Below are 72,089 nucleotides of genomic sequence, written 5' to 3'. Positions count from 1 at the left end.
AGTGAGCAACACTAAATTTGCATAACAACAAAACAGGAACTCCTCTTATCTCACTTTTTTCTCTTTCTTGTATCACCTCTCATTATCTTGACAGGAGATGCAATGCATCCTTGATTCAACACTCACCACACATTTTTATAGTTACAGTACATCATCGGCATAATGCCTACACATCATTCACTGCCTGATGCTTGTCCGTCCTGGGTGGGGCCTGTGTAGGCTGTCCATCGCGAAGCACTCCATCTCAGCTCCGGGGGAGATGTTTCCCGTAGATATAGGGAAACGCATGGCCCACATTACAATGCCATCAGTGCATTGATACCCTGTAAGTACCAGTTGGGGCTCTGACCCCTTGTTCTTGTTCAACAATGTGTGAATATACTGGATCAATTAGAAATGGTGCCCCAGGACGATGTCAGGTGTTTGATGAAACATATGTAGGGAGGAGCGACGTGCTGACGTCACCACGTGGGCGCAGATCCCGGAAGCAACAGGCTGCTATCAAGAGCCAGCCAGCTCGAATTCTTAAAAGCTGTTTTTAAACAACCTAACTGTAAGTGCAATCTTGCCCCTTTTTTTTTATCTAATAAAATAAGGATTTACACTATGTTAGCCCTTCATTGTCTTTTCATGAGGACCTATTGAATGCATCTGCACACAAGGCTTTTTATTTGGTAAGGATGTTGGGAGCATTGGCGCATTGTATAGAGACCTGAGGCGGAGGAATAAACCACAAGTGCATCTGATCTCCCATAATAGGAGATCACTTACAGCTGGTAAGCGGTAGTTTGTACAGAGGTGGAGGCACTATCCCATTTTCTACTTTTCACTTTTCTTATGGTGTTATGTTTGTGTGCCACCACGGAGGAATATATGGATGTGCCATTTTCAGCAAATTAACTTTCTTGGCTCTTTTTTCCATCAAGGACTCAATAGTGCCTTTTTTTACTTAATGCATTATTTTGTATCACCTTTTTCTCACAGGACGGTTCATTTATTCGTTTCTGTTTTATTTAATTGGTATTATCACTTAGAGAAATACCCTGTTTCCCTGAAAATAAGACCTAGCGTGATTGTCGGTGATGGCTGCAATATAAGCCATACCCCCCAAATAAGCCCTACCCTGTTTCCCCGAAAATAAGCCCTACCCTGAAAATAAGACCTACAAGGACTTTAACTAGGGCTTATTTGGGGGGTAGGGCTTATATTGCAGCCATCACCGACAATCACGCTAGGTCTTATTTTGGGGGAAACAGGGTATTAATCAGCGCAACCTAAACATTTTGAATTAGAAATGTATCTCACTGCAGAGACACATTACACGCCTGACGAGTGACACCAAGTCGCGAAACGCGTTGCGTCAACCAATGTCGCGTTCCAATCATGTGTCATACCAGCATATTTTCTACTGTATAAATCATTTCTAGTTTATATATCTTGGGTTCAATTACTCATCATGTGTTTGCCTATTTTTATGGACTGTTCAGAATTTTGCATTTTTCCATGTAAAATAAAGTCTTTATATTTATTTTAATTTAGTATATTTTCTCATCCCTCTTTAATGTTAGGGATTAGAGCAATTTCCACCTGTGCTGGTACTTATTTATGTGTATATATATATGATTTTTACTAAAAATGAAACATAGTTAAAAACGAATTAATAATGTGCCACAAAATAAAATAATATACAATATAACATAAATAGTTCATTACAATAATTTAATATATAACTCTGCCCCTCACGTACTTCATGTAAAGCCCTGCTTTCCTTGGTCTTTTATACATAATATAGGGATGAAGGTTAATGACTGCGTCATTGCCTCATATAAAGTCCCACCAACCCCCTTCCCCCTTCAGGAACTCCACTGGATAAAGTGAGCCAGAACTAAATTTACCTCATCTTAGCACCTATCTAGGACTATGCTACATATATTTAAACCCAAGAATAAAAAGTTAATATATTGCAGCTTACACATCCTTACATGCGGTAGCAGCCTTAGTTTTCTTTTTTTCCTTCATTTTCACCTGGTGATTCTGCCATGCCTTTCCTCGTCTCCTTAACAAAAAGGGGGGGGGGGTTGTAGGGATTAGAGCAATTTCCACCTATGCAGGTACTTATTTATGTGTATATATATATATATGATTTTTACTAAAAACGAAACAGAGTTAATAATGATTTAATAATGTGCCACAAAATAAAATAATATACTATATATCATAAATATTTCATTACTATTATTTAATATATAACCCTGCTCCTCACGTACTTCATGTAAAGTCCTGCTTTCCTTGGTCTTTTATACATAATATAGGGATGGAGGTTAATGACTGCGTCATTGCCTCATATAAAGTCCCACCAAACCCTTTCCCCCATCAGAAACGCCACTGGATAAAGTGAGCCAGAACTAAATTTACCTAATCTTAGCACCTATCTAGGACTATGCTACATATATTTAAACCCAAGAATAAAAAGTTAATATATTGCAGCTTACACATCCTTACATGCGGTAGCAGCCTTAGTTTTCTTTTTTTCCTTCATTTTCACCTGGTGATTCTGCCATGCCTTTCCTCGTCTCCTTAACAAAAGGGGGGGGGTGTTTTGTAGTACATGGGAATTGCTAAGAACAGTTCCAACTGATAGCAGTCAGCACAGGCTAAGAGCACGAGAAGTGTAGCATGCACGTATCAAACAGATATAGCAAAACTGTATGTTTTACAGACCAAAATAAACACACTTTGCCTGAAAAGTGGTATACTGATAGTTTGGCCTATTTTAAAAGCTGTCAAGTTCACAATATTGATTAGTTTCACAACCTACACTGTAATACTCACGTACCATGCAATTTACGCTTGAGATTTGTTATCCTATTCATTTGCATTTGGAAATGCAGCATGGAAAATTTCCAGTGAATAATTTGTTAAAGTGCATATGAATTTTTATATGAGTTTTTTTTAGCTAAACCTAAATGGTGTAAACTACTTAATGCAGTAAACTACTGACTTATGAGACATACAGTATTTTATAGACACATTTGCATGTTCATGACTGGAATATTTATTTGAGTAGTGTAGCTACTGTATAATTTTAGAAAGCTTTTAGGTTCCTTATGATGTATAGGCCAAGCCTCCTTTAAAAGTGGTAAACTTTGATCTACTTGTTAAGATACATGCAGGCAAATAAATAAAATACAATTTTAGCTAGTGGCACAAAAATTCTAAGCAGTCACTATGCTAACGGCATGAACCTAAAAACATCATCTATTAGGACATGTACACTAAAATAAGCAAATAAAAAAAAAAAAAGTAAGATGCAATTTTTAAATATCGTTTATGCTATGAGAATGAGAACTTGTAACAAATATAAAGTAGTTTTTATGCCAATTTGGCAGCAAAAGTGGAAATACACTTTCCTTTAGCTTAGAGAACTTTGCAAAGAATACTCAATCATGTGCAATAAATATAAAAACAGTATTTTTATTGCCCATTATTGGCTGCTGGACGTTGATAGAGCTTCACCTCATTCACGAAGATATGTAGAAATTCCCTTGCAAAGTGAAAATTATCTTGCAAAGTGAATAGTCTATTTGCCTTTCTGTATCAGACATATATACTGTATATACAGTACTGTATATTTTTGAGGAGTATATATATATATATATATATATATATATATATATATATATATATATATATATATATATTTCAAAGGGGTGTGTGTGTGTATATATATATATATATATATATATATATATATATATATATATATATATATATATATATATATATATATATATATATATATATATATACACACACACACACACACCCCTTTGAAATATTTTAGTCAAAAAAGTAATAATAAAATAAATTTCCCCACGATTCACTATCGCTCAATTCCGCAAGTGTTCTAATTTTCTAATTTACTATCGCTGTTTTCTAGTTGGTCTAAAGCCACTTTTGATGTAAAGGGACACTTTTTGGTTGCTTGGACAATCTCCAGTTTCCAGGCAGAAAGAACAGTATATATAACATAAAACTGCATGCAGGGCATAGGACAAAGCACTGGGGTCAAAAGGGATGTGAAATAATTTCATACAGTACTGTAATCTGTAAGATTACAGTACTGTATGTGTTATGTTTTTACGATTTTTTGAATTTGCCGCCAGGTTACGCCCCCGTGCATCGCGCCATTTGCAGGGAACAGAGCCTGGCACGGAGAGGCTTCGGAGGAGGACGGAGCCCACAGACACAGCGGGGGACATCGCAGGATCCCGGGGACAAGGTAAGTAAAGCCACACCAGGATCCTGCAATGTAATCCCGAGTGTGGCTCTGGGTTACCGCTAATGGTCCTGAATTTTAACCCCGAGCCACACTCGGGAAAACCGCCAGGGAGGCTACTAATATAACTTAAATTACAAAATCCTCAGTTTTACTGAAATTAGTTTATGCAAAAATGAATACACCCCACAACAAAAACTACTACATCTAGTATTTTGTTTGACCTCCATGATTTGTAAGGACAGCACCAAGTCTTCTAGGTATGGAATAAACAAGTTCTTCAAGAACTACCTCTTTTAGAGCCTGGATGCTGGATGGAGAATGATGCTCCACTTGTCTTTTCAGAATTTCCCATAGGTGTTCGAGTGGGTTCAGATCAGGAGACATACTTGACTATACTTGAATCACTTTCACCCTGTTCTTATTCAGAAATGCAACAGTGGCCTTAGATGTGTATTTTGGACCATTGTCATGATGGAAAAGTGCACGACAACCATGGACACGGAGTGATGGCAGTATCTTCTCTTTCAATACAGAGCAGTACATCTGAGAATTCATGATACCATCAATAAAATGCAGCTCCCCAACACCAGCAGCACTCATGCAGCCCCACACTGCCACCAGCATTTTCACTGTAGGCCCCATGCATTTTTCTTTGTAACCCTCACCTTTGCAATGCCATACAGTTTTGAAGCCATCAGTTCCAAAAACATTTATCTTTGTCTCATCACTCTAGAGCAGAGTCCCAGTAGTCTTCTTTTTCAGTATGGGCCCGAGTAAATTGTAGGCAGTCTTTTTTTTACGCATAGGCTTTAGGAGAGGCTTCCTTCATGGGTGAAACCTATGAATGCAATTCCTCTGCAGTGTACACCATATTGTGTCATGGGAAACAATCACCTCAGTTTAGCTTTCTACTTCTTTAGATAACTCCAGTGAACTTGCATGGTGATTTTCTTCAACCCTTCTCTCACAAGACGCTCCTGTGGAGGTGTTAACTTTTGTGGGCGGCCTGAACGTCTCTGTGAGATAATTGCAGTTCCATCTTTGTTACATTTTTGTATCACTTTTGCTACAGTATTCTGACTGATAAGTAAGTAAGTTGCCTCATACTTACCAACTTTCCCAGTTTAAATTCACTCGTCTCAGCGTGAAGTTCTGTTACTAATTCTGCCCAGCTCTGCCCTATTGTCATGTACAGATGACTCACCTGCAGACTCTGTGTTTACATGTAAATAATGGCCACTGATATGTACATAGCGGCAGCATTAATATGTAGAGGTGTCATTCATATGTATATCATGCCCATATGAATGCTGCCTACTGGGGAGGTACATGCTTGAAAGTCTTGCCTACAATTGTGGTCACTAAAACAGAGAGGAGATAAGGGCGCTCTGGTGGAGGTGGATAGCTGGTCAGAGGGATGATAGTGATGAGATGGCACTTCTGGCAGCACTTTGGTTAGAAGAGAAGCAACTCTGAAGGTATAAAAAAGGAAAAGAAAGGCGCCTCTAAGTGCAGTATGCAAACTTTAATAAAGTGCACAAAGGGTTTAAAGCACTTACAAGATCGTTGAGTGTTAAAAGACATGATAAAATCAGGAGTCCTCATCTGTGGCATGTGTCCATCCTCAGCATGGTGGTAGAGAGCAGTGTAGAGCCGTCCAGCAGCTGTAAAGCGTTCTCATATGTCTTGTAGAGAGGAGGCTGCAGGAAGCCTGTATTCACTGCGGGACACACAAGGCTGATGGTGTCAGTGGAGAGAAGGGGGCGGTAACGCATTTCGGAGCATGTGCGGCTCCTTCGTCAGACCCCAAAACACGTTACCGCCCCCCCTCCCCGTGCTGTGTGGCACAGACTGGGGGCTGTGAGACCCCTTCCACCCACAACAACATGTCTGCTTCCTCCCTCCTCTTTCAGAGGACTACAAGGGGGTGTGTCAGACTGCTGGCTGAGCTTAGGAGAGGGATAGAAGCCAGTGGTCTTACAAACAGGATGTCAGCAGGCAATAACAGTTTTTCAGCAAGTTCAGCAGCCTATTACAGAGGAACTACAGAGCTCAGAAGAACATGGATGGCAAACTTGTTGAAGGTAGGAGATCAGCAATAAGAACATGGAAACAATTTTTTGCCTGGAGTTTTGCTTTAAATAATGTACTTTTATAATCAACTGTCTGCTGGACACCTGTTTAATGAATAATTAAACTCACCTGTAGTTGAATTGTTGATAATTAGGATTTTGTTGTATAAAATGTAGCTTTGCTTCTTAGGCCCCTTTTACACGGGCTTGTCCGTGTATATGGACTCTGCTTTGCTTGGCAGGGATCGCTCCGCTAATCCCCACTGAGCAGGCGGATGACAGGTCCATCTCCGCTCACTGTGTGGAGGTGAACCTATCAAAGCCCCGCTGTCCTCTATGGAGATCGGATGAAAATGGACCGCCTGTCCATTTTCATCTGATCTTATCCGATTCTCCAGATGGATGGAAAATAGGGTTTACATCCATCTGGATTTCACGGACAGGATCGGAGTGGATAGCGGCAGATGAAATCATTAACATCCGCCACTCCATAGAGGTGTATGGAGCGTCCGATCAGGTCCACCTGGAAAAACTGACAGGCGGACCTGATCAGAAAGCCAGCGTGAAAGAGGCCTAAGTCTTTCATTGGGGTGCATTAATTTTTGCAAAATGGCGTTGAATTAATTTGTTAAGAAAAATTATTTTTTGTGCGTGCAAATTAACAAATCTTGGTTGCAATCAATGGCCTGCATTTGTGGGATCATTTTGTAGTATAGTGTCCCATAGAAAATGTTAATTCTGAAAGGAAAGTAAAGGTTTTCTGACAAATCTGTGGGGATGTACTCATTTATGCTAAAACTGTAAATCCCTCTAAAACAAATAATTTTCCCCACGGTAAGAGAAAAAGGAAGGTGGGACTTTAAATGAGGCTATTGATTTGTGGGGGTGAGCTAATTAAAAAGTACGGTATATTTAATTGGCATATTGAGTCTGACAATACATAACAATAATGCACATAGTAAAAAAGATGTAATATGTATACACACACATACATGGTATTGACCTCATGAATACATTACATCAGGGCCGGACTGGGTATAAAAACCAGCCCTGGAAAAAATGTCATACCAGCCCCATAGCATTATAATACCAGCCCAACAGCATAACGTCATTATTTTCTTGTTCATAAAATGGAAAACCATGCATTTTAAAGCACATTTAAAGAGTGCATTATATATAGATGAGACACATATAAAAGCACATAGGGCTTTATATATATATATATATATATATATATATATATATATATATATATATATACACTGCTGTGCGTTCGCTGCTTACACAGTGCTGTGATAGGAAATCAAATAAATCGCTTCCCTAACACTGACCCGCCTCTCAGCCAATCAGGTGCACTGGGTCTGGTTACCTGTCACCTGATTGGCTGAAGCGACAGGCGCTGTGATCGGAGGGAGCGTGGAGCAACGCGCTGACCTGAGACAGGTAAGTGCCGGGCGGGGGGGGACACTGGCAGGAATTGATGGGGCAAACTGGCTGCAATTGATGGGGCAAACTGGCGGCAATTGATGGTTACAGTGGCTGCGTTTGATGGCATAGTGGCTGCGTTTGATGGGCACAGTGGCTGCGTTTGATGGCCACAGTGGCAGCATTTAATGGGCACAGTGGTGGCGCTTGATGGGCACAGTGGTGGCGCTTGATGGGCACAGTGGTTGTGTTTAATGGGCACAGTGGCTGCAATTGATGGGTACAGTGGCTGCGTTTGATGGCACAGTGGCTGTGTTTGATGGGCACAGTGGTGGGAATTTATGGGCACAGTGGCTGCGTTTAATGGGCACAGTGGCTGCAATTTATGGGTACAGTGGCTGCGTTTAATGGGCACAGTGGTGGCAATTTATGGGTACAGTGGCTGCGTTTGATGGGCACAGTGGCTGTGTTTAATGGGCACAGTGGTGGGAATTTATGGGCACAGTGGCTGTGTTTGATGGGCACAGTGGTGGGAATTTATGGGCACAGTGGCTGCGTTTAATGGGCACAGTGGTGGCAATTTATGGGTACAGTGGCTGCGCTTGATGGCACAGTGGCTGTGTTTAATGGGCACAGTGGCTGCAATTGATGGGTACAGTGGCTGCGTTTGATGGCTCAGTGGCTGCGTTTGATGGGCACAGTGGCGGGAATTTATGGGCACAGTGGCTGCGTTTAATGGGCACAGCGGTGGGAATTTATGGGTACAGTGGCTGCGTTTGATGGGCACAGTGGCTGTGTTTAATGGGCACAGTGGTGGCAATTTATGGGTACAGTGGCTGGGCTTGATGGCCCAGTGGCTGCGTTTAATGGGCACAGTGGCTGTAATTTATGGGCACAGTGGCTGTGTTTAATGGGCACAGTGGTGGCAATTTATGGGTACATTGGCTGCGTTTGATGGCACAGTGGCTGCGTTTAATGGGCACAGTGGTGGCAATTTATGGGTACAGTGGTGGCGCTTGATGGGCACAGTGGTTGTGTTTAATGGGCACAGTGGCTGCAATTGATGGGTACAGTGGCTGCGTTTGATGGCACAGTGGCTGCGTTTGATGGGCACAGTGGTGGGAATTTATGGGCACAGTGGCTGCATTTAATGGGCACAGTGGTGGGAATTTATGGGCACAGTGGCTGCGTTTGATGGGCACAGTGGCGGTGTTTAATGGGCACAGTGGTGGCAATTTATGGGTACAGTGGCTGCGTTTGATGGCACAGTGGCTGCGTTTAATGGGCACAGTGGTGGCAATTTATGGGTACAGTGGCTGCGCTTGATGGCACAGTGGCTGTGTTTAATGGGTACAGCGGCTGCAATTGATGGGTACAGTGGCTGCGTTTGATGGCACAGTGGCTGCGTTTGATGGGCACAGTGGCGGGAATTTATGGGCACAGTGGCTGCATTTAATGGGCACAGTGGTGGGAATTTATGGGTACAGTGGCTGGGCTTGATGGCCCAGTGGCTGCGTTTAATGGGCACAGTGGCTGTGTTTAATGGGTACAGTGGTGGTAATTTATGGGTACAGTGGCTGCGTTTGATGGCACAGTGGCTGCGTTTAATGGGCACAGTGGTGGGAATTTATGGGCACAGTGGCTGCGTTTGATGGGCACAGTGGCTGCGTTTGATGGCCACAGTGGCAGCATTTAATGGGCACAGTGGTGGCGCTTGATGGGCACAGTGGTGGCGCTTGATGGGCACAGTGGTTGTGTTTAATGGGCACAGTGGCTGCAATTGATGGGTACAGTGGCTGCGTTTGATGGCACAGTGGCTGTGTTTGATGGGCACAGTGGTGGGAATTTATGGGCACAGTGGCTGCGTTTAATGGGCACAGTGGCTGCAATTTATGGGTACAGTGGCTGCGTTTAATGGGCACAGTGGTGGCAATTTATGGGTACAGTGGCTGCGTTTGATGGGCACAGTGGCTGTGTTTAATGGGCACAGTGGTGGGAATTTATGGGCACAGTGGCTGTGTTTGATGGGCACAGTGGTGGGAATTTATGGGCACAGTGGCTGCGTTTAATGGGCACAGTGGTGGCAATTTATGGGTACAGTGGCTGCGCTTGATGGCACAGTGGCTGTGTTTAATGGGCACAGTGGCTGCAATTGATGGGTACAGTGGCTGCTTTTGATGGCTCAGTGGCTGCGTTTGATGGGCACAGTGGCGGGAATTTATGGGCACAGTGGCTGCGTTTAATGGGCACAGCGGTGGGAATTTATGGGTACAGTGGCTGCGTTTGATGGGCACAGTGGCTGTGTTTAATGGGCACAGTGGTGGCAATTTATGGGTACAGTGGCTGGGCTTGATGGCCCAGTGGCTGCGTTTAATGGGCACAGTGGCTGTAATTTATGGGCACAGTGGCTGTGTTTAATGGGCACAGTGGTGGCAATTTATGGGTACATTGGCTGCGTTTGATGGCACAGTGGCTGCGTTTAATGGGCACAGTGGTGGCAATTTATGGGTACAGTGGTGGCGCTTGATGGGCACAGTGGTTGTGTTTAATGGGCACAGTGGCTGCAATTGATGGGTACAGTGGCTGCGTTTGATGGCACAGTGGCTGCGTTTGATGGGCACAGTGGTGGGAATTTATGGGCACAGTGGCTGCATTTAATGGGCACAGTGGTGGGAATTTATGGGCACAGTGGCTGCGTTTGATGGGCACAGTGGCTGTGTTTAATGGGCACAGTGGTGGCAATTTATGGGTACAGTGGCTGGGCTTGATGGCCCAGTGGCTGCGTTTAATGGGCACAGTGGCTGTAATTTATGGGCACAGTGGCTGTGTTTAATGGGCACAGTGGTGGCAATTTATGGGTACAGTGGCTGCGTTTGATGGCACAGTGGCTGCGTTTAATGGGCACAGTGGTGGCAATTTATGGGTACAGTGGTGGCGCTTGATGGGCACAGTGGTTGTGTTTAATGGGCACAGTGGCTGCAATTGATAGGTACAGTGGCTGCGTTTGATGGCACAGTGGCTGCGTTTGATGGGCACAGTGGCGGGAGTTTATGGGCACAGTGGCTGCATTTAATGGGCACAGTGGTGGGAATTTATGGGTACAGTGGCTGGGCTTGATGGCCCAGTGGCTGCGTTTAATGGGCACAGTGGCTGTGTTTAATGGGTACAGTGGTGGTAATTTATGGGTACAGTGGCTGCGTTTGATGGCACAGTGGCTGCGTTTAATGGGCACAGTGGTGGGAATTTATGGGCACAGTGGCTGCGTTTGATGGGCACAGTGGCTGCGTTTGATGGCCACAGTGGCAGCATTTAATGGGCACAGTGGTGGCGCTTGATGGGCACAGTGGTGGCGCTTGATGGGCACAGTGGTTGTGTTTAATGGGCACAGTGGCTGCAATTGATGGGTACAGTGGCTGCGTTTGATGGCACAGTGGCTGTGTTTGATGGGCACAGTGGTGGGAATTTATGGGCACAGTGGCTGCGTTTAATGGGCACAGTGGCTGCAATTTATGGGTACAGTGGCTGCGTTTAATGGCACAGTGGTGGCAATTTATGGGTACAGTGGCTGCGTTTGATGGGCACAGTGGCTGTGTTTAATGGGCACAGTGGTGGGAATTTATGGGCACAGTGGCTGTGTTTGATGGGCACAGTGGTGGGAATTTATGGGCACAGTGGCTGCGTTTAATGGGCACAGTGGTGGCAATTTATGGGTACAGTGGCTGCGCTTGATGGCACAGTGGCTGTGTTTAATGGGCACAGTGGCTGCAATTGATGGGTAGAGTGGCTGCGTTTGATGGCTCAGTGGCTGCGTTTGATGGGCACAGTGGCGGGAATTTATGGGCACAGTGGCTGCGTTTAATGGGCACAGCGGTGGGAATTTATGGGTACAGTGGCTGCGTTTGATGGGCACAGTGGCTGTGTTTAATGGGCACAGTGGTGGCAATTTATGGGTACAGTGGCTGGGCTTGATGGCCCAGTGGCTGCGTTTAATGGGCACAGTGGCTGTAATTTATGGGCACAGTGGCTGTGTTTAATGGGTACAGTGGTGGCAATTTATGGGTACATTGGCTGCGTTTGATGGCACAGTGGCTGCGTTTAATGGGCACAGTGGTGGCAATTTATGGGTACAGTGGTGGCGCTTGATGGGCACAGTGGTTGTGTTTAATGGGCACAGTGGCTGCAATTGATGGGTACAGTGGCTGCGTTTGATGGCACAGTGGCTGCGTTTGATGGGCACAGTGGTGGGAATTTATGGGCACAGTGGCTGCATTTAATGGGCACAGTGGTGGGAATTTATGGGCACAGTGGCTGCGTTTGATGGGCACAGTGGCGGTGTTTAATGGGCACAGTGGTGGCAATTTATGGGTACAGTGGCTGCGTTTGATGGCACAGTGGCTGCGTTTAATGGGCACAGTGGTGGCAATTTATGGTACAGTGGCTGCGCTTGATGGCACAGTGGCTGTGTTTAATGGGCACAGCGGCTGCAATTGATGGGTACAGTGGCTGTGTTTGATGGCACAGTGGCTGCGTTTGATGGGCACAGTGGCGGGAATTTATGGGCACAGTGGCTGCATTTAATGGGCACAGTGGTGGGAATTTATGGGTACAGTGGCTGGGCTTGATGGCCCAGTGGCTGCGTTTAATGGGCACAGTGGCTGTGTTTAATGGGTACAATGGTGGTAATTTATGGGTACAGTGGCTGCGTTTGATGGCACAGTGGCTGCGTTTAATGGGCACAGTGGTGGCAATTTATGGGCACAGTGGCTGCGTTTGATGGGCACAGTGGCTGTGTTTAATGGGCACAGTGGTGGCAATTTAGGGGTACAGTGGCTGGGCTTGATGGCCCAGTGGCTGCGTTTAATGGGTACAGTGGCTGTAATTTATGGGCACAGTGGCTGTGTTTAATGGGCACAGTGGTGGCAATTTATGGGTACAGTGGCTGCGTTTGATGGCACAGTGGCTGCGTTTAATGGGCACAGTGGTGGCAATTTATGGGTACAGTGGTGGCGCTTGATGGGCACAGTGGTTGTGTTTAATGGGCACAGTGGCTGCAATTGATGGGTACAGTGGCTGTGTTTGATGGCACAGTGGCTGCGTTTGATGGGCACAGTGGTGGGAATTTATGGGCACAGTGGCTGCATTTAATGGGCACAGTGGTGGGAATTTATGGGCACAGTGGCTGCGTTTGATGGCACAGTGGCTGCGTTTAATGGGCACAGTGGTGGCAATTTATGGGTACAGTGGCTGCGCTTGATGGCACAGTGGCTGTGTTTAATGGGCACAGCGGCTGCAATTGATGGGTACAGTGGCTGCGTTTGATGGCACAGTGGCTGCGTTTGATGGGCACAGTGGCGGGAATTTATGGGCACAGTGGCTGCATTTAATGGGCACAGTGGTGGGAATTTATGGGTACAGTGGCTGGGCTTGATGGCCCAGTGGCTGCGTTTAATGGGCACAGTGGCTGTAATTTATGGGCACAGTGGCTGTGTTTAATGGGTACAGTGGTGGTAATTTATGGGTACAGTGGCTGCGTTTGATGGCACAGTGGCTGCGTTTAATGGGCACAGTGGTGGGAATTTATGGGCACAGTGGCTGCGTTTGATGGGCACAGTGGCTGTGTTTAATGGCCACAGTGGTGGCAATTTAGGGGTACAGTGGCTGGGCTTGATGGCCCAGTGGCTGCGTTTAATGGGTACAGTGGCTGTAATTTATGGGCACAGTGGCTGTGTTTAATGGGCACAGTGGTGGCAATTTATGGGTACAGTGGCTGCGTTTGATGGCACAGTGGCTGCGTTTAATGGGTACAGTGGCTGTAATCGATGGGTACAGTGGCTGGAATTTATGGGCACAGTGGCTGTAATCGATGGGTACAGTGGTTGGAATTTATGGGCACAGTGGCTGTAATCGTTGGGTACAGTGGCTGGAATTTATGGGCACAACAGGAGAGAGAGAGAGAGAGAGAGAGAGAGAGAGAGAGAGAGAGATGGGCACAACAGGAGAGAGAGAGAGAGAGAGATGGGCACAACAGGAGAGAGAGAGAGAGAGAGAGAGAGAGAGATGGGCACAACAGGAGAGAGAGAGAGAGAGAGAGAGAGAGAGAGAGAGAGAGAGAGAGAGATGGGCACAACAGAGGAGAGAGAGAGAGAGAGAGAGAGAGAGAGAGAGAGAGAGAGAGAGAGAGAGAGAGAGAGAGATGGGCACAACAGAGGAGAGAGAGAGAGAGAGAGAGAGAGAGAGAGAGAGAGATGGGCACAACAGAGGAGAGAGAGAGAGAGAGAGAGAGAGAGAGAGAGAGAGAGATGGGCACAACAGAGGAGAGAGAGAGAGATGGGCACAACAGAGGAGAGAGAGAGAGAGAGAGAGAGATAGGCACAACAGAGGAGAGAGAGAGAGAGATGGGCACAACAGAGGAGAGAGAGATGAGCACAACAGAGGAGAGAGAGAGAGAGAGAGATGGGCACAACAGAGGAGAGAGAGAGAGAGAGATTTTGTACCTTAATTCTTGTGCTGCAGCTGCACCACCGGCCACTTCTATTATCCTTGTGCAGATTAGTGGGCGGTGCTGGCGCCGCACAGGAGGAGAAAAATCAAGCAGCACGGTGTTCTCCTGCTCCTCCCCTCACACACACAGAGGCATGTTAGTTGAGTGTGGGCGGCGCCGGATCGGAGGAGGAGACACAGTCATTGCATAGTGCGGCAGCCGCCGACACAGGCTTACACAGGCAGCCAGCCAAGCTCCGAGGCAAAAGCGGCCTCAGGGGTACTAAATGCAGCCAGCCTACCGGGAAATATCCCGGTATCCCGGTAGGCCAGTCCGGCCCTGCATTACATATACATACCATCAAAGGGACAGCATATAAAATTGACAAGAGATGTAATATGGATAAAATTAATTATTGCAGATTCATATAAGTACACGTCATCTAAATGGCACTATGCAGTGTAATCAATGGTAAGAAACACAGTATGATCATTTGGTTGTAGATAATGAGTCTAAGTAGGTTCCTATCAGTAGGCATGAGAATGCATCCAAGGCTGATGCGTTACATGGATAATACCACTCTTCAGGAGCAGATGCATGCAACTCTAAAAAACAACAAAACATGAGTAGACCAGTATGACCAAACGTAATACCCGTCAACGGGGAAGATGTGTACAAGAGAAAAGGGAGAGAGTTACTCATCCTTCTGAGTACTTACATCATGATAAGTCTGGAAAATGGGGGACAAGTAATCAGAGGCTGTCCAAATTGTCTGTACCGGGAGCTGTGGAAGGAGACCGCAGGAGAGGGACCGGGTGCACAAAACATCATCCCCAGGAAAAACAAAAGGCAGAAATCCAGGTAGTGGTATGAGTGGGCTTCATGTCTAAAAATATATATAGATTGGGTGTACTATAAATATGCTATATTGTGGGAAGTAGCTAGAGCCCAATCCAAAGTGCAGGTGGACAAGTAAATGTGAAAAGAAAAAGTGTGTGAAGAGAGAAAAAAAGATCAGAAATGAAAAAGAAAAAAAAAAAAGGAAGAAAAAGGAAGAGAAGAGAGTAAAAAAGAAAAAGAAGAAAAAGAGAGAAGGAAAGAAAAAGAAAAAGTAAAGAGGGGGAAGAACAAGAAAACGAAAAAGAAAGGAGAAAAGAAAAGAAGACCATGAGACAGGTATAGATGAGAAAAACAAAAGTGAGCATGAACAGGAAAAGAAAAACCATGTAATTACCTGTTTAGAGTATAAAAACTTAAGTGCCATGTAGTGTGCAGTGTGCACAGAGAGGTGCTGCCAAGAGGACTGGCTAGCACATAGTGAGGATGTTAAATACACTCAGCACTCACCCACAGGCTCCTCCCAACATCACACAGGTGCATCAAGAGAGGAAGAGAGGCGTCTACGCTCGAGCAGCAGCCGCTGCCCATGGAGGCTAGAGACGCCCTCCTCCATATGGTAATACCAGATGGAAAAATTCAGACACGCCAGCATCAGGAAGCCCTATTGAGACATTGCGCGCATGGCGTGGAAGTGAGATGCCAATTTGCGGTAGAGGCAGGCTCAACCGTTCCCCCCGCATCACCCGAAGCACAAAAGGGGGAACAAAAGGGGGAGGGGGAAGGCGCCAGCACCCTCAATTGCAGCTCCCAGACAAAAGGCAGAGACAGGAACAGCACATCAAATCCCGGTCCCACAATAAACCAGACCCACAAAATTAGTACAATGCAAAGTGTGCCATAGAAATTCATGTCAATAGTGCCATCATGGCCTGGGTGTATGGACCCGTAACTTGGTACATTGACACCCAGGACATAGGTGACCTCGCACAGTGGAACACTGCCAATCCAACGATCAAAAAAGCCTCCATCCCTGTTGAATATAGAATAATAGGGGGGAGTTTGGGACTTTAAATTAAGCACATGATGTGTGCCTCCATCACTGGTCCCAAACTCCCCCCTATTATTCAATTTTCCTTATGGGAACAATTAGTATCACTGCTTCTACATTAAAAAACTCCAAAAAACATCAGAAGAATATAGAACCATATGTGCAAGGGCTGTGATAAATAAATAATAAGTATGCTTCTAAATGAACATGCCACACAACCATTCACAATTCCACCAGTGGTCCAAGTAATTTACTACTCCCAATGGATGAAAAACTCACCATAAATACATACTTCTCTTTTTAACGCTTTAAAATGAAGGTCATGAGGTAGTTTGGGCTGCAAAGTGTATTTATTCCTCCTCTCCTCAATCCCTCTTAATAAACCAATATCCTCAAATAAAGAATGCACAAATATATATCCCAAAAGTATGTTTAGGTAAGATCGAAATTATTAAAATATTCCTACTTACAAAACAAGGTAAAATATAGACATATTGCAATGTACTGTAACAGTACCACTCGGAATCTCACTATAGAGGTTGGAGCCTGCTTGACTTCACTTCTGGTTTGCCAATAAGCCACGCCCAATGCATTTCATCGTATCTGACTTTCTTAAGATTATGGCTGGCCAGCACACCACTCCAGCTTATAGTCATTCCCTCCCAAACAATTAACTCTTTTGCTCCCACAATCTACAAGGCACAAACAGACCAGGGGGCTATCACGGGAGACATAGCCATACACAGCAAATGTTGGGCACAAACAAGCTAATATTCACTATACTAAATGTGTCTAAGAAACAACAAGATTGCCATGTCTACCACATACACTGTGATCTGATTGTCTAGAGAAAGACTACAGTATATACTGTCATAACACAATATTCTCTACAGATAACATATATATATATATATATATATATACAGTATCTCACAAAAGTGAGTACACCCCTCACATTTTTGTAAATATTTTGTTATATCTTTTCATGTGAAAACACTGAGCAAATTATACTTTGCTACAATGTAAAGTAGTGAGTGTACAGCTTGTATAACAGTGTAAATTTGCTGTCCCCTCAAAATAACTCAACACACAGCCATTAATGTCTAAACCCGCTGGAAACAAAAGTGAGTACACCCCTAAGTGAAAATGTCCAAATTGGACCCAATTAGCCATTTTCCCTCCCCAATGTCATGTGACTTGTTAGTGTTACAAGGTCTCAGGTGTGAAGGGGGAGCAGGTGTGTTAAATTTGGTGCTATCGCTCTCACTTTCTCATACTGGTCACTGGAAATTTAACTTGGCACCTCATGACAAAAAACTCTCTGAGGATCTGAAAAAAAGAATTGTTGCTCTACATAAAGATGGCATAGACTATAAGAAGGTTGGCAAGACCCTGAAACTGAGCTGCAGCATTGTGGCCAAGACCATACAGCAGTTTAACAGGACAGGTTCCACTCAGAACAGGCCTCACCATAGTCGACCAAAAAAGTTGAGTGTCCATGCTCAGCGTCATATCCAGAGGTTGTCTTTGGCAAATAGACGCATGAGTGCTGCCAGCATTGCTGCAGAGGTTGAAGGGTAGGGGGGGTCAGCCTGTCCATGCTCAGACAATATGCCGCATACTGCATCAAATTGGTCTGCATGGCTATCATCCCAGAAGGAAGCCTCTTCTAAAGATAATGCACAAGAAAGCCCACAAACGGTTTGCTGAAGATAAGCAGGCTAAGGACATGGATTACTAGAACCATGTCCTGTGGTCTGATGAGACCAAGATAAACTTATTTGGTTCAGATGGTGTCAAGCATGTTTGGCGGCAACCAGGTGAGGAGTACAAAGACAAGTGTGTCTTACCTACAGTCAAGCATGGTGGTGGGAGTGTCATGGTCTGGGACTGCGTGAGTGCTGCCGGCACTGGGGAGCTAGAGTTAATTGAGGGAACCATGAATGCCTACATGCACTGTGACATGCTGAAGCAGAGCATGATCCCCTCCCTTCGCAGACTGGGCCGCAGGGCAGTATTCCAACATTAAAGATCCCAAACACACTCCAAGATGACCACTGCCATGCTAAAGAAGCTGAGGGTAAAGGTGATGGACTGGCCAAGCATGGCTCCAGACCTAAACCCTATTAAGCATCTGTGGGGCATCCTCAAACGGAAGGTAGAGGAGCGCAAGGTCACTAACATCCACCTGCTCTGTGATGTCATCATGGAGGAGTAGAAGAGGACACCAGTGGCAACCTGTGAAGCTCTGGTGAACTCCATACTCAAGAGGGTTAGGGCAGTGCTGGAAAATAATGGTGGCCACAGAAAATATTGACACTTTGGGCCGATTTGGACATTTTCACTCAGGGGTGTACTCACTTTTGTTGCCAGTGGTTTAGACATTAATGGCTGTGTGTTGAGTTATTTTGAGGGGGCAGCAAATTTACACTGTTATACAAGCTGTACACTCACTACTTTACATTGTAGCAAAGTGTAATTTCTTCAGTGTTGTCACATGAAAAGATATAATAAAATATTTACAAAAATGTGAGCAGTGTACTCACTTTTGTGAAATACTGTATATATACAAAAAAAAAAGAGCCCAAAGGCTAACGCTGCGCTAGAAATAACAAAATATAAACACAGCAGCTAGTGCCCCAAAGTCAAATACAAACTCAACAGATATAAATTACAAAATTGGTGCAGCGCTAATAAAATTAGAAATATACAAGTGAAAAAAGGCTTAGAATAAAGACTAATGAAGAGTCCCAAATATACAGTCCATAAGTGAAAATAAAAGCCAATATCTGTGCTTTGTGTAGATGAAAAGCTGTAGATAAGGAGAAAGTGATAGTCCTTCACATTAGATACATCCAGCTCCACACCCAGGTGAGAGTAAGTAGTCTGTTTACCAGCTCTCCGTGACCACTCGAATAATGGTCTGACCAAGCACAGGGAAATAGGTCTCCCCAGGAACCTTAATAGCTGGAATCCACGCTTAACAAGTGGAACTCGGAAATATAAAACCTGGCATATATATATATATATATATATATATATATATATATATATATATATATATATATATATATATATATATATATATATATATATATATATATATAATTTATTTACATATATATATACACACACACACAGTATCTCACTAAAGTGAGTACACCCCTCACATTTTTGTAAATATTTCATTATATCTTGTGACAACACTGAAGAAATTACACTTTGCTACAATGTAAAGTAGTGAGTGTACAGCTTGTATAACAGTGTCAATTTTCTTTCCCTTCAAAATAACTCAACACACAGCTTTTAATGTCTAACCGCTGGCAACAAAAGTGAGTACACCCCTAAGTGAAAATGTTCAAATTGGGCCCAAAGTGTCAATATTTTGTGTGGCTACCATGATTTTCCAGCACTGCCTTAACCCTCTTGGGCATGGAGTTCACCAAAGCTTCACAGGTTGCCACTCGAGTCATCTTCTCCATGATACTCCTCCATGATAACATAACAGCTGGTGGATGTTAGAGACCTTTCATTTGAGGATGCCCCACAGATGTTCAATAGGGTTTAGGTCTGGAGACATGCTTGGCCAGTCCATCACCTTTATCCTCAGCTACTTTAGCAAGGCAGTGGTCATCTTGGAGGTGTGTTTGGGGTCATTATCATGTTGGAATACTGCCCTGCGTCCCAGTCTCCGAAGGGGGGGATCATGCTCTGCTTCATTATGTCACAGTACATGTTGGCATTCATGGTTCCCTCAATGAACTATAGCTCCCCAGTGCCAGCAGCACTCATGCAGCCCCAGGCCGTGACACTCCTCCACCATGCTTGAATGTAGGCAAGACACATTTGTTTTTGTACTCCTCACCTGGTTGCTGCCACACACGCTTGACACCATCTGAACCAAATAAGTTCTTCTGCATCATCTTTAGAAGAGGCTTCCTTCTGGGACAACAGCCATGTAGACCAATTTGATGCAGTGTGCAGCGTATGGCCTGAGCAATGACAGACCACCACCCACCCCTTCAATCTCTGAAGAAATGCTGGCAGCACTCATATGTCTATTTCCCAAAGACAACCTCTGGATATGATGCTGAGCACATGCACTCAACTTCTTTGGCCGACCATGGCGAGGCCTGTTCTGAGTGGAACCTGTCCTGTTAAACCCCTGTGTGGTCTTGGCCACTGTGCTGCGGCTCAGTTTCAGGGTCTTGGCAATCTTCTTCTTCAATCTTCTTATAGCCTAGGCCATCTTTATGTAGAGCATTAATTCTTTTTTTCAGATCCTCCGAGAGTTCTTTTCCATGAGGTGCCATGTTGAACTTCCAGCGACCAGTATGAGAGAGTGATAACACCAAACTTAACACGCCCGCTCCCCATTCACATCTGAGACCTTGTAGCACTAACGAGTCACATGACACCGGGGAGGGAAAATGGCTAATTGGGCCCAATTTGGACATTTTCACTTAGGGGTGTACTCACATTTGTTGCCAGTGGTTTAGACAATAATGGCTGTGTGTTGAATTATTTTGAGAGGACAGCAAATATACATTGTTGTACAAATTGTACACTCACTACTTTACATTGTAACAAAGTTTCATTTCTTCACTGTTGTCACATGAAAAGATATAATAAAATATTTACAAAAATGTGAGTGGTGCACTCACTTTTGTTAGATACTGTATATGCACTGAGCAAAATTATAAACGCAACACTTTTGTGTTTATCATGAGCTGAACTTAAAGACTCTATGTACACAAAAGGTCTATTTCTCTCAAATATTGTTCACAAATCTGTCTAAATCTGTGTTAGTGAGCACTTCTCCTTTGCCGAGATAATCCATCCACCTCACATGTGTGGCATATCAAAATGTGACCAGACAGCATGATTATTGCACAGGTGTGCCTTAGGATGGCCACAATAAAAGACCACTCTAAAATGTGCAGTTTTATCACACAGCACAATGCCACAGATGTTGCATGTTTTCAGGGAGCGTGCAATTGGCATGCTGACTGCAGGAATATCCACCAGACCTGTTGCCCTTGCATTGAATGTTCGTTTTTCTTACCATAAGCCGTCTCTAAAGGCGTTTCAGAGAATTTGTCAGTGCATCCAACTGGCCTCACAACCGCAGACCATGTGTAACCACACCAGCCCAGGACCTCCATATCCAGCCTCTTCACCTCCAAGATCATCTGAGTTCAGCCACCTGGACAGCTGCTGCAACAATCGGTTTGCATAACCAAAGAATTTCTGCACAAACTGTCAGAAACCGCCCCAGGGAAGCTCATCTGCATGCTCATCATCCTAATCGGGGTCTTGACCTGATTGCAGTTCATCGTCGTAACTAGGGATGAGCTTTGAGTTCAAGTCGAACTCATGTTCGACTCGAACATCGGCTGTTCGCAAGTTTGCCGAACAGCGAACAATTTGGGGTGCCGCGGAATTCGAATGCCGCGGAACACCCTTTAAAAGTCTATAGGAGAAATCAAAAGTGCTAATTTTAAAGGCTTATATGCAAGTTATTGTCATAAAAAGTGTCTGGGGACCTGGGTCCTGCCCCAGGGGACATGGGCCAGGGTTGTGGGGATGAGGTCCTTGTCCTCATCAACATGGGGACAAGGTGTTTTGGCGGGCTACCCCAAAGCACCCTCCCAATGTTGAGGGCATGTGGCCTGGTACGGTTCAGGAGGGGGGGCGCTCTCCCGTCCCCCCCTCTTTTCCTGCAGCCTGCCAGGTTGCGTGCTCAGATAAGGGTCTGGTATGGATTTTTGGAGGGACCCCACGCCGTTTTTTTTTAATTTAGTGCGGGGTTCCCCTTAAAATCCATACCAGACCCTTCAGGTCTGGTATGGAATTTAGGGGGACCCCCACGTCATTTTTTTTTTAAATTTTGGCCGAGGTTCCCCTCAATATCCATACCAGACCTGAAGGGCCTGGTATGGAATTTAGGGGGACCCCCACGTCATTTTTTTTTTTTTAATTTTGGTTCGGGGGTTCCCCTGTGGGGAATTCCCATGCCGTTTTTATCAATGAACTTTTATGTGTATTGTCGGACCGGCAATGCAATAGCCGCGAGTAGTTTTAAATGACTTTTTTCCTTTGAAATGTCATTTTGCTGTCAGACTGTTCTAAACATGGGAAACATGCCCCCCTTTACAGGCATACTATAGATACCCCCCAGCTACGAAATTTAAAGGGATATTACACTTTTATTGTTTCACTTTAAGCATTATTAAAATCACTGCTCCTGAAAAAACTTTTTTTTGCATTGATACATGTCCCCTGGGGCAGGACCCGGGTCCCCAAACACTTTTTATGACAATAACTTGCATATAAGCCTTTAAAATTAGCACTTTTGATTATTCATGTTCGTGTCCCATAGACTTTAACGGTGTTCGCGTGTTCGAACAAACTTTTTTCCTGTTCGCATGTTCTGGTGCGAACCGAACAGGGGGGTGTTCGGCTCATCCCTAGTCGTAACCGACTTGAGTGGGCAAATACTTACATTCGATGGCATCTGGCACTTTGGAGAAGTGCTCTCTTCACAAATTAATCCTGGTTTTCACTGTACAAGGCATATGGCATACAGCATCTATGGTGTCATGTGGGTGAGCAGTTTGCTGATGTCAACATTGTGGATCTAGTGGCCCATGGTGGCGGTGGGGTTATGGTATGGGCAGGCGTATGCTATGGACAATGAACACAGGTGCATTTTATTGATGGCATTTTGAATGCACAGAGATACTGTGACTAGATCCTGAGGCCCATTGTTGTGCCATTCATCCACGACCATCACCTCATGTTTCAGCATGATAATGCACGGCCCCATGTTGCAAGGATCTGTACACAATTCCTGGAATCTGAAAACATCCCAGTTCTTGCATAACCAGCATACTCACCGGACATGTCACCCATTGAGCATGTTTGGGATTCTCTGGATCTGCGTATATGACAGTATCCAGCAACTTCGCACAGCCATTGAAGAGGAATGGACCAACATTCCACAGGCCACAGTCAACAACCTTATCAACTCTATGCAAAGGAGATGTGCTGCACTCCGTGAGGCAAGTGGTGGTCACGCCAGATACTGACTAGTTTTTGGACCCCCCAATACAGTAAAACAGCACATTTTAGAGTGGCTTTTTATTGTGGCCAGCCTAACCTGTGCAATAATCATGATGTCTAATCAACATCTTGATATGCCACACCTGTGTGGTGGATTATCTTGGCAAAGGAGGAGTGCTCACTAACACAGATTTAGACAGATTTGTGAACAATATTTGAGAGAAATAGGCCTTTTGTGTACATAGAAAAAGTCATAGATCTTTGCGTTCAGCTCATGATAAATAGGGGCAAACACAAAAGTGTTGCGTTCATAATTTTGCTCAGTGTATATATATTAGGGATGAGCCGAACACCCCCCGGTTCGGTTCGCATCCAGAACATGCGAACAGGCAAAAGATTTGTTCGAACACGTGAACACCGTTAAAGTCTATGGGACACGAGCACGAATAATCAAAAGTGCTAATTTTAAAGGCTTATATGCAAGTTATTGTCATAAAAAGTGTTTGGGGACCTGGGTCCTGCCCCAGGGGACATGTATCAATGCAAAAAGAAGTTTTAAAAACGGACGTTCTTTCGGGAGCAGTGATTTTAATAATGCTTAAAGTGCAACAATAAAAGTGTAATATTCCTTTAAATTTAATATCTGGGGGGTGTCTATAGTATGCCTGTAAAGGGGCGCATGTTTCCCGTGTTTAGAACAGTCTGACAACAAAATGACATTTCTAAAGGAAAAAAGTAATGTAAAACTACTATCGCTACTATCACTACTACCTGGGGGGTGTCTATAGTATGCCTGTAAAGGGGCGCATGTTTCCCGTGTTTAGAACAGTCTGACAACAAAATTACATTTCTAAAGGAAAAAAAGTCATGTAACACTACTATCGCTACTATCACTACTAACTACTGTAAAACTACTATCACTAGTGCCGGCTATAATTAATTGTCAGTCCGGCAATACACATAAAAGTTCATTGATAAAAATGACATGGGATTCCCCCCACAGGGGATCCCCGAACCAAAATTAAAATAAAAAATGCGTATGGGTTTTCAGGTGAAACCCGAGCCACAATAAAAAAAAATGGCATGGGGTCCCCACAAAAATCCATACCAGACCCTTATCCGAGCACACAACCTGGCAGGCCACAGGAAAAGAGGGGGGGACAAGAGAGCGCCCCCCCCTCCTGAACCATACCAGGCCACATTCCCTCAACATTGGGAGGGTGCTTTGGGGTAGCCCCCAAAGCACCTTGTCCCCATGTTAATGGGGAGAAGGGCCTCATTGCCACAACCCTTGCCCAGTGGTTGTGGGGGTCTGCGGTAGGGGGGCTTATTGAAATCTGGAAGCCCCCTTTAACAAGGGGACCCCCAGATCCCACCCCCCCCGTGTGAATTGGTAATGAGGTACCCTACCATTTCACAAAAAAAGTGTCAAAAAGGTTAAAAAACACAAGAGACGGTTTTTGACAAGTCCTTTATTAATTTCTTCTTCTTCTATCTTCTTTCTTCTGGCCTGCCTTCGGTGTTCTTCTTCTTCCTCCATCTTCTTCTTCTGCATCTTCTTCTTCCCCCGCTCTTCTCGTCCTTGTCATTTTGCTGTCAGACTGTTCTAAACACAGGAAATATGCGCCTCTTTACAGGCATACTATAGACACCCCCCAGGTAGTAGTGATAGTAGCAATAGTAGTTTTATATGACTTTTTTTCCTTTAGAAATGTCATTTTGCTGTCAGACTGTTCTTAACATGGGAAACATGCGCCACTTTACAGGAATACTATAGACACCCCCCAGGTACGAAATTTATAGGAATATTACACTTTTATTATTTCACTTTAAGTATTATTAAAATCACTGCTCCCGAAAAAACTGCTGTTTTTAAAACTTTTTTTGCATTGATACATGTCCCCTGGGGCAGGACCCAGGTCCCCAAACACTTTTTATGACAATACCATGCATATAAGCCTTTAAAATGATCACTTCTGATTTCTCCCATAGACTTTTAAAGGGTGTTCCATGGCTTTCAAATTTGCCGCGAACACCCCAAATTGTTCGCTGTTCGGCGAACGGGCGAACAGCCAATGTTCGAATCGAACTCATGTTCGACCCAAACATAAAGCCCATCCCTAATATATATCACTTATTCACAGTATTCTGTGGATGGAAAACTATAAGGTCTGGCAGACTTAGAGGCTGTCAGCTTGTAATTCTCAGTGAACTACCACAACGCTGTGAGTGCTGTGGTAGTTCACTGATTTCTCCTGTCAGAATGCATTGGCTTGCTTGTATGAGATACAAGCAAGCCGATACACTGACAGATCTGCAGGAGACCTGCATGGCATCAACCATCTGCTGATCACTGGTGTATTGCTTTACAGGCTCTTGCAACAAAAATAATAAATGCACATTTTTTTTTACCTGGAAATAAATGTGCATTATTTTTTTATTTTTTTACCAGGAAAAAAATGGGCATTCATTTTTTTTTTTGTCAAAAGGTGAATTTATCCATTAATGATCGTTCTACATCACTGGAATATGTAATTGAAGATGGATTTACATTGGGGACATTGAAGGTTTTTTTTTTTTTTTACTATGCTGGTGTAGTATGTTGTGTATTATGTTAACATTTTCTTTTTTTTGGTGGGGGGGGGACAATAAGGATGATTTCACCCAGAATCCACAGCTGCTTTTTTTTATATAGCCCTCGTACACCCCTTGGAAGCGAATTCACCATCCAGGGGTGTGCAAAGAGCTGACATTCAATTCTCAGAAGAAACCATGGCTTTGATTGATTTGATTATAAAAGATGGGTGCCAGTCACTTTTAGATAAAAACAGAAAATAGCTTTATTACTCACAGTCCAGGGAGAAAAAAGTATACTGTACTGTTCAAAAGTTTCAGGCAGGTGTGAAGAAATGCTGTAAAGTAAGAATGCCTTCAAATCACTATTTGTTGTGCCTACCCTTTGGCTCCAAACCAGCATCAATTCTTACACTTGCACACTCTGCACACTTGCAAAGTCTGGGAATTTGCAGGATTCAATTTCATATGTAGGTTTAAGCACAGTCAATAACAGAAACAGAGACAGTTGTGTATGAGGTATAACGTTTCACTAAACCCACATCATAAAAAACTATTAATAAATGCTGTATTACATGCTGTTCATACTCAGTTACTATGAGATTCATTTTCTGTATTCACCAAAAGAAAGCTCTATTTGTAGGAAGAAAATAAAAAATAAAAATTTTAGTTTGGGTACAGTGTTACATGACCGTGCAATTGTCATTCAAAGTGCGACAGCGCTGAAAGCTGAAAGTTGTCCTGTGCGAGAAGGGGCGTATTGAAGTGGTTAATCTCCATTACACTTATGAAAAAACGCTTGTTATTAGGTCCAACACTACCTAGATTTGAACACGCACAGTATTGGTTCATGATATATCTGCTTGACCATGACTGATATGTTTACATGGGTGTTGCCATTTGCTTATTGATTATTATAAGATTGATACTCTTTTATTTTATTTTCATCTTACTTTCCTTCTCCTTATCGGACAATCTACTGCATTCATTCATTGATGAATTAAGCTGTATTGAACATTACCTCTTGGTGTTTTATACCTCTTACAATTATATGTAACTGATTCCTAGTTTTCCATATACAGTAAGTCTGATTGTTGTATGGTTATCCTTCTTTAAATTCAATAAAAATGTTAGTGTTGAAAAAAAATTGAAATATTTGGCTGTAGCAGGAAAGTTTGTTTACTGAAGGGCTGGAGAGTGGTACAATAATGAGTGTCTGCAAGCAACAGTGAAGCATGATGGAGGTTCCTTCCATGTTTGGGGCTGCATTTCTGCAAATGGAGTTGGAGATTAGGTCAGGATCATTGGTGTCCTCAATGCTGAGAAATACAAGCAGATATTTCGCCATCATGCCATAAAATCAGGGAGGCATTTGATCCACCCCAAATGTAATCTGCAGTAGGACAACAACAAACAACACAAAGCCAATGTCATTGAGAACTATCTTTAGTGTAAAGAAGAACAAGGAGTCCTGGAAGTGATGGAAGGATTTGAGGCAGCCTACAACCATGGAAGATCTGTGGTTAGTTCTCCGAGATGTTTGGAATAACCTGCCAAAATCCTTCAAAAACTTCAACACATAGGTTGGACTTGATGGACTTGTGTCTTTTTTCAACCTCACCTACCATGTAACTATGTAACTGTTTATAAATGTACCTTTAAGAATTTATACTGTTTTGAAGGCAAAGCATGGTCACACCAATTATTGATTTGTTTGGAATTTATCTTCTGTTTATTTGCTTTCCATTTTGTTAATTAATAAAAAAATAAACTATTGCCCCTTCTATTTTTGAAAGCAAGCTTAATTTACAATATTTTTTCACAACTGCCTACAACTTTTGCACAGTAGTGTATATCACAGATACTCTAGGCTAAAGTAGAGCTCCAGCACTGCACATATTCAAATATGGAAGGGAGTCTTTCCATTCAATACTAACACCCCAGTGTAGGTAACATCTTCAGGCGAGACCACCATAAGCATTACCATTGACTTCCATCCTGGCCTATCACTATTATCTTCAAGAGAGTCCTCTATAACAGCCTTTTTCAACCAGGGTGCCCAGGCACCCTGGGGTTCCTTCTGGCTTCTTCAGGGGTGCCTTAGCAAAATGCCTAAAAATTGTCCAATGATTTTATGCAGCGTGTGGATCAAGCCTGCCCTTTACTTACACAAAGCCACGGGTTTTCATTGTGCACCATTACAACTTTCCAACTGCTGGCCTCCTAATAACCAATGATGTAATCGGCTGATAAGGAGAATGTTGGAAGATCCCACAACATGCTGCTTGCTTGCCCCTCTCCATCAGCACTTGGGGGCACATTAGCTGAGTGAGGGAGAGAAACATTGGAATACTAGTCAGTAATTGTGCGCAAAGAAGTATTTGCTTTGGAAGAATAGATTACCTTTAATGTTGGGTGTCCTAAATGCGTGGATGTTGCTGCATTATGTAAAAATATTCGTTTTTACATTTTAGAATGAGGTTCCTCGAGATTGTGTATAATTGTATTGCCCTAACAGAGAAAAAGGTAGACAAACACTGCTCTAGGAGACTCCCATCCTGGTCCACACTCTCAGGCTTAGTTCACACCTATGCAGTTTGCATTATCCTTGATAAAGTCACTTGACAAAACATGTTGGGGTGGAGCCAACGGCATCATCCTTGATCCAGGAAGTGTATGTCGATGTTTTATGCTCCTTAAGGGGCCAGAATCCACCTGCACATGCTTTTATCTACCATAGTGAAGTACCCAGTGGAGAAATATCAGAATATGAGTTGGTCCTAACTCAAAAAGGGTATGCGCATTAGATGTATATTTTTTGAGGTCCAATCTTTGAGGTGAGTTGCCATCCTTATTGATGAAGAATTCATGTGGTGCTTTAAACAGCATCCAGTCGCTGCATGTGTTTTAAAGGAGAAGTGCACTCTATCTAGCACACACTTAATATACAATATGTGAACTTTTGCACAGATTTACAAGATATACAATATGTATGGACATTCATTATATTTACTTTGAGTTTTGCTAACTACCAGAAGGGTATCACTTACATTGATATACCAACTTATGCCTATGTATGTATGTAGTTATGAGGTTTACCTTCATAAAACTGTAATACTTGTATGCATTTTGGTTTGCATTTTTTCATAGCACTTTATGGTTATTTTCAATATTTTGCAGAGGGTGATATCATTATTGTTATATTGCAATTTTTTTGTGCACACTGCGGTTTTTAGGGTTATTGCTACACATTCAGGCTGTAGATCTCTATAGTGTCCATAAAGGGTGACAACATTATTGCACATATCCAATACACTGGTTTGCAGCGTATGTAACCTCTAGGAGGCCTTTATAATTTTTTTAGTGTTTGCTTGGTCTCCCTGGGTAGTTTTTGTGTGGTGTGTTTTTTACACATTGTATTCACACGGATACAATTTTTGAGGTTTTTATTTGCCCACCTTATGCAATCATTTTGTATAGGGTGTTTTGCACTAATAGTTTATGGTCACTTTATTGGTTTGGAGTAGCTCCGCATTGCCTTAATGTTTGTTATTTCATTTTGTGTTGGGCACATGTTTATGCTGGCAGCCACTGGCAGTCACTGACTCTCTGCTCTGCCCCCCCTTCACTCACTGAAGTGTTGGGCTATGGAGGGGGAGAGAACGGTTCAAGCTCTCAGCGGCTCACAGAATGCCTGAGCTGGGTGCCTGTTCAGGCATGTGTACGGATCCCAACTTCATTGTCACGATCTTGCCCGAGCCTGGACTGGCTCTGTGACATCAGCCGACAGCTTTAGCCTGCTGTCTGCTAAAAACAGGTCACAGGAATGCTGAACTAACTGCACTCCTGTGATTCACAGGAGAAGTAAAGCCAAACAAGCTCATTTAAATAGTACATTTTAAAAGGTAAATTTTAGTTGTTAAGCCTGTAATTTTTACCATTGAAGTGGTGGCATTTCTATAGACCAGCGGTCTTTTTCCACTTAAGGGTCGGATTTAATGTATGTGAATGCATGGAGGGCCACATTCACCAGCTAAAGAATGAAGATAACATTACACAGCCCCCCCACACCTCTGGCCCCCTTTACAGTACACAGCCCTCTGCACCTCTGGAACCCTTCACATTACACAGCCCCTGTACCCCTGGCCCCCTCTTCATTACACAGCCCCCTGCACGTCTGGAACCCTTTACATCATACAGACCCCGCACCTATGGACCCCATTACATTACACAGCCCCTATACCTCTGGGCCCTTTTAAATTACACAGCCCTCCCTGCATATTACACAGCCCCCCTGCACTTCACACAGCCCCCCTGCATATTACATACACAAACCCCCCCAGCTGTGTAAGCATGGAGGGATGGACTAAATCCCGGAGGCTTGAACGAGGACATTGAGATACATTCTATTTACTAATATCTGAATCCCCTACATGCCACATTCACACTATGGGTGGTCATCTGCACCCATCATTGCAACAGTTATCTCATGCATTTCACCATTCTGGTATTACCCTATATGCAAATACTCTATACCTCCTGATTCCCTCCAATCTCCCTGTTTCTAACTACTCAAATGTGAGTTGAACCTATTTCTTAATAAATTCATTCAGATTTTACCTTTATGCTACACCCACAGTGGCGCTGCTATTCATCCTTATTTCACTGCACACAGAGAAATCTTCTACTCTGACAGCTGGCTGCCTATGATGCTAATCCAGACATATCACTAGGTCTGGCTAGCGCGGCATATGGAAACTACCTCTCCTCAGGAATATTGGTGAACTTTGTGGACTCACCCCTTCTCTTCCCAGCCCATGTCCACTTTTTCCTGTTAAAACCCTCAGCTGTGCACCAAGCGCGCCACATATATCATTGTCCCCTCCCGCTGCTTGGGATACCAGCTGAGTGGCTTCTTAGCCACATTGGTTGTTATCCCAAGAAAGCTAACCGCCGGCTCTAAAAAATGGTAGCGGGGTGATGCGTACAGCTGCAGGCTAAAGGGGTTGTACTCCAGTACAACCCCTTAAAGCCGAGGCTGCATATTTGCGTATGGTCGGCGTGAAGGGGTTAAAATGTCCACGGGTCGGGTGCACGTGAATTCATTCGGACATTTAGCAGTGGCGGGCCGGTTGTGGCATGCGGGATGTAGGTTGCTGGTCCCCGCTATAGACGGATCCTTTATTTACTGGTGGTGGACATTCACTTTGATTATATTATTTTGATATGAGCACTTGTAACCCCAAAAAAAAAAAATAATGATACCCTGTTCCTCTGAAAGCATGTTATACAGCACAGTGCTTGTGCTGTCTAATTTAGCCCTATCACATGAAATACCTGGCTGATCCTGCCTGGTGCTGCCCTCCCCCTGTAAACTGATGATGGTTCATCATGGCTGCTGAGCCCTGACACCATGGTCAGTTTATGTGCCTCCGTTATCCACAGCTCTCCTCTCTGCTCTCTGTCTCTCCCCACCCCCCTCCCTGCCTGTGAGTTTTGATGCCTCCTCCCAGCCCCTCCCCTCCTACTGCTCTTTCCAGTGGTTAGCAAATATTAAAAAGTAACTTGCATCCCCTCTTTTATCAGGATCTGAAGTAGTAGGTGTCTGTTTTTTTTTAAATCAAATTCTAAATTCCTTATCTCACAGTGGTCATGTGACATTTTTCTGCTGACCAGCTAATGTCAGAGGGTTATCTCAGCCCCTCTCTCCGCATTTCTTACATCAGGGAAACAGAGGAGCAGAGCAGAGGAATGTCCTGTGACTGCCCATCGGTGCTGTGAGATAAGGTATTTAGGATTAGAATTTAAAAAAAACAAACAAATAGTACTTTAGATCTTGCTAAAACAGAGGGGATGCAAGTCATTTATTATCCTGACTTGAAAACCACTTTAAGAAGAGAACTGTACACACTGTGGACTCTTTTTTTATTTATTTTTTTTACTTTTCATAGATTTTAGATTTTTTTATGTAGACATTGTACGAATGGATTGTTGTTTTTTATGTATATACACAATGTATTTGATCATTAAGAATGTTTTTGCACTTGATTCTTTGAGGATTTTTTAGTGCAGCTAGATACACTAGATTACCAAAAGTATTGGGACGCCTGCCTTTCCACGCACATGAACTTTAATGGTATCCCAGTCTTAGCCCATGTGGTTCAATATTGAGTTGACCCATTCTTTGCAGCTATAAAAGCTTTAGCTCTTCTGGGAAGGCTGTACACAAGGTTTAGGAGTGTGTCTATGGCAATGTTTGATCATTCTTCCAGAAGCGCATTTGTGAGGTCAGGCACTGATGTGGATAAGAAGGCCTGGCTCGCAGTCTCTGCTGTAATTCACCCCAAAGGTGTTCTATTGAGTTGAGGTCAGGACTCTGTTCAGGTCAGTCAAATTCCTTCTACCCAAACTCAGTTCTCCATGTCTTTATGGACCTTGCTTTGTGCACTGATCCAAATCATTTGGTGGAGGGGCATTGTGGTGTGGGGTTGTTTTTCAAGGGTTGGGCTTGGCCCCTTAGTTCCAGTGAAGGGAATCCTTAAGGTTTCAGCATACCAAGAAATTTTGGACAATTTCATGCTCCCTACTTTGAGGGAACAGTTTAGAGATGGCTCCTTCCTGTTCCAACAAGACTGTGCACCAGTGCACAAAGCAAGGTCCATTAAGACATGGATGAGCGAGTTTGGGGTGTCCTGACTTCAACCCGACAGAACTCCTTTGGGATAAATTAGAGAGATTGGGAGCCAAGCCTTCTCATCCACATCAGTGCCTGACCTCACAATTGTGCTTCTGGAAGAATGATCAAACATTCCCATAGACACACTCCTAAATCTTGTGGACAGCCTTCCCAGAAGAGTTGAAGATGTCATAGCTGTAAAAGGGAGGGCCAACTCAATATTGAACCTTGCGGAATAAGACTGGGATGCCATTTAAGTTCATGTGCGTGTAAAGGCAGGTGTCCCAATACTTTTGGTAATATAGTGTATACTAGAAATACAGGGATATAAGATCAGGTACAGTATATATTATGCATGCTGAATCATTTTAGTCCATGTATTTGTACCAAATTCATTGCACTTGAATGTTGCAGATGTTCAGGTCCAGTATTCCAGATCCAAATCTACAATGTTCGGGACAGATTTAGCATTTTCATGAACACAAACAGCAACCCAAATAACCTCTTTGGAATAAATATGCAGCCATATATTACTTTACAAAAAATGTGCATTGTTCCATAGCTTATATCTACACACATCTAACAAAGCACAACGCTTTTGATTCAATTTCTTAATATATAGAATTTATTTGTTAATATCTGAGACACCAATTCTCTTCACAAGGCCAATAACAAAGACCTATAATGTTTATGTGATTGGGAAGGATGTATGTGACAAATGAAGACGTTCAACTGTTATGAGCACTCGGTAGAATAATGTAATAATGTATTCGTATAGTTATAACAGGGAATACATTTTTACTTTTAACCAAGCTGACAACATTTACCGTTATGCAACTTACAGGATTTTTCTTAAAAATTTGGTTTTGTTTTATAAGCTTCATTGCCAAGGGGCTTTAACTGCTTTAACACTGACGTATTTCACCCAATTTACCTGTTTCTCGACATTGAATGTAGCTCATTAAAATTCATATCTACACTCCTGAGATAAAATGCATATGAATTGCATCATGCATCAACTAATAGGTATACACAAGCGGATACAACCTTCTGTCCCACGATAATAAAGGCTATCATTCTGATGAAAGTGCTGATTCATATCACTTTTTTCTTACTAATGGATATCCAATATATGAACTAGCTGGAATTCTAATTCCCTATCTTGCTCTGTATGTTTATGAAAACATATGCCTAATGGTTTAATGTATTTTAAGTCTTATTATCAGAAATGTGGAAATAGTTCAACAGAGACGTTATTATGAGTAGATTGGGAGGAAAATAAATTTTATAGCTGAAGGACAAACACATTTTGTTATTTTAGAAGACCACAGAGAGCACTAAATTCAGAGGCCATTTTTTTGTTGCTGTTAGTTTCAGTTTGAGAAATTTCTACTCACTTCCTGTCTGTTTAACTGGTATGAGACAGAAGAAGAACCAGATGACATGTCCCCAGCAGAGGTGAAGCATTTCATTTATTTTTTCTATTAAGAGGAAGGAAAAGAATATGTGGTATATATTTGCTGTATATGTCCCCATTGGAGAATTTTTACCATATGGCAGACAGAATAGGACAGGAGAGGAAATCTCCTCAATGGGGTGCTGATGACGCCCTCAGACGAAGTCAGGAGGTGATGAAACACGTCAGAAGCGCGATCTCCGGCATTAACCTGAAGTGACATGTACGCTCCACGGGCCGAGGAGCCAGGAAGCATACAGCTGCTGTACACAGTGGATGCTTTCTCATCTTTCCGGCAACCAAAAACATACAGGCACAGTGTACTTTACTTTTGGCTTCATTTTAATTTACATTTGGTACGCATATTTTGTAAAGGGGGGTATTTTTGATTAACAAAACTTTTAAGCAGTACTACACTATGTGGATTTTTCATTCCTCTCACATGGTACTGGAGCCGCATATAGCATGACTGATACCTGGTGGAAGTTTGTATTGGAGCGGTGGAGAAGCGGTTTTACTATTAAAGGCGCAGTACTGCTGTATTTCTGGTGATTGCATCCCCAAAGGGGAGATTTCTCTCACGTGGTGAAGTGTATGGTGGAAGTTTTTCTCTACCGATCACAGCAAAAGCTACAATAGATCTCCTCCGTTTCCATTCTTGCTCATGTATGGACTATATATGAAAGCTTGTCTTATTTATTAGATTTGCCAAGAAGCGCTGCTGCAATATTTTGAAGGACTATTTGATTGAGTTTTTTCAGTATTGCATTTATATCAATGATTTCCTATTGGTAATATTGTCTTGCAAAAATAATTTTTTTTTTTTTTTTTTCCATAAAGATTTTATTCAGTGTATTTAACAAGAATAAACATACAAAGCAGAACAGTTATTACATGACAGCATGTGGTCAGTACAAGGTAACAGCACCATTTAAAGGAAGCAACATGGGAATCCATCATAAGAGGAGGTAGCCAGGAGCAAGTAATAAGAATGAGAGTCAGCTTCATAGGGCAGAGGGTCATTTCTCATTTTTCACCTCCCCCCCACGTCCTCCCCTGGGAGCCCAGAGGAGGGGATGGGCTATGAAACCGATCCTGGCCTAGGTCTGAAGTGTACTAATTCCCAACAAGGCATATATGGTATCCAAGAAAAAAAACATGACTATCAACAAGTACCGTTGTTCATGTTCAACTGTTATATAAGGGGATATAAGGGTTTCGTAGAAAGGAAGACCAGAATACAGGAAGCCAGAGAAGAAAAGAACCGGTGAAACAAGAAAAAGACAGAGAAGAGAGGGGGGGAAGAGAGAGAGGAAAAGTGAGAGAGGAGAAAGGGGGGGTGAGATAGACGGGGGACATCAGGGGGGTCAGATGTCAGGAGTGGAAGGAGTGGGCCCACACCCACTTTCCCGTTACCAAAGAAATCCGAATTACAGCTGCAGTTTCCGCCGGCAGCCTAAGAGACATACTGATGGTATCTATCAGTGGTTGTGAAGTGCATCCAGCAAGCCCAAGTAGATGGAAACTTATGCATTCTATCCTGTGAGATATGGATGAGCTCCTCCATATCTTTTATTTTAGAGATTCTTGCAAACCATTCCCTGATTGTTGGAGTGCATGTGGAGCGCCAATATGTAGGGATGCAAAGTCTGGCTGCATTAACCATATGCATGGCTAAGGACTTGTAGTATTTCTGCTTGGATAGAGATGTGTGGTGTAAGAGGAATTGGGCCGGAGAGTAGTCAAGAATAAATGTGGTAATGTGTGTGATTAAACCGTGGACCTCCCTCCAAAAGGGTTGGAGGTTCACACAGTCCCACCACACATGAAGCATTGTACCCACTTCCAGTCCACACCTCCAGCAAGTGTTTGGGATATTGGATGCAAATTTGTTGAGCCATGAAGGAGTCCTGTACCACCTAGTGGCTACCTTGTATCCGTTTTCCTGGATAGCAACATTCAGTGAGCCCTTATGTGCGTACTCATAGACCGTAGTCCATTCCTCATTTGTTAAGGGTGTTTGTAAGTCCCTGTTCCACAAAATTTGTGAGGGTGCAAGGGTCGGATTTGAAGTTTCTGAAAGCAGGGTGTACAGGAGAGAGATAAGATGTCTTTGAGGCATTTTGCGGTGACGCAGAGATTCGAAGGGCGTAAGTTGTCTTGTCCAGTTTGTTAGACAGGTATGAGTGTCGAGGAAGTGGCGAATTTGTCTATATGTCCAAAAGGAGAATGAGAGCGTACTGGTGGTCGCTCTAAGTTTGTCTAGGGAAATGGGTTTTCCGTCAGAGTAGAATTGGAGGGCTAATACATCCTCAAATGGCCATTCCTTCTGCAAAAAGTTGTTGGAATCGCCTGGAGGAAAATCAGGATTCCCTCTTAATGTGGTTAGGGGACCTGGGATAGGAGCGAGGGTCCCACTAGTTGACGCTTTGCTGAAAGCCAAGAGGGACAGATGAATTAGTGGATGTGTCGCTAGCACTTGAGGCCAGTGTTTAGGGGGTAACCACGGGAGAAGGTGCAAGGGTCCAGAGGAGAAAGCATTTTCAAGGAATATCCAGGACTTCTTATAGGCGTGGATAGTCCAGTCTGCGATCCTTGTAAGGTGGCAGGTAATGTAATATTTACGCAAGTCTGGTAACCCAATGCCACCCCTAGATTTAGATAATGCGAGTCAGGAGTATTTGATGCGTGGGGGAGAGTCCTTCCATAAAAAGACCGAACAGGCCTTTTGGTAGGTTGAGAAGAAGCTGGGTGGCAGGGTTATCGGGATTGCTTGCATCAAGTATAGTAAACGTGGTAGGATGAGCATCTTAATCAGAGCTGCATGCCCAAACCATGATACGTTTAGGGCCTTCCAATCTTTGAGAAGTTTTTGGACTTTGAAAAGGGCCGCATGGAGGTTCAATGTGTACAGATCTGACAGACGAGTTGGTATCTGGATGCCAAGATAGGTAATAGCGTTCTTATTCCAGTGAAAAGGGAAGGATTCTTGGCAGTGAGTCATTTCCTGGGGAGGAAGAGAGATATTCAAGGCCTGAGACTTTTCATGATTCATTTGTAAATTGGATATTTTACCAAAGAGGGTAATATCATGAAGGAGGTTTGGAAGAGAGACACAGGGGTGTTTGCAAAGAGAGTAAAATGTCATCTGCAAAAGCTGCAACCTTAAATTCTCTCCCCTTCACAGTAATTCCTTGGATGTCCAGGTTGTGCCACAGCTTATTAAGGAATGGTTCTAGGGTAAGAATGTAGATCAGCGGTGAGAGCGGGCATCCCTGGCGTGTGCAGTTACTAATAGAGAAGGCGTTCGACGGGTGGCTGTTAACCCTAACAGCGGCTGAAGGCTTAGAGTATAGGGCCATTACGAAGGAGAGCATGCGGCCCCCGACTCCAATAGCCAGGAGAGCCTCACGCATATAATCCCAGGCCACCCTGTCCAACGCCTTCTCAGCATCAAGTGAGAGCAGGAATCCTTGTGTTTTGGAGGACGTTAGCCAGTGGTGCAAATTTAGTGTGCGAGTGGTGTTGTCCCTGGTTTCTCTTCCAGGGACAAAACCCACTTGGTCTAGGGAAATGAGGCCCGGCAACAAAGGAATAATCTATTAGCTAGAATCTTTGCGTATAGTTTAATGTCCACATTCAAGAGGGATATTGGTCTGTAATTCACTACTAACGTGGGATCTTTACCCTCTTTGGGTATTACGGAAATGTGGGCCTCTAACATTCTGGAAGGACTGGTCTGGGAGTCTGATAGGGCATTGAAGGTGACTAAGAGTTTGGGGGAAAGGATCTCAGCAAAAGTTTTATAGTACTGGAGGGTGAAGCCGTCAGGCCCTGGACTTTTGACCAGTTTCATTTGTTTGATGGCCACCTCCAATTCTGCTGCAGATAAGTGACTTTCAAGTTCAAGTGTTTGTTGGGGGGATATTGGCTTCGGGCTATATCGGGAAAGAAAATCTTTAATAAGTTCGGTGCGCATTTCGGGAAGTAGTCTGGGTCATATGATCAGGGTGGAGGTTATAGAGCTTTGAGTAAAAGTCTTCAACTTCTTTAGCAATATCCTCATTCTTAACCAGAAAATTTCTCCTAGGGTTGCGTATATGATGAATTATGGAGGATGTTTTAGAAGATTGAACCGTGCGTGCCAGGAGGCAGCCACATTTGTTACCCTGTTCATACAATATCCGCCGGCCAAGAATGTATCGCCTTTTGGTGCGTTTGTCTAATTCTTTCCTAAGGAGGGAGCGGGTATGGACCAGGTCATGTAAGGTGGTGAGTGCTTGTGTTCATTTGTGAAATATTTCAAGAGATTTAATCGACTCAAGAAGGGCATTAATAGTTTCCTGATTCAGTCTCTTGGCCTTTGCTGCCAGGGATATCAACTCACCCCGGATCACGCATTTATGCGCTTCCCAAAGGGATATTGGAGAGACGTCCGGACTCGAGTTTTCGGTAAAGTAATGTTGTATGCTTGTGCGTATGCAATCAAGTAAAACTGGGTCTTTGAGTAGGGATGCATTTAGGCGCCAGATCTTTGTTCTTGAGCAAGTTTCAGGGAAAGATAATGTAACCGTTATAGGGTGGTGATCGGATAAGAACATTGGCTCTATGGTGGACTGTTGTAGGAAGGGTAAGTCTGGTTGGGAAAGAAAAAAATAATCAATCCTAGAATATTTTTGGTGTGGGGTCGAGTAGAATGTGTAATCTTTAACTGAAGGAGATAGGGTGTGCCATGTGTCGTGGAGGGTCAAATTTTGCAGTTGAATTTTGATCTGGCGCAATGCTTTGTATGTTAAAGCGGATGTTCCTGTAGAAGAGTCCAGCAATGGGTTCGGGGGAACACTGAAGTCCCCGCCCAGGAGGACTAAGCCTTCCTGAAAGGAAGCCAAACGGTCGCAGATACTCCTATAGAAAGTGACCTGATGGTCATTGGGGCAATATATATTTGCTAATGTTATTGGTTTAAATGCATAGGAGCCCTTGAGAAAAACAAATCTACCTTCTGGATCAATAAGAGAGTCTGACAGGTGAAAATTTGCATGTTTGGAGATTAATAAAGAGAGACACCTTTTGTCTTAGCTTTGGGGTTGGTAGCATGGAAGGCTGATCGATATATGTGATTGGAGAGTTTGGGTATGGCATCTGAACGAAAGTGAGTTTCTTGTAAAAAAATGAAGTGAGCTCTGTGTTTGGTAAGGGATGATAGGACTTGGGATAGTTTTTCCGGTAAATTAAGGCCTTTCACATTAAGGGATATGCATTTCAACATTAGGGATAAATTGGTTGGTAATTTGGTTTGCATAATGGCACTAGAGTGTTAATTTGTGTCTACTGTTATCAAGAGCAGACTGTGCTGGTAAAGGTTGGGTAACTCAAGTAGTCAACCGGGGGGGGGGGGGGGGTTTGGGTGTGGGCCCAATCCGGAGAAGGGGGTAGGGAGAGAGGAAGTCTAAGGAACCAAAAGGAGGGAGAGAGAATTGGGTAGGAGGGGACGGCCTTAAGATAAGAATGGGGAGAGGTAGGAGGGGGGATAAGGAAGTAAAGGGGGAAAGGAAAATAAAGGGAAAGAAAACAAGGAAGAAGAGAGAGAGGGAGAAAAAAAAGAGAGAGAGAAGAGATCAAACCAGAGGTGGAAGTAGTTGCTCTACAATGTCCCAATGGAACTGCTGTGTGGGGGTGAAAGAAAGGGCAGAAACCTCAGGGTGTTTGCAAACCGGGGATCGAAAAGGAAATCGTGGTGGAAATACACATAAGATGTAAGAAAATTGTAGTTAAGTGAGGAGCCTACTAACTATATAAACATGCTACCACATTTACCGAAACAGGAGAGGTTGAACCAATAAAATTAACATTTATAACAGTCCAGCCATATATTGTTTTGACTTAGTTTCATCACTGAATCAAAAAGCGAGGAAAGAGAAAAGGTTATACCTTCAGTTTCCTTTATTATGCTGAAACCAACTGCAGGTAGGGGGCAAAAAGAACATCTCTCAGGAGTTGGGAGGGGAGTGAAAGGGGGGACGGGGAAAGGGAGGGCGAGGTTCAAGGGAGGGAAGGTAGAGAGAAGGGGGAGGGGAGGTGTGGGGGATAGGGAGAGAAGGAGAGGGAAGGGAGGGGGAGGGAAGGGGGGGAGAGGGGAGGGGAGGGGGAGGGGAGGGGCAGGAGGGGAGGGGCAGGAGGGGAGGGAAGATAGGGAAGGTTTCCCCTCCCCCACATGATCATTAATATGTCAGTGGGTGGGAGAAAGGGCAGGGGTGAGGGGTAATAAAAAGGAGAAGGAGCGGAATCCTAATCAGTATGTCTGTAAAAGGGGACCTACATAGGAGCATGTAGTTCAGAATACCTACTAGATGCTGAGAGCGTTAACTGTGCAGCAATAACAGAGTAAACACACAGCAGAACGTGTGGTTATCCCTTATTCATTTGCTTGAGTATCTGAAGACCAGGGATGTCAGACTAAATTGCTAAAAACATATAACATCCTTTGGATGTCTTGGAAGGTTATTTTTCAAACTTAGTATGCCAGGCCAGCATTCATTAAACGGGGGTATATAAGCAATTTGAAAATACCCTAATGGTACATCCCTGGTGTTCAAGATGGTAAGTATCAATTACATTCTTGTGCACAAAACCAAAATTTTGTTTAAAATAAAACATCATTAAATATTATTGCTCCTATAGATGCGCTTTCTGGAGAAAATGTAAAAGAGTAGTCCCATGAGGCAACATGCCATTGTATTAGGTTTGTGAAGTAAGGTGAATATCCCCTAGAAAAGTCGCAGGATACTGGTAAGCAGGAAGTCAGTTAAATTCAACAAGATTGTGAACATGTGGGCAAAGCACCTTCAGCTTGAATATATAAGAGATAGTATGTCCTCATGTAGAATAGGACCTGCGGTTGCGGAGCTGAGTGCGTTCGGTGTTCATGAGATAGCTGGATATAGCACCCGGGCGATGTATGTGAAGCAAAAGAAGTTCTCTTTAGTCACCATCTAGGAGATAAAGCAATGCGTCTGCTGTTGAGGGATGAAGGATAGGGCAAGCAGAAACCTGGTAGGTGGGCCAGTAGGGGAAATTAGTGCATGGCAAGGAGTATATCATACTGCTGGAAGAAGAAGAAGGAGTCGTTAGCATAGGTGATTACTTACGAGTGGCAGTGTATGGCTGGGGCAAGATAGGTCAGGCCTCCAGGCAATCCCGTCTCACGGAAGGCGAAGGTGAGCGATCCGGGCTGCGTTGATAAAGATCGTGACGTGATGAGTGGGCTTTCGGAGATACTGGATCCACTTTTTGTCTGCGTGATCTCTGGCGGGGGCCTTCGGTGATGGGTTGAGAGAGACTGGGAGCCATGGTTCAGATGGGAAGTAGAGCTAATACCAGTCCGGAAGCTCAACCCGAGGGAGGTCAAGTTGGTCACAGAAGCCTTTTAAGTCTTCTGGTGTGCGTAACAGAGCAGAGCGGCTCCTAGCGGACGCCGATAGTGCGAAGGGGAACTTCCATCGATATTGAATGTTTCTGGCACTGAGAGCATCCAGCAGAGGGCACAGGGCTCTTCTATTTTGGAGTGTTATCTGGGATAAGTCCTGCAACAGTTTCACTTCAGCGCCATTATAAAGAATCCTGCCCCTTTCCCTTGCCTTGCGAAGGATTACCTCCTTGAGGGGAAAGTTAACCAAGCAGCGTATAATGCCTCTGGGAGGCTTGTTCTCCCAGGGTTGGGGGCGTAAAGCACGATGGGCCCTTTCCATGACAATAGGAGAGTCCGCCGGGCGGTCGATCAAATCATTAAATATTGTACACAGGGCTTGCTGCAGTGAATTCGGATCAGCACTTTCAGGGACCCCCCCGTACCCTGACGTTGTGCCTCCGACCTCGATTATCGAGGTCTTCCACATGTCTGTGGAGGTTGGGAGAGCAGCGAGTCGTAGGTGGATTGCACCTGACGTATGGTGGCCGCATGAGTCTGGGTGGTTTGTTCCATGGTTTCAATGCGGTGGGCAACCGCCTGGATGTCTGACATTAAGTCGGCGATTGCAGCCGTTACTGTGTTTTTAATGTCTGAGGCCACTTTTTCAAGGTCAAATAGGCTGGGTGGCTGCGCTCGTCCGAGGCAAGGGGTAGAGCTGCCCAATGTCTGCATATCGGACATCGCGTTAGGCTAGTTCGGGGTCTGGGCCTGTGATGCCACGTGCGCGGACAGCCTTTGGGAGCGGAAAATCTCCGGGATGTTTTTGCTCATTTGTGTACCTGGGTCCCTGGCAGCACAGGATGCAGAGGAGCTCCGGGTGGTTCTGCTCATAGTAATGGTGAGGTGTAGGCTCCCCTTTAGGCAGGATTTGGTCCAGCTTATGCTGCCATCTCGGTCTTCGTCCAGCCACGCTCCGCAAAAATAATTTTTAATAAAAATTGAAATATTATTGATTAAAGTGGTCATAAACCACAGTTAAAAAAATAAAAAACTTCCATTGCAAGGCAATGTCATAATGTGCTAGTATGCATCGCATACTAGCACAACATGACTGATTTACCTTAAAAGAAAGGCCTTCAGCATTGCGCTATCACTGCTGACAGGGCTTCCATCTTCACCCAGTCTTCCTTCCAGGTTTGTGGCCTCTGGCTACATGAGTGGCCAGGGTGGGCGATGATGTAATTCCCGCACATGCACTTGGGAGCTGCCATTTACAGCATGGGCTCTGAAGGTATGCTGGACCTTCAGAGCGCATGTGCTAGGGATGTCATCAACTGCATGCAGTGTGAAAATCTCCTAAAAAGTGCAAGTTTAGGAGATATTCACAGTACCTACAGGTAAGCCTTATTATAGGCTTACCTGTAGGTACAAATGGTAAAACTGAGTTTACTAAAACTTTAAAAAATACAGATAAACACAAAAATTTTCTGGAAAATATTTGTTGAAGGAAAAGGAGAAGAAGGAGTTAATTAGGGCCGATTAGGGTAAGTATGTCTTAATACTGGCTTAAATACAGACTCATTTTAATAATTTCCCTGTGTTCCCTGAATGCAGAGCTGCTGTGCATGCACCAGTGACATCAATGTGCTTAACTGACACTGTAGGCTATATGTGAAGGTTACTTGCATTACACCCCTTTAAAGGGGTTGTAAAGGTATTTTTTTTATTTTTTAAAAATAACAAACATGTTATACTTACCTTCACTGTGCAGCTCGTTCTGCACAGAGTGGCCCCGAACCTGCTCTTCTGGGGTCCCTCGGCGGCTGTCTCAGCTCCTCCCCGCAATAATTAACCACCTTAATGCGAGCTCCCTCGCATGGTGGTTAGTTATTGCGGGCGCGCTCCCGTGATACAGCTGGCGGCTATAGCCGCTCGCTGTATCACTCGGCCCCGCTCCCCAGCGCGCCGCGTCATTGGATGTGATTGACAGCAGCGCGAGCCAATGGCTGCGCTGCTTCCAATCCATCCACTGTAGCCAATCAGCGGCCAGGCTGAGCAGCGGAATCGAGGACGTGAACGAGCAGCCGAATTTCGAGGGGTCAGGTAAGTAAAACGGGGGGGCTGGGGACGGCGGTATTGTTAGTAGTTTTTTCACCTTAATGCATAGAATGCATTAAGGTGAAAAAATGTTTACCTTTACAACCCCTTTAATAACTTCAGACCAGGCAAAGGCAAGGTTTCAAAAGCTGTACTGAAAGTATCGAACATTACAACTTCAAACAAAGTACAGAGTCTTTTCCTAAAGTCCCTAATCCCCAACTCAGGCTTGTGGCTGTCCCAATGTACCTGCACAGAAAAGCAGGGCCGGTGTCTTGCTGAAAAAGTTCCCCCCGGCAGATAAGGACCCCCCTGTACTGCGCATGTGCAGCGCTTGTGCAGTACGAAGCTTGCCGAAAAAGTTCCCCCAACGGAGAGCTGCCGAAAATAGCCGAACATACACAGCTGAGAGTTAGCTGTACACCACGCCTGCGCAATGAACACCACGCGCCTGCGCAATGAACACCACATTCTGACAGACGCTCCCGATGCTACCAGACAATGCAGCATGCTCCCGATGCTCGTGCAAACAGCTCTGCCCTTTAATTTAATATTCAACCTCTTCTGTAGCATCTGTCCCTTACCACCATATGACAGTAATACACCCGCCCCTTGCAGAGTAGCACGAGCATTGGGAGTGTCGGGCACAATGTCCTGCTCATTGCGCAGGCGCCATCTACAGCTGATTCCCAGCTGTTCAGCTTCAGAGATTTTCAGTGAGCGATCACTCTAGTGTCCTCTGATATAGGGTGTGTAATGATAGGGGGCACTGTGAAACACCCGGTGGATGTGAATGAAATTCCTACTCACCAAACCACTGTGACCTCTTTAACTTGTTCAGATCCACGCTATAGCTGAATGAAGGCTACAGCACGGATCTGCTTTGCTGGGAGTACGTCTATTGACACCCCCCCTTTAATGCTGACCATGCCCCCCTGAAGGGGGCGCGCGGCGTGCTCTGTGACCACCCGAGTCAAAGAGACTTGGGTGATCACAGATCCGAGTAAGGGGCCAATCCTGGCCCCTTACCATGTGATCAGCTGTCAGCCAATGACTGCTGATCAAGTGATGTAAATAGAGGATCGGTAATCTTTTTTTTCTTCTCATCGCCGGCTGCTGTTTGAAGGGACATTGGTCCCGAAGAGGAAGAGCCTCTGTGCCCGCCAGTATCGCCTGCCAATGCCAGTAATCAGTGCCACCTATCAGTGCCCACAAGTGCCACCTATCGATGCCCACCAGTGGTGCCAATCAGTACCTCATCACTGTCACCTACCAGTGCCGATCAGTGCCCATCACTGCCACCCATCAGTGCTCATCACTGCCACCCATCAGTGCCCATCAGTGCCACCCATCAGTGCCACCCATCAGTTCCACCCATCAGTGCCCACCAATGCCATCTATTAGTGCCCATCAGTGCAGCCTTATCAGTGCTTATAATTACAGCCTATCAGTGCCCATCAGTGCAGCCTCATCAGCGTACATCAATGAAGGAGAAAAATTACCTGTCTGCAAAATTTATTAACAAAATATAAAACGGTTTTGTGTTTTTTTTTTAAATTGGTCTTTTAAAAATTTTTTTACAAAAAATGAAAAACCCAGAGGTGATCAAATACCACCAAAAGAAAGCTCTATTTGTGGGAAATGGGAAAAAAAATGATAAAAATTTAATTTGGGTACAGTGTGTATGACCGCACAATTGTCATTCAAAGAGTGAGACAGCACTAAAAGCTGAAAATTGGTCTGGGCAGAAGAGGGGGTTTAGGTGCCCAGTAAGCAAGTGGTTAACTAGAAAGAAGGTCAGATCAGGCTTGTCAATGTGGGTCTGTGGTCTTGCTGGTATTTCAGAGGAGATGTGGCTGGAATCTTGCTAATACTCCATCGCAATGACAGTTGAAAAATGAAAAAACAAGACCATAGCGTAATACAGTTTAATTAAAAGTAGTTATAAATCATGTGCCAAATTAGTAGGTGCCTTCCTCGACACTGGAGGTATAGAGCATATATCACCAAGCTAGTGGAAGGTATGGCCATCCCGCTCGCGCTGTGTTGTCCTCTGATAACTGAGCAAAGTAAACTGTGTTTCCTGTCCATTTATTTTCAATGCTGAGAAAGGGACTGGGGAATCTCTGTCCTCAGTCACTTTCTCTGTCTTAAAGGGGAGATGTCAGGGGTTTGCTTAGACCCCTGATATCTCACCAAAGCCCACCAACAGGGCTGATAAAAAAAATGCAATAAATATTGAAAAATGTAATTGTAAAAAATTATAAAAAATGAAATTGAATTAAAATTGAATTAAATAAAATTGTAAAAAAAAAAACAAACTACTGACACCACTCTCCTCCCACCACAATAATTTTGAAAAACAAGAAAATACAAAAATACATTGTAAAAAAAAAAAAAATGTAATTGTAAAAAAATAATAAAAACAAATACAATTCTGACACTGTCCATTGCATTACTGACATCCACTGGCCCCCAAAAAGAATTTTGAAAAAATGAAAAAAAAAAATAATAAAAATTTAAATTGTAAAATAATAATGATAAAAAAATAAAGAACTACTGACACCGTCAACTGCCCTACTAAAACCATCCTGCACATTCTACCCACCGCTGTACACTTCATACTCCCCCCCTGCACATTATACCCACCTACATACACTCCGCACTCCTCTCCTGCACATACTACACACCTCCATACACTCCGCACTCCTCTCCTGCACATAATGCCCACCTTCATACACTCTGCACACTCCTCTCCTGCACATAATACCCACCTTCATACACTCTGCACACTCCTCTCCTGCACATACTACCCACCTCCATACACTCCGCACTCCTATTCTGCACATACTACCCACCTCCATAGACTCCGCACTCCTTTCCTGCACATACTACCCACCTCCATACACTTCGCACTCCTCTCCTGCACATACTACCCAACTCCATACACTCTCCACTCCTCTTCTGCACATACTACCCACCACCATACACTCCATACTCCTCTTCTGCACATTAGACCCACCGCCGCACACTCCGCACTGTACGTCCCCATTTAACATTACTGCAGTCTGCACTATGTAAGTCATCTCAGACTCTATTAAACCACACCCCCTTTAAGCCACACCCAATATGTAGCAATATTTAAGCCATGCCCAAACTTTGCTGCAGTGCGCCACATTTTTTTTGCAGTGCAATTTTTATGTCACACACAGGCCCACTCATTTCAAGATACTCCCCTGATAGGTCCATCAGCATCTCAGCAACCAATCAGGTGCTCGTCCTGCCTCCAGGCTCTGGTATTCAGAGTAAGAGGTGAATGGAACTTTCTCCTGCAAACCTGCCCGATCTCAGTGCCCCAGCTTCTTCCTGTATGTCCTGTAGCTGCACTGAGAAAAAACGAACCATGATGTAAGTAGGATCTCTGAGGACCCTGAGCTAAGGGGAATTTCTGTGGACCCTGCTCCAGGGGGGATCTCTGAGGACCCTAAGCTAAGAGGGAGCACTCAGAACCCTAAGCTAAGGGAGATCTCTGGGAACCCTGGGATAAGGGAGATCTCTGGGGACCCTGAGTTAAGGGGGATCTCCGGGGACCCAGAGCTAAGGGGGAACACTGGGGACCTAGCTCTAAGGGGTTTCTCTGGGGACTCTGAGCTAAGGGGGAACACTAGGGATTCCAATCTAGGTGGGAGCATTGGGGACCCGATCTAAGGGTGAGCACTGGGGACCCTGATCTAAGGGGGAGCACTGGGGACCCTGATCTAAAGAGGAACACTAGAAACTCTACTTTAAGGGGAAGCACTGGGCACCCTGATCTAAGGGGGAGCTTTGGGGACCCTGATATAAGGAAGTTATCTGGGGATCCTAATCTAAGGGTGAGCTCTGGAGACCCAAATATAAGGTGGGTTATCTGGGGACTCTGATCTAAGATGGATCTCTGGGGACCCTGATCTAAGGGGGATATCTGGGGACCCTGATGTGAGGGGGTAACTCCGGAGACCCTGTTTTAACAAGAGAGGAATCTGGTAACTCTGATGTGAGGGGGTGACTCTGGGGACCCTTATTTAAGGAGGGGAGAATCTAGTAAACTTGATGTAAGGGGGAGCTCTGGGAACCCTGATATAAGGGGGAGCGCTATGAACCCTGATCTAAGAAGGATATCTGGGGACCCTGGTCTAAGGGGGATCTCTGGGGGCCCTAATCTAAGGGAGATCTCTGGAGACCCTGATCTAAGAGGGATCTTTGGGGACCCTTATGTGAGGGGGTAACTCTGGGGACCTTGCTTTAAGGAGGGGAGAATCTGGTATCCCTGATGAAAGGGGGTAATCTGGGGTCCCTGAGGTAAGAGGGGGGACTTTAGACACCCTAATGAAGAGGGGAACTCTGTGGACCATGATGTATAGAGAGAACTTTGGGGACCCTAATGAACGGGGGGGAACTATGATGTAAGGGGGGAACACTAGGGACCCTGATGTGACAGATGACTTTGGGGACCCTGATGTAAGGGGGGACTTTGGGAACTCTTTTTTTTGTTGCTACTTCAGCGATTTCCTTAAGAGGTATTAAAAATCACCCTTTAGCTCATTTTTGTCCCCTCTCATTATCGTCACATCATAGTAGCATGGCCTTATCTTTTATTAATTTTTTTACATTTTAAAAAAATCTTTGTTTATTCTTTACAAAATTAACCAAACACACCACCAGAAACTATCCCATAGTATGCTTTGTGGCATCTCAACCCCATCCCCCCCACTCCCCCCCTCCTGCAGACGTGCTCCAATAAAACATGCATCATTGCAAGAACTTCTCAGCAAATCTCCCTGTTTTTTTAAAGACTCTCCACTTTGCCCACTTGTCTCTATCCAGGTCTGTTTCAATTTCAGGCCAAGTGTCTTCAGATTCCCCCGCCTCTAAAATATAGATTTCATTAATCCTTGTTAACCATTCTCAGATATTAGGGCCCTCAACCTCTTGCCATTTTTTTGGGATTAGAATTTTTGCAGAGTTAAGTAATACCGGAATTAGAGATCTATTGTATTTTCTAGTGTGGCCTTCTGTCCCATGGAACAAACACACCCAGGGGTCAACCTTAACCTCACTACCCATTATCTCCTGTATGATCTTTATCACCTCCTGCCAGAATTTTTTTATGGTTGGACACTCCCACCATAGGTGGGCCATCGTTCCCCTAATCGCGCACCCCCTCCAACAGTTTCCGGAAGTTTCCGGTTGAAGCTTATTTATTCTATCTGGTGTCATGTACCATCTGGCAAGGCATTTGAAATTTGCTTCTATCATTCTCATGTCCACTGCTGAATTATGTGTTGCGTTAAAAATGGCCTCCATTGGGGTGCCCTTCCCCTCTCACTCTTTGGGAGATGCCACCTTTTTAAAATGGTCTCGTTTGCACGTCTGCTGTATCCCATGCAGACCATACCCCTATTACTGAGGCACTCAGATGTACAGAAACTTCAGAGGGCACTGACAGCCTTCCTATGGTCGGGCAAAAAACCGCGCATTGCGCTTCAAAAATTATGTCTCCCGAAGGGCGAGGGGGGGGCAGGGCTCCCTAACATTCGCTTCTATAACTTAGCTTGTTTACTCAGACAGGGCCTAGATTGGTTAACGGGAAGTTCCAAATATTCTAATCACGACCTGGAAGATTCTATGGCTTGCCCCTACAATCTTACAGGCATCCTCCACTCTAATCCTAACAACCTGCCTTGTCACCTCAAAACTAGCATACTTTTCAGAGATACTGTCATCGCCTGGAGAGAGGTCAGAAAATTACTTGGACTCCCCTCTAGCATTTCTAAACACCTGGCAATACAAGGCAACCCTATGTTCATACCTTCTACTCTACATAAAGCCTATACCCAATGGCAATCCAGAGGCCTCATAAAGATAACTTCAATGTACCAAGATAAGCCATGTTCATTCAAGCCGTACCAAACCTTGATGCGAGAATTCTCCCTGCGGACAAATCACAGCTTCTACTATCACCAACTTACGGATTTCCTGAGAACATGCTGTGCTCCTGATTCGGACCCCTTTAAACCATCCTTTATTGACAACATAATACAAAGCAAAGAATACTCTATCTCCACCATCTACTCTCATCTCATCCAACACCAATCGCGGAAATATTGCCTCGCACCCTTCCAAAAGTGGTCTCACCTCCTGGGGGATGAAGACCTACCCGACAAAATCCTTGACGGATATAGGCTCACACGTAAGCTTACAATTTCTGAGACCTGGCGTGAGACCCAATTTAAGATCATCCACAGAGCATACTTCCCTTTCCGTTTTAACAAAGAAGACCCGTCTCAAGCGCTTTGCCCATGGTGCTCGCTGCCAAGACCCACACTGCTACACAGGCTCTGGGAATGTCCTGTTGTTACCAACTATTGGAATGATGTGATTGCCTACATCAACAAAATCAGTCATATCAACCTTCACAGAGACTGCCTACTATGCCTATTCAGCATTACGCCTTCAGCCTCCTCCTCGTCCTCACTGGACTCTCCTAACATACCACACTGGGCTCATATCTGTCTTCTTGTAGCCCGCAGGACGATCATGTCCCACTGGATTACGACATCACCGCCTAGTCTACCTGCGGTTATAAAAGCTCTGACATCATTATTTTATTTGGAAAGATTGGATCTCATCACGTCAAGCCTCCGATTTACCCCACGATTTTTCAAACGATGGAGAAGGTTTCTAGAAGCCACATTTCCTCAGCGGACTATCCAAGACATAATGCATCCATTTCGTTACACAGAGTGGTACCTGACAAGAGATATTTCTAACTCGCTTGGAAAACTTAAACTACCTCCAGTGTCAGACCCTTCTTCATTTAAACCACCTTAAGCTGTCTAAGCTGTCTACATCCGCCTACAGCTCCTTAACATCCACCAACTTCATATATTCAGCCATGGGACTTTCTTCACCCGAACAAATTGTCTTGACCAAACCATAATGTAGGTTATTTAGTTAGACATGTTTAAAAGTTGCCTCCATTCCCTAAAGGTACAAAAGTTACGATAGACCAGATTTGGCAATTCCTGCCTAATGTTAGTGATAGGCCGGTAAGCGTGACTTGCATTTCCCCTTCCCCCTTCCTTCCCCCTTCCCTCTCCCCCTTCTTCCCTATAATTGTCTTTAGATATAATAGCCAATATGTATCAAGAACAGCTGTATATCTCTGCCTTATACTTGCATTGTAAAATGTTGTCTATGTAAATACTTTGAAAAATTCAATAAATATTTTTCAAAAAAAAAAAAAAAAAAATGGCCTCCAAAGTCACTCCGCTAGATGCAGTTCCCAGTTCGGATTCCTATTTAATGCAGTATGACGGTTCCACTGCTTCCCCCTCAACCCGCAATAACTTATATAGTTCTGTTATGTTCCTTATTGTTCTATTCTTCAGGAATAATCTCTCCAATGGCCTGAGGTTCTTCTTATCTCTAATGGGACCGGGGAGGCTTTTAATAAAGTACGCAAGCTGGTTATATCGTCACATGTCTATTTTCATGTCCTTGAGCAGGTCTAACTCCTGAAAAGTGACAATTTTACCATTTTCCATTATATCTATCAATTGTGTGTCCTTATTTTTTATCCAATTCCCTCCCACTTCCCTCATCCCTGGCTGAAAAAAACTCATTATCTTTTAAATAAATAAATGGCGAGTTAAACTCCCATGCATTTTGTTTGTGTAACTGATCCCATATCTTCAAAGTGTATCTTGTTATATTGTGTGCCTTGGGGCCTAAATTCCTCAAGTGTGGGGGATTCCAAATTAATTGGTGTAGTTTTGCATTACTCAAATCTTTTTCTAAATTTACCCATCTTTTATCTATCAATTCCTTTCCCCAATCTATTACCCGTGATAATACTATCGCTCTGTGATATTTTTTAAAGTCTGGAAGAGCCAGACCACCCTGTGCTTTACCCCTGGTCAGGACTTTGAAAGCAATCCGTGGCTTCTTATTTTTCTATATAAATCTAGAGATAATATTATTTAATACCCTGAAAAAGGTCTGCGCTAATGGGATTGGGAGTAGCGGCATTTTATAAAGGATCTTCGGGGCCAGGGTCATTTTACCCGTATTTACTCGACCGATCCAAGAGATTGGAAGATGCATACTTTTTTTAGTTTCCTGCTGGATCTCCTCAAGGAGTGGGATATAGTTTAAGAGATACAATTTCCTTTGGGAATTTGCTAAAGTAACTCCCAGATAACTAATTTTTTTACTCCACGGAAAATTGAATATTTCCTTAAGTTTAATTACTTCTTGTCTATCAACGTTGATATTTAAAACAACTGACTTACTAAGGTTAACCCTATAATTTGATAGCTCTCCGTATCTCCTTCTCCGTATCTCCTTAGGGTAGCAAGTAAGTTGGGGATCGAGATTCTCGGCTTGACAATGTAGAACAATATATCGTCGGCAAAAGCCGAAAGCTTGTGTTCGTCACTACCCACTACGCAACCGCCTATGTCCGGGTTCTTGTAGATCGAGGCCAAACAGGACTCCAGGGTCAGGACAAACAGGAGGGGGGACAGGGAACACCCCTGCCTGGTCCCGTTTTCCATTTTAAACTCCGCCGACGGTGTCCCATTTACTCTAACAAATGCAGAGGGAGATTTATACAGTGCATTAATCCAGTTTAGCATAGAATCACCCAGACCGACTGCCCTCAACGTCCTCAGCATGAACCCCCAGTCTGCTCTGTCAAAGGCTTTCTCAGCGTCAATTGACAGAAGCAGACCGGGGGTCCCATTCGCTTTTATCGCATCCATAACCAGGAGCGACCTGACGCCATTGTTCCTCCCCTCTCTCCCAGGCACAAAACCTGTCTGATCTGGATGGATCCAATACGACATTTTGTCCTTTAATCTACTGGCTAATACCTTGGCGTATAATTTGATATCTGCGTTCAGCAGTGCTATTGGCCTATAGCTCGAACACAGTGAGCTATCTTTCCCTTCCTTAGGCATTAATGTTACTGACGCAGTCAGTGCCCCCCTCACATAACTTTTCCTGACCCCCCAACCCATTCCAAATCTGGCAAAGCTTAGGAATCAAAGACTCCTTAAATTTTTTATAAAAATAGATTGTGAAGCCATCTGGCCCTGGACTTTTACCAGAGGAAGAAGCTTTCAAGGCCCTCTCGATCTCTTCAACAGTGATCGGCTCATCCAGTTCTTTTGCAACACTATCCGGGAGACTTGGTAAACCTGCCTCCTTTATAAACTCATCCATCTTATCCTCTCTTTCCATCGTACCTATCCCACCTTGCCTAACCTTATAAAGGGATGCATAATAACTTCAAAACTCTTCAGCTATGTCTCTGGAAGTATATTTCAGTACCCCAGTTATGCAACTTGTGCCCAATTTTTTTTAATAGCTTCCCACTTACTCCCTGTACTCTGGCTGTACTATCCATATTTGGATCTATGCAGAAATTGAGATCTCCTGCCAGAATCACCTCCCCTGCCCTAAAATCCATCAACTTTTTCAGGACCTGGGACAGGTATTCAATTGGATTTTTATTAGGGCAGTATATATTTGCCAGAGTAAAAATCCTTTCTCCAACCCTCACCTTCAAAAAGAGGTAGCGACCCTCCAAATCTGCGCTCCTCTCCAAGAGTGCAAACTTGGTCTTTTTGGAGAACCCAATTGCCACCCCTTTGGCCCTCTTTATCAGAGAATCACTATAGAACCAATTAGGGAAGCAGTTGGAGAACAATCTAATGTGTGTGTCCTGTGAAAGGTGGATCTCTTGTAGAAACACCACATCTGCATTGAGGTGCTCCAATTCTCTTAGAACCTTGTGTCTCTTGTGTGGGGAATTCAACCCTTTTACGTTATAAGTTAAGCAAGTGAACTCTGTCATTCATTCTTTGGGTAAAACTTCATTGCAATGACGAATGCAGCACTTTGGACTCCTCTACGGAAACTCTGCAGGACCAGATCCCACCCCCCCAAACCCCCCCACATCCCAAACCCACCTCCCCAACCCCACCATCCGCCCCCCCCCCCGGTATTTCAATCTAACTGTTCTACCAGCTTTCGCTACATTCAGCGATGTAGGGAACCCCCAGCTATATTTTAGGTTCGCTTTCCTCAGTAGGGCATCACTTACTGCTGCAGTACCAGCCGACTTCTCAGGTTAGACTTCGCTGGAAAACTCCAGCCCACCACCGACCCTGGCGAAACCTTGGCTGTATTTAGGGGCAGGGAAAGTAGCCTCCGGCAAAGTGGTACCACATGCTGCTTTTTTATTTTTATTTTTTTGGGGTACCATACAACTGATGGTATAGCTAGGGTGGCAGCTCCAACCAAACCACAATCTGGAGGGAGGTGGGGGAAAGTCCGGGCGGCTCAGGGACGGCTCCAGGAGTTCCTCACCCCTGAAACAGGTCCAGTGAGGCAGGGGGAGAGGGGGAAGGAGAGCGCACTTGACCTGCACGCAGCTCCCGGGAAAGCCCGGGTTCCTTGGTTGCTCCGGTCCCCCTACCTAGATTTCCGGCAAGGCAGTCGGCTCCCCGCTACGCGTGTGGCTGTTTTTTTCTCCCATCTCGAGCGGATTAGCCGCTTGCTTCCACAGCGCCGCCGTCAGGCCCCTCCCCCTCCTCGTGTGCATCACATCCCGCACAGCTGACCGTGACTTTGGGAACTCTAATGAAAAAGGGATACTGATGTAGAGGGGAACTCTGGGGACCCTGATATAAGGGGGTAGTACTGCTGTTCTACCACAACAAAATCATGTGGCACAGAGCCATATAACTGCATTAGTTACATCCAGTGGAGGCAATACCCATTAAAAGTGATATGCTGTTTAAGTTTTGCTGTGGCATGTATACAGCCATAAGCAAGAGTTAGTGTAAAGGTATGGGGCGGTAACACCATGGCTCAACCGCCTGGTTTTACTACCCCCTGGCTGCACCTGGGAATGAAGCCTTACTCCCTCAGAGCCACACAAGGCCCCCTGAATAAAGGCACCCCACAGAGCCCCTACCCTTCCAGCTCTCCTCCCTCTTCAAACCACCACCAAATCAGTCCATAGACTCGCACCACATTTTTCATTTCAATGACACCACAGAAACTGGACCATTTTTCCTTCCATTAATACCACACGTGCAGGGGCATTTTTCCCTCACACTGATGCTGGGGCATTTTTTTCTACACCATTGTGAGCCCCATATTTAATTGCAGGATAGAATGTGTATCACTATTAAACTGCACGTATCGCAATTTATCACACCCCACCTGTTATTCCACCTTGAGGCAGGGGGGTTGGGGGGCGCCGATTGGCATCTTCACCCTGGGCACTGGATGACCTTGTCCTGGCACTGCAGGACAGAGTCCATTTCTGGCTAAATCCATGATGGCTGTATTCAGGTTTGGCATCTTTGGAGTGGACTGCAAGTCCCATCAATTCCTTCAGGCTGTAGCAGGATCCTGAGGGCAGATGTGCATTCACTGTCACTTCAGACTCACCATATTCAGCAGTCCAACAGGACGGAGTTGCGCAAAGGCACCAGCAGCCACCACAGACTTTATTTACCTTCTTACTTGCTTGTTCTTGCTCTCTCTCTCTGAATCAGACCCCTGTCCCATTTATATTCAGCACAAGCCCAGTGGGTAAGACCCAAGAAAGCCCCCCAAGAAAGAACAGGAAAACTTAACACTAAACCTCCTGACTAGGACAAAGTAAACTCTCCCTGCCTACAGACACATTTCTTCTTCCTTGATATTGATTTTTTCATCCTTCATTCACTCACTAGACAAAAATCACTGAAAAACATTGGTATGAAGTTGGTATAGTATAGACGTAAAGCCACATTTTTAGAAACGTGAATGGTGCTTCTAAACAGTCAATCATGTTTGGATTAGACTTTTAATGTGCAATACTTGACCATAGTTGTAATATTCCTGACGTTTTAATGTCTGCAACTTGTCTCAACTTCTCTTCCGATCACTCATAACTGATATGCTTTTGATATGTTGTGTTGATAGTTTATTATGCTACTGTACCTTGCTTGTTTTTTGGGGGATATTTTATTTGTATTCTTGTAACTTCTTACCATACCCAGATTCCGTCCACCTAGTGCTTCAGTCATAACTGTTTACCAGTATGTGTCATCTGTCTTTTCCGGAAAGACGTTTTCAAATTTCAGGGGTGTCCAATCCAAAATCCCCTTCCATCACATTGAGTTAAGTGTATATGAGTAATTGAGGTGGGAAGAAGGTGACAAGGTGAGGGGAAAAAGGTGTTTAATGGAACTTTTTCATTGCTTAAACAACCTAATATTTTAGAATAATACAAGTAAAAAGGCGCAAAGCACAGTTACCTTGAAAGTAAAACCGATTAGTCCAGAAACTGAAAACTGTAAAAATGCATGTGTAAGTTCATGCATATATACTGGGAGTATATACAAGAGGTCAGTCAGGGCGGCCACCAAAGGAACCAAAAGCAGGGTCCAGCAAGCTAAAACAACAACAAGGAGAGGGGCGCCTCTGAGTATAAATCATAAATACATTTTATTAAAACAACAATATCCACTCACATGGAAGTTGGAGAAGTTGCATTAGGGTCGGTTGGCTGGGCTGGAGAGATGCGGTGGAACTACAGGTCACAGCGGTTCCTGCAGGGCATGCCAGGTCCAAAGAGGATTAGTTCTTGCAGCCAGGTTCAGTCTCTTGCAGCGAACAGTCCAACACAAATCCTGCTGGGTTGGGAGCCAGGTTATGTCCCAGATGCACAGATAGGGGTTCCAGGGAAGGAAGGGAGAGATGTGTAGGACGCCAGAGCATCCGTTCAGCCATGCTGCTGCTCACTGATAGAATGGTGTGAAGCCTCTAGGAAGGGAAAAAGGCCGGCCGAGCCGAAGATCTCAAACGAGGCTTGGAGAGCAAGTACAGCGTGGCGCCCGGTGATGACGTCACACGCATGCAACGCGTTTCAGAATAGGCTTGCCATTGGTGGACGAATGGCCGCATTCCTTTGTCATGCTTGACAAAGGAATGCGGCCATTCGTCCACCAATGGCAAGCCTATTCTGAAACGCGTCACATGCGTGTGACGTCATCACCGGGCGCCACGCTGTACTTGCTCTCCAAGCCTCGTTTGAGATCTTCGGCTCGGCCGGCCTTTTTCCCTTCCTAGAGGCTTCACACCATTCTATCAGTGAGCAGCAGCACGGCTGAACGGATGCTCTGGCGTCCTACACATCTCTCCCTTCCTTCCCTGGAACCCCTATCTGTGCATCTGGGACATAACCTGGCTCCCAACCCAGCAGGATTTGTGTTGGACTGTTCGCTGCAAGAGACTGAACCTGGCTGCAAGAACTAATCCTCTTTGGACCTGGCATGCCCTGCAGGAACCGCTGTGACCTGTAGTTCCACCACATCTCTCCAGCCCAGCCAACCGACCCTAATGCAACTTCTCCAACTTCCATGTGAGTGGATATTGTTGTTTTAATAAAATGTATTTATGATTTATACTCAGAGGCGCCCCTCTCCTTGTTGTTGTAATATTTTAGAATGCATGTTTAGATTTAGATTTTTTAGATTATTTTAAAGATTTATTTGAAATTGCCATATCTTTTTGCATAGAAACCTTATATAGTTCCCAATACAAATTGGAGAATTATTACTTCTAATGTGTCTGGGAGAGCACCAGTGACATATTTTGTATAGAACGTATCATTGAATAAAATATACAGCAAGAATTAAATTGCGTTATCTTATTGCATAGCTGAGCTAAAAAAATTCAGCGCAGAACAGCTGCAATGAAATAGCAAAAATTAAAGGAAATTTTCATGCCAAGAAGTGTTGAAATAATGTATCTTAGGGCAGAACTTAAACAAAATCTACGACCACCATTGATTTGTTCCTAATTCAACATAAATACATGAATAAAAAGAACTGTCCTAGGCTTCTGTCTCCTCATACTTTACCCATTCTTTTGCTCTTTCTTTGTGAAAGAAAAAGAGATATGCATGAGTTGAACTCCATATTTATAGAGTATATGTTTTCCTTGTGCTCCCCTTGGTTTCCTTTTTTCAGGTATCACTAGGTCTCATTAATTCTTATACAGTAAAAAAATAAAATATATATATTTTTTAATCGCCTGCAAGATATTGCATTTCTGGTTTCTGTGTTTAATATTAAGAGCTAAATAGTAAACATTGACATTTGTATATGAATCCTGTATCTTAGGAAAAAGGATGAGAATCAAGATTGGAGTGATGCAGGGTTCACCCTAAATTCTTGATTTTATTGGTTCACAGACTAATTTGGCAGCAGATAGTCATTCATTTAGTGGCTGTATTACTACTGCCATTAAGTGACAATTCCCCCCAATTAATTATGGAAGTTTATCATAGATGTGGATTAATCTGGCATAGCTGCCTGGTTGATGGCGCTGCTTTGATTGCTTCTCTGGAAAAGCATTCCTGTATTTATGATGCTGAACTTGCTATGTTAATGAAAGCGCTTGTAGAACACTCTTGTCAGGGGGTCACACTTATTCTGGTAATCAGTGCATGAGAGTGGGTGGTGTCAACTTGGCTACCTTGAAGATGCTTGCTTCGGTCATGGCTTGTGGGACTACTAAATTTCATTTTCCCTCTTTATTTGGACTCTTTCAGGATTTTTTGATCACACATTTACAATCTTTTACACACTTTTAGAGTATTGATGTTAATCTGCAATTACCATTTATGCACTAGAGCGCCATGTTGGGTATCAGAACCTATCAGGACACAGTGGATTGCGTGGTCTTTGCCTATGGCCCCGCGGGCTCTGTCTATGGCCCCACCTCCATTGGAACTGCAGTGCTGAGTAGTAAGCAGTAATGTGTGCACATGGGAAAGACTCCAGAGGGGAGAGGTAAGAGGATTTGCTGGCAGTATGTGTGCAGCTGGCTGGGCTTCCAGGATTACATTGTGGTAGGGCGACTAGCAGCTCAGAAATGGAAAGCAATGGGATGGGCTCTGCCTTTGGATCCACAGGCTCTGCCTATATGACCCTGTCCTCATTGGAACTGCAGTGCTAAGAAGTCAGCAGAATTGTGTGTGTGCACGTGGGAAGGAGTCCAGAGGGGAGAGGTAAGAGGAGACTGGTCGGGGACAAAGTGAAGGAGAGAAGGGGAGAGCAACACACAGACAACAGACAGCAAGACTGCTGACTAGGAACACATAAGGCAGAGAAAACATGGGGTCTCACCTCAGGGCAGGCTGGTGGGATCCATGGTAATCACTGCTTTTATGTCTCTCCTGACAGAAAATGCTGCTGGGACCCCCTTGGCTCTAAGACATCTCCTCTGATATCGGTGGTCTGTGCTGTCACTGTCATTCATGGATATTCATTTATCGTGGATGAGTGAGCTGATAAATTAGCTTTCTGTACTGCTTAGCAACAATTCTCCATCTGCTGTGGATGGAGGAGATGGTAGGAAAGTTGCATTGTTGTGCAGTTTCAGTTAATTTCTCCTATGAGGAGTGCACTTCTATCATTATCTCTCCTGTTATTAGCTGCACTTTGAAAATCTAAATTTAGAGAAGCCTGACAATGGTAACCCCCCCCCCCACCACCGCCACCACCCCACCACCAACACCTCCAACTCCACCTGGAAAGGACTCAGGAAGTGCTGAAGGTCCACGGGTTAAGGGGACGCAAATTACTTGCACTTGTACTCAGTGCTGTTTTTTTTTTCTAGGGCAAAATAAATAAATACTGTAAATGAATGCACGTTTTTGCAGGTAAAAAAAAAAAATGTGCATTTTGTAAGGATATTTTAGCTTGCTATCCACCATTTTAAAAGACTGTATCCATTTTAGAATGATATGTATATGTGACGTTTATGAAAAGTTAAGTTTCAATTTCTTATAAATGGTTTGATTTCCCCGAAATGATGTATGAAGCTTTTTCCTGTTGTTAGTTTCTATATGAGTTATTAATGTTCTATTTTTACTTGTTTTAAACATCTTGCATGTCTGTAACTTTATAAAACATGTAGGTGTGAGCGCTATGTTCAATATAGTCAGAAACCAGTTATGGCCCCCAAGGAATCTGATTACAAATAGTTGAAAATGAATGGGGCGATTAGATGATGTACGACTAATATCATGAAATAACAATCTAAAACTATAAAATTATATAGGTAATCGAATAACAAACTATAGACTGTTGGAGTCCAAACAGAAACTAGGTTAAAGTCCAATAAAGCAGTTGTAGAAGGCAGCCCTGTTGGTAAGAAGGAAGCAATCCTCTGGAAACTGTAGAAGAAGAACAACAATGGCGCCACTCTAAGTGCAGTATTAAAAAAGGAATTTAATGAATCTTTAAAAACAGGTACTCACAAAGGTACATGTATTCAGGCATGTATATGTTGGACAGGTAGTGTCAGGTGTCCCTGGGGTATAATCCGGTCACCTCCTCAGATGACGTTCCACTTTGGAGACAGGCTGCGCTGCTGTATGGACGGCAGATCCGGCCGCTGGAACGCACTGTGTGATCTGGGGGAGCGAAGGCACTTCCGGGTCCATGCAGGGGTAGTGAATAGGCCTATTCGCTACCCCTGCATGGACCCGGAAGTGCCTTCGCTCCCCCAGATCACACAGTGCGTTCCAGCGGCCGGATCTGCCGTCCATACAGCAGCGCAGCCTGTCTCCAAAGCGGAACGACATCTGAGGAGGTGACCGGATTATACCCCAGGGACACCTGACACTACCTGTCCAACATATACATGCCTGAATACATGTACCTTTGTGAGTACCTGTTTTTAAAGATTCATTAAAATCCTTTTTTAATACTGCACTTAGAGTGGCGCCATTGTTGTTCTTCTTCTACAATGTCTGTAACTTTACCATATATTAATGAAAGGGTTGGACTTTTGTTGTGATGTCATTTTGGTTATGTAATTGAAATACGGAAATAAAATGACCAGATCATTCTGAGAGCTGCATGTCTTGTATGCGTGTCATAATTTCCATCGGAATGATCTCCAGATCTGAATGGGTTTGAAGGAACACTGGGTTTGAAGGCAGGATATCATACGAGGGTTCACTTGCTTTTAGAACATACTTATACCCCATCACATATATTTTTTTTTTTTTTCCCAGGAGACTGCAGAGCATTGTACCTGCAATCAGCGGATCACAGGTGCAATGTCAGGCTCCTGCAGACACATGCTACAGCTTTCTACCCATACCTCTGTACAGGCTTTCTATTTTCTTTCACTGAAAACTACAAGCTGCCTACTGTACTAGAAAACGGTACTTGTAGTTTATTCATTCATAGATTCCTGAGGTGAACTTATCAATAAAAGCAAATGTTTGAAGTTGGCTTTAAGAATTTGCAATTTTTTATCACTATTAGGGATGGTCCCTATTAGGGATGGGGAATTCATGGCCAATTTGAGCACTGCGGACTGCCCCATAATGCACTGCAAGATCGCAGTGGCGTGGGCCCCCCCCAAAATCCATACCAGACCCTTATTTGAAGAAGCAGCCTGGCAGGCAAGGAAAGGGGGGGGGAGAGCGAATGCCCCCTCCTGTACCATACCAGGCCGCTTGCCCTCAATATGGGGGGGTGCTTTGGGGTCCCCCCAAAGCACCTTGTCCCCATGTTGATGGGGCATGGGCCTCTTTCCGACAACCCTGGCTATTGGTTATCAGGGTCTACGGACGGGGGTCTTATCGGAATCTGGAAGCCCCCCATGTGAATGGTCATCAGGTACATTGTATGTACCCTTACCCATTCACCAAACAAAGTGTCAAAAAGTAAAAACCACAACAGACACTTTTTGACAATTCCTTTATTTTAAAAAAAAAAAGTGTCCTGCGATGCCCATCCATCTTCAATCACGCCACCTGATGGACCCAAAAAATAGAAAAAAAAAAGAGCTCTGCCTCGATGGGAAGCATCCTGGTGACTGCTGTCTCTTGGCTGTGACAGCTGTTATAGAGGCAAGGGCGGGGCCACCCAGTGATGTAACCGAGTGATCCCGTCCCTTTCTGACATCATGTGACGCCGGGTGGGGTCATCTGATTACATCAGCGAGTGGCCCGCCCTTACCTATATAACAGCTGTCAAAGCCAAAAGATACCCAATACCCATTCACATAGAGGGGGTGGGATCTGGGGCCCCCTTGTTAAAGGGGCTTCCAGATTCTGATAAGCCCCCCACCCACAGACCTTGACAATCAGTTGGCTAGGGTTGTTTTGAAGAGGCCCTTGTCCCCATCAACATGTTGAGGGCAAGTGGCCTGGTATGGTTCAGGAGGGGAAACACGCTCGCTCATCCCCCTTTCCTGGCCTGCCAGGCTGCTTGCTCAGATAAGGGTCTGTTATGGATTTTGGGGGGACCCCACACCAATTTTTTTTTTAATTTTGGGTGGAGTTTCCCTTAAAATCCATACCAGACCCAAAGGGCCTGGTATGGACTGGGGAGGGGAAACCCACACTGATTTTTTCCTTGAATTTTCATCTATATTGCTGGGAGCGGGCAATACATTACAGCCACAAGCAAGTTTGTATTAAAATTTTCTTTAGAAATGTCATTTTGCTGTGGCACTGTTCTACACATTGCACAGATGCTTCACTTTACAGGCAGACTAAGGGGACCCCCCAGGCACAATATTTAAAGGAATATTTCATTTTTTTGGTTCACTTTAAGCATTATTAAAATCGCTGATCCTGAAAAAACGGTTGTTTAAAATTTTTTTTTTGCATTAATACATATCCCCTAGGGCAGTACCCAGGTCCCCAAACACTTTTTTGGCAATAACTTGCATATAAGCCTTTAAAATTAGCACTTTTGATTTTTCATGTTTGTGTCCCATAGACTAGGGTTCACATGTTCGCTCAAACTTTATGCCTGTTTGTATGTTCTGGTGCGAACCGAACCAGCAGGGTGTTTGGCTCATCCCTAATCACTATATCCCAGCAGAAAAACTCAGATTGATTTCATGTTGTAATGTACAAATACCAATTAGATAACATGGTGATATGAACTAAATTAAGTTTGCTAAATAAAGCTAATGGTTTGAAAATTCTGAGTTGTGTTGTTTCTGGTGTCTGCCAAGAGGTAGCTTAATTTTCCATATGCTGCTCTCCTCTGCTGCTGCTATAAGCCTTTATCAAAGAACTATCTTCAAACCACAACTTTATAATCTTTTCTTACCCTGGTGGAGAAAAATCTACATATTCCAATGTTTCTCAAAAGCCTGTTGTGAAGTATTACAAACTTACAAACTCTCTTTATAATAAGACATGCATACAGCTTCAGAATATATTGCCAGAGGAAATCCACATGCAAAGATTAACTTAACTGTCTGTAACCCCCCAAAAATATTATTTTGTTTCTATTGTATAGAGAGATGTGTACACAAATAGAGCATGACTGGTAGATTTTAAGCTAACAAAACCTCCTAATCATTTTATATTTCCTAAAAATCTTACTAAAAACTGAAAGAGATGTGAGTCAAACTAGAGCTGAACTTGGCAGCAACCTGTGCTTATAAAAAAAAGCTTGGAGTCACAGAATTTGCAGATATTTTTCTGAATGTTATAGTTGGAAGAGCAACTGGAAATGTATAATTTTCTGAATATAGTTAATGAGACTCTCTACTCACCATGACTGGATTGGCTCTGGAGGGGCCGTAGATGCATCAACCCTAAGGTTAAATGAACCATCTGCATTTGGTAGTATTTTTATAATAAAAAGAGAGGGCTTCCAAACATAGTCTGCATGAGTGCATGACGGAGGGGACCTATGTTCCTACATTCCTGTTCAAACAAGGTTCCTATAGAAGAGGGCAGGGTTTAAGATAAATAAATAAATACCATAGCAATATATATATATATATATATATATATATATATATATATATATATAGTATTTGCACAATTCAATATTGATTGTTATGATATATATATATATATATATATATATATATATATATATATATATATATATATATATATATATATATATATATATATATATATATATATATATATATATATATATATATATATATATATATATATATATATATCATAACAATCAATATTGAATTGTGCAAATACTTAAAAAGTGCTAGTTCATATGTGAACCATAAATAAACCATAGGTGCTAGTACATATGTAAACCATGAATAAATACATCTATCAATAAATACATTTGTTGATTTATTGATTGATTGATTTATTCATGGTTTACATATGCACTAGCACCTGTGTTTTTTTTAAGGTTCATACATGCACTAGCACTTTTTAGGTATTTTGACAATTTAATATTTTTTATTGTATTGATTTATTTCTTCTTTTGTACATGCATAAGCTAATATATAGGAACCACACCTGTTTATAAAAACAGTTATTTCAGTTTCCTGTATTCAAACATGCAGTGTGCTGCATCTAAACATACACCAAGCACAAAAACTATCTCTTCATATAAAAGGATTTAAGATAATGAGATAATTTGATGAATTGCAATGGGTCCAGAGAAGCAAAAGTTGGATCAGTTGACATGAGAGATCACAAAAGCCAGCTGTGATTAAATATATAATGTATAGCACAGTGTCTCTTCTCATGACAAAGAGTTCCGAATGTAGCATTGTCTTGGTAGGAGGGAAAATTAAAACTTCCTAAAATTAGAAAAAGGGGTGAGGGTGAAGGAGAGAGTTTAAATGTTTCAAACTCACTATTGCAAGCACACCAGGTGGGGTCTATGGTAGGATACTTAGACAAAGAAGAAAATGGAAGAACTGTCCAGGTGGAGGAGAACTGTCCAGGAAAGTACGCTCAGGGGAATGAGGGAAGTAATTTGTTCTACATAAATGCATTGTTTCAAAGGAGTGTGTTGATTCCAATCCAATGCCAGGTAAGCTGTGAAGCCAGGTAGTACAGGCAGGCATCTGGGAGGGACATGCCTCTGGATGTTTTAGGCCTGCTTAATATGGTGTGTTTAATAGGTGCTGATTTAGAGGTCCATATGAAGTTATTTCAAATTCCCTGGAGTGTCCTGAAAAAAGTAGAGGGATAGCAGTTGGTACACTTTATAATAGGTCATCCAAACACTTCTCTTGGATGCACAGATATAATATTGTCAAACAGAAACTTTTCAGAATGAAGGGAGAAGTGGTGTGAAATTAAGATTATGAATTAAGAAAGAGGCAGCTGAATACCAATTACTAAATGTAAGAAAAAGCCCATTTGAAAGAAACGTTAGTTTCAAACGTTTCAACTTTCAAAAGCTGAGCTAGGGAGGGTCAGATTAAGTGCTTCTGATTTTTGTTTTTTATGTAAAATGCATAGGTCACTGAATAGTTTGATTTTGGGCAGTAGGTTAAGTACCATGATGGCTGGTTGGGTTAAGAAAAAGAGAAGGTCACCCGTTTTTTTTTGGCACCTGTTGATAAAATCACCTTCAACAGGGTCAAGTGGAAATGCTTATTGCCCATATGATACTATCTCTAGCCTCTCTTGTAGGCAAAGAGCCAACCTGGTCAAAGTCTATTATGTTTGAGAGTTGGGGGACCAGATAAGTAGCAAGAATTTTTATGAAGAATTTTAAGTCCACATTCAAAAATGAAATGGGTCTGTAACTGTGAGTCTTTCTCTTTTTTTTATGAATTACTGAGATTGTGGTTCTTGATAAGGCTTCTGGTTGTAATGAAGATGATTGGGACAAGGAGCTGAAAGCATTCACAGAGTATGGAGCCAGGCAATTCTGAAATAATTTATAATAGAACAGAGTGAAACCGTCTGAGCCTGGGGATTTACTAGTGCAAATGATCACTTGAACAAGTTCTGCTTGAGTTATGGGTTTTTCTAGGGTTTCATAGACAGTGAAAGTGAGGCAATGGACGCATACCAAGTAAACTAAATGTAGCAGCAATATCTCAGAGGTTTTAGAGCCATCTGATTTCTGAATAGTCTCTCTTGAATGACTCTCTGTTGTCAAAGGGCACTGGCCAGAGACTTTTCACATTGGCTATCATACTTCTAAAAATCACTTCTACATTTAGGCAGTGTGGTCTTGGCACCAGCAAGGCAGACACTCATCCAAGCCCCTGATACTATCATCTACTGACAAATGCATAGGGCGGAGCCTGACATGACATCATCGCATATACCATATCTCACAAAAGTGAGTACACCCCTCACATTTTTGTAGATATTTTATTATATCTTTTCATGTGACAACACTGACGAAATTACACTGTGCAACAGTGTAAATTTGCTGTCCCCTCAAAATAACTCACACAGCCATTAATGTCTAATCGCTGGCAAAAAAAGTTAGTACACCCCTAAGTGAAAATGTCCAAACTGGGCCCAAAGTGTCAATATTTTGTGTGGCCACCAATATTTTACAGTACTTCCTTTACCCTCTTGGGCATGGAGTTCACCAGAGCTTCACAGGTTGCCACTGGAGTCCTCTTCCACTCTTCCATGATGACATCACGGAGCTGGTGGATGTTAGAGACCTTGCTCTCCTCCACCTTCCATTTGAGGATGCCCCACAGATGCTCAATAGTGTTTAGGTCTGGAGGTATGCTTGGCCAGTCCATTATATTTACCTACAGCTTCTTTAGCAAGGCAGTGGTCGTCTTGGAGGTGTGTTTGGTGTCGTTATCATGTTGGAATATTGTCCTGCGGCCCAGCCTCCGAAGGAAGGGGATCATGCTTTGCTTCAGTATGTTACAGTACATGTTGGCATTCATGGTTCCCTCAATGAACTGTAGCACCCCAGTGCTAGCAGCACTTATGCAGCCCAAGACCATGACACTCCCACCACCATGCTTGACTGTAGGCAAGACAGACTTGTCTTTGTACTCCTCACCTTGTTGCCGCCACACACGCTTGATACTGTCTGAACCAAATAAGTTTATCTTGGTCTCATCAGACCATAGGACATGGTTCCAGTAATCCATGTCCTTAGTCTGCTTGTCTTTAGCAAACTGTTTGCGGGCTTTCTTGTGCATCATCTTTAGAAGAGGATTTCTTCTGGGACGACAGCCATGCAGACCAATTGGATCCAGTGTGCGGCATATAGTCTGAGCACTGACAGGCTGTCCCCTCCACCCCTTCAACCTCTGCAGCAGTGCTGGCAACACTCATATGTTTATTTCCCAAAGACAACCTCTGGATTTGACTGAGAATGGTTCGTGGAAGATTGACACATGGGAATTCTCCAATGGCACGTAGAAATTAGCCAATGTGAATGTGCATGCGTGGAAGAGCAAGAACAGCTGGGAGAGGTAATCTGCCAGTGCGCATGCACATACGTCAAAGTGCACACAATGCATGACAGATTCTGGTGCCCAGTGGCCTATTTAAAGCCACCAGCATGAGCCATTAGTTGCTGGATGATCTTCATCTTCCACTGTGAGTTCCTGTTTTCCTGTTCCTAATATTAATGGATTTCCTGTTACTGTCCCGGCTTGCCTTGACCTGTCTTGTCTGCATTCCTGGCTTTGACCCTTGGCTTGTTCCTGTGACTTTGCTTCTGCCTGCTGATCTGTGTTTGACCCACGGCTTGCCCTTCTGACTCCACTTCTTCCTGATTACCAGTGTATAGCAAGGAATGACACATGTATAGGAGTCTGATATGGCTGCACACCCTGATACAAATGTTTAAACGAAAGTGGATAATTCCCCATGGGGCTTTTTAGCAGCAAAATAGGAGTCAAAATAATTTTTCATAAAAATTATTCATTTTATTCATCAAGAGTCAATTGAACATCAATGTGATACAAAAGTTAAAATATGAGCTCTGGTGTACACAATACGAGACAGTTTGAACTATGAAGGGGAAGCAAACAGTGGATAATACCATGTGATATAACTGATAAACAATATACATCAGAGGGTACTCCCTCACAGTATTGATGAATTGTAATTGTACTATCCGATGTTTATGAAATGCCCCAATGCATTTCAACCCTAAGGATTATGGTCTTCTTCAGGGAATACATTTCTATAAATACATCAAAAAAGACATATATCTATATTACAGAATATCATATGTAAACACATTTCTTTATAAATAATCTTCTATTAGACTTGGCAATCACACTATATTTACCCCTTCCACCAAGACGGCTCGCTTATCCAGAGACTTCTCTTTGTTAAAAAGCACAGAAGGAGATAAAGAATTCCCCCAATGATGATCCCGAACCCTGCTTGGGAGTTGTGCTCACCTCTGCCCCAAGGGGAGAATGGCCCTGGCCCGTGAGGCTTACAAGTGGTCACAGGTAGTATGCTCCCCATAGGGGAAACTCAAGACCAAAACACCTGAAAATTATTGTAATTATAGTAATTAGTATGCTGCATACATATTAAATTGCTATTATAGCATGGGTTATAGAAATTAATTGTAGCAAAAAATAATACTGATAAAGGTAAAGGGTGATATTTCTAAATTTTTCTTTTATTATATTTATTAGCAAGGAAGGATCTCAAAATATATTGAGATTCCCTCCACAGTGCTGCCAAAAGCACAGAATTGCTTGTGTATTATTCCTAGATTATATATGTTATTAAACTTGTATATAAGCCTGGAAGGCTCAAATATGGCCGTCTGTGTCTGATAGGATTAATTATAATCATTTCCTAAATTGCATATTATATAATTAATAAAGAAGACTGGGTCAAATAGTAAAAGTGCAAGTGTGCAGTGTATGGAAAAACGAGGGGATACTTGGATTTTCTGTTACCCCTTCTAAGGTAAATCAAGAAGATGCAATATGTGACAAAAAAAAAAGAATCAAATGACTAAAACAAACTGCTCTTTACCTTTATGTGCTTTTTAACAAAGAGAAGTCTCTGGATAAGCGAGCCGTCTTGGTGGAAGGGGTAAATATAGTGTGATTGCCAAGTCTAATAGAAGATTATTTATAAAGAAATGTGTTTACATATGATATTCTGTAATATCGATATATGTCCTTTTTGATGTATTTATAGAAATGTAAGAACCCCCTGGAGAAGACCATAATCCTTAGGGTCGAAATGCATTGGGGCATTCCATAAACATCGGATAGTACAATTACAATTCATCAATACTGTGAGGGGGTACCCTCTGATGTATATTGTTTATCAGTTATATCACATGGTATTATCCACTGTTTGCTTCCCCTTCATAGTTCAAACTGTCTCGCATTGTGTACACCAGAGCTCATATTTTAACTTTTGTATCACATAGATGTTCAATTGTCTCTTGATGAATAAAATTAATCATTTTTATAAAAAATTATTTTGACTCCTATTTGCTGCTAAAAAGCCCCATGGGGAATTATCCACTTTCGATTACCAGTGTATGACCCTGCCTGATTCCTGACTCTGCTTCCTGCTTTTCACCTGGATGACCTTCTGTGCATGACTTCTGGCCTGGCTCCTGACCCTGCTACAGGCTCTCCCAGCTGCCAAGTCTCACCTGGTACTCCTGAGAGACTCCTGCCCATCAGTGCATCCTGCTCGTCAGCCGCCATCCAGCGGACATCCCATCAGCCTGTCGCAGCTGGCAACCCCTGCTTCTCTGAGCATAGCACTCTCTGTTACTGCCTTCAGGGGTGCTCCGCACTTAGCCACAAGGGAGGCCCTCTCAGAACTTCGGCCTCCGATCAGGTACGTGACACATGCTGAGCATGTGCACTCAACTTCTTTTTTTTTTGTTTCATATAGTTTTTATTAATAAGAAAAACCAAGCTGTTATCAGGTATACAAATGTAGTACAGTTAATGCAAGCATTCCAGCCAGTTACATGTTTTGGTATAAAGTTTTTGTAAAATGATAGAAATGTAAAGTTCAAATCAACAATTGAATGAACATGGAATAACTGTAGCTTATTAAGTATTTAAACATTAAAGAACACATCAGGAGAGGTTAACAATATAGCTTATCATCGAATTTGAAAACAAATGGCTTGAAGCCAAAATCAGGTGGACCAATGTACGCCCACCCCCGACCCAAACACCCCCAGTGGGATCACGCTGTGCGAGGGGGGCGTAGGTATCAGGCTGTGTTGCATCAGTGTTGGTCCAAGAAATGAGTTGATTACCCTCTAAGCCTGGGATAATATGTAATGTAGCCCAGTATTGAAAGTGAGATATAAACTAGAGGGGGACAAGATTATGATTATACAAATGAGGGTGATTTAGTGTCGGATCAAAAAGGTTTGATTTGGTATGTAAGTTATAGTCGAAGAACTCTACATCAATGAATGGGGAGTGTATTCATAAGATGAGACATGATATAAGATATATATAGAAAAGAACATAGAAATGAATGAATATGAATATTAGTATGGCGAGAGTTTGTATTGCGGTAGCGTAGGGGAAGTGTGTGGAGGTTGGCAGTATATTCCCATGTAGTGGTCCAGTTACTAATTGTGAATTAGCTCTTGGAATTCAGAAGAGTCTCGGAAATGTACCCAACAGGCCCATGTTATATGGCATTTCTTTGGGTTATCTTTAGCTTGATGGATTAGATCTTCCATCTTGGCCACTTTCTCTATACGTTTAAGCTAGTCGGTCATTTTAGTGGGGTTAGTATTTCTCCAATACAACGGTATATATTGTTTAGCTGCGTTAATGAGGTGAAGCATAAGTGATTTATTATATGTGGATTGAGGCAGCGATGTGTGATGTAGCAAGTATTGAGCCAGGGTGAAGTCTAAGGGGTATGTTGTAATGTGGGTGATTGTGTTGTGTATTTTTTCCCAAAATGTTTTTATAAAGGTTTTATGTGTGTACAGTCCCACCAGATATGGAGAAGGGAACCCACCTCAGAGTTACATCTCTAGCACAGAGGGGATACCGTAGGATGGAATATGTGTATCTTTTTAGGGGTACGATACCATCTAGAGTACAGTTTGAAGCTATTTTCTTGTGCTAAAATATTGATGGATCCTTTATGTATATGATCGTAAATATTTTCCCAGTCCTCATTGGAGAGGTGTAAGTTAAGTTCACTCTCCCATCTCTGGTTGTTTGGGTTGGATTTATGATCAATCTCCCCAAATAAGAGTAAGTATACTGTGGAGATCATATGTCTTTGGGGTTCTGCACAGTTGCACAGTGCTTCAAAAGGGTTTTGTTCTCTGCACCATTGAGTGATGGGTCTGGTGTTGTTCAGAAAGTGTCGAATTTGTAGATATTTGTAAAAGGGAATTTTACGTTCTGGGAGGCTTGAGGAGAGAGAAGCAAAAGAAATTAGCGAATTATTGTGAAAAAGGTGGTGTGCTCTGAGTGTTTGAACAACGCTTGTGGGACTTAAGTCATATTCTGGGAGACCAGGAGGGAAGTCTGGGTTACCATCTAGAGGAGTTATCAGACTTGGTGAAGGGATCAAATGAAGTGAGTTACAGGTTTTCTGGAAGCAACGTAGTGTGGGGCCCGTTAGTGGGTGTGAAGAGTGTTCTTTCAGGACGGTTCTGATGTCAATCCATGGGATGTGGGAAAGAGGGACCTTAGCAAAGGAGTTCTCAATGTCAATCCAGTCCTTTGTGTGTAAGTGTATATGCCAGTCAATTATTCTTGTGAGGTGGCATGCCTCGTAGTATCTGTGAATATCTGGAAGGCTCAGTCCACCTTTCTGTTTGGGTAGGGTCATTCTATCCCAGCTTATTCTTGGGGATTGAGAGGACCAGATAAAGTTCCTACATATTCTCTTGTATGTTTTAAAGAAAGTAATTGGGAGGGTAATTGGGACCGTTTGAAAGATGTAGAGGACATGGGGTAAAATGTTCATCTTTAGGATGGCAATGCGCCCAAACCATGAAAACTGGCCTGATGACCATTTGTAAAGATCCTTCTGTATAGTTTGCAGTATGGGTAGATAGTTTCTTTCATAAAGCTCCTCCAGTTTAGAGAGGATTTGAATACCTAAGTATGTGAGAGCATGTGGTTCCCAACTAAAAGGAAAATTAGCTTGCCATTGAGTAACTAACGTTGATGGGAGAGAAATGTTGAGGGATTTAGATTTCAGAAAATTAATTTGCAAATTGGACAATTTACGAAAGAGGGCAAAGTCCTGTAACAAGTTAGGTATTGTGATAAGGGGGTTAGAAAGGAAAAGAAGGATGTCGTCGGCATATGCTGCCACTTTGTAATGTTTGTGGTGGATATCGATGCCGTTGATATTGGGGTTTGCCCTAAGTTTGCGTAAGAGTTCTAAAGTAAGTATAAAGATGAGAAAAGATAAGGGGCACCCCTGGCGTGTGCCATCCGACACGGAGAAGGCATCCGACAGGCGACCATTAACTCTAATTCTGGCCTTGGGGAGGAATAAAGCATTAGGATCATTCGGAGAAAGTGTGCAGGGAATCCTATAGCCAGCAGTGATGCCTCCATGTAATCCCACGACACCCTGTCGAATGCCTTCTCCACATCAAGAGATAGGAAAAAGCCTTGTGTGGAAGATGTGGAAAGCCAGTGGTGGATGTTGATAGCTTTTATAGGATTGTCCCTAGCCTCCCTTCCAGGGACAAAACCTACTTGGTCTAGGGAAATCAGTTTAGGGAGGAGGGGGAGTATGCGATTTGCAAGAATTTTGGCATAAAGTTTTACATCCACATAAAGGAGGGAGATAGGTCTGTAATTAGATACTATTGTCTCATCTTTGCCTGGTTTTGGTATTGGCGT

The sequence above is a fragment of the Aquarana catesbeiana genome, linkage group LG01 (genome assembly GCF_042186555.1).
Source record: "Aquarana catesbeiana isolate 2022-GZ linkage group LG01, ASM4218655v1, whole genome shotgun sequence".
In the NCBI taxonomy this organism is placed as follows: Eukaryota; Metazoa; Chordata; class Amphibia; order Anura; family Ranidae; genus Aquarana; species Aquarana catesbeiana.
This window is presented reverse-complemented; position numbering follows the sequence as displayed.